The sequence below is a fragment of the Cupressus sempervirens genome, chromosome 7 (assembly GCF_028749045.1).
Source record: "Cupressus sempervirens isolate cs-2001-9-10 chromosome 7, ASM2874904v1, whole genome shotgun sequence".
NCBI lineage: Eukaryota > Viridiplantae > Streptophyta > Pinopsida > Cupressales > Cupressaceae > Cupressus > Cupressus sempervirens.
The window spans coordinates 668,344,945-668,417,033 of NC_143124.1; the positions used below are offsets into that span (position 1 = coordinate 668,344,945).

The 72,089-nt window shown below is 35.4% G+C and overlaps 1 protein-coding gene across 1 annotated transcript; it reads right to left on the reverse strand.

Annotated features, from left to right (window-relative positions):
* Positions 1–11,943: 11,943 nt before the first annotated feature.
* On the reverse strand, positions 11,944–49,451 carry LOC149548438 (THO complex subunit 7A-like). Its single transcript, XM_089792507.1, has 4 exons — positions 49,115–49,451; positions 12,931–13,295; positions 12,608–12,844; positions 11,944–12,460 (listed from the first exon to the last, which is right to left on the reverse strand). Exons 1-4 carry the CDS (start codon positions 49,137–49,139, stop codon positions 12,287–12,289), a joined length of 801 nt encoding a protein of 266 aa, XP_089648633.1. The 5' UTR covers positions 49,140–49,451; the 3' UTR covers positions 11,944–12,286.
* Between the last annotated feature and the right edge of the window lie 22,638 nt (positions 49,452–72,089).

Below are 72,089 nucleotides of genomic sequence, written 5' to 3' on the forward strand. Positions count from 1 at the left end.
TTAGTTCATCATTCGGGCATTAAGAGTCATATTGTCACAAGGAACAAGGAAAGACAAATTTGTTTACCAATAGGTATTACAATCTCAATCATTATAGATTGAACTGAAGTTTTGATGCAAGAAAGGTATGAGAATAGACTATGGCCAAAGGCACACCCAGTTATCAAAGGCACACCCAAATAGCTGGGTGTGCCTTTGGCCCTAGTCTATTCTCATACCTTTCCTATGTCAAGTTTTATGGATGCATAAGTAATAATGCTTACTGTGTAACTTAATAGAAGAATATTTATTTTAAGTAATAACAACTAGATTTGACAACCTTTTTTTAATATACATTCTCCATTGTCACTACAATCCTAATTAGAATTTCTTTGAACTCTATGGATTTATGATGTATTATATAAAATGAGATTGTACAAATATATAGCCTGTTCTACTTCATCGATAGCTTTGCATTCTTTTCTAAAATGAAATGTCTATAAATAAAAGGAATGTGTCTACATATGATTCCTTGAAATGTTTTAGATTAAGGTAAAAGCAGGTTTTGAAGGGGGCCCGAAACCCTTTACATCTAAGAGAAAGATAAACCAATAAGCACGACTAGGTTAAAAAGAAACCTAAAACCAGCAAAACAACTAAACCAGGTTAAACAGGGACCTGAGACCAATAGATGTGACTAGAAAAAACAACCAAAACAGTACTGGAACCTGGAAGGTCAACAGACTGGAATAGCAACCTGAAAAACCCCCCAGACCAGAAACCAACGAACCAGAAAAGCAACCAGTTCACCAACACAAAAAACTAGTCAACATAAGGAAACAAAGGATTTTCCTTTTGATATGAATTTTCCCTTACCCGATCGAAGGACCCTATCTAAAGGGGGACAGAAGAAAAAGACTTCTTCTTCCGCTTAACCGCGATCCAACCATCCTCAATCTTCGCAGCCTCAACAACCCACGCCTCAGAAGACAAAGACCCGAGGAACCCAGGGGACGCAGAAGCCGCACCAACCTACGTGAGAGAATCAGAAGACGCCTAACCCCTAGGAGGGACATCCGAACCAGGGGAAGAGACCAAAGCATCCACCTCCACCACCGGCTTGGACAGAATGCAATCCTCAGCCACAAAGTCCTTAGAAGCATCCAAGGAAAGATCCACCAGAGCATCCTCCTCAGTCACCGACACGGATCTAGCCTCAGCCTCAGAATCGTCAGGAGCAACCAAGGAATGTTTCACCGTGTAGTGCTCAGAGGAGGCCTTTGACCACCAAGAAGGTGGTTGCCTAGGTTTGGATTTCCCAGCAGTACAACGAGCAGCAATATGACCCGTCAAGTGGCATATCCTGCAACGAAAAGGGACACCCTCATAATCCAACAATTGTGTCCAAGAACCCCTCGGGGAATCCAAACAATCACCTCAGGAAGGCCCTCGGGGATTCCTTGAAATGTTACACATTGATATTTTATATATATAAACATGTTATTTATGATTCTTTTGAACTTATAATTTTTTAATGATCAAAGAATATGCTCATTTTTTAAATAATTATCATGCTACATGTTCGTAAATGTGGTAATTTATCGATGCATACATATGTTCCTTAGAAAGTGCATTATTGCATTGGTGTATTCTTTGCTTCTTGTATCATATATAAAATCTTTAAGTTGGGGAAGAGAACATGATCTCATGATGTGGAGGGTTCTTGTGAATTTATTTATTTATTTTTACAAAATAGGGATATCATCGAAGTTTCAATGACTTTTCATCGATCTATTGACGATAGTTGTTGTCAATGACATAGCAACATTGTCAGAATCTTATAGGATTTTGATGAAGTTTGATCAATGTTTTGACGAGGCCTGTCGTTGATGGTATGGAATACTTTTCGAAAACCACTCCTAATCATCAAAGTTTTGACGTCTATTGGTTATGGTCTAACACCACCTTCCTGATAGAGATTGGGCTCATTTTTGACGAGGTTGTTCTTCGATAAATAGACAGTCTTGTCTTTCATCAAAATTTTGACAAAATTATAACGGCAAAATGTTTCAACCATTGACTCTGAAAAAACTAACCAACCCTCACCAAAAAATAGGTCCAAATTTACTAGCGCTCCAATTTAATCTCTTAGTTCACCTATTGATATCACATCTATCGGTGTTCTTGATGATGATTTCATTCATACAAAAATGGTTTCTTGTGATTTAGTGAAACATGGTATTCCTTTTCTTCCAGTTATAGTTCCCTAGGATGACTACTTAACCGATATTGTATGCTTTTTTTTAGAGTCCTACATTTCATATTTGGGTGACAGCATTCATAAAATTTGACTTCTCCTTGATAAGGATGGTCATTCAGTTGTTGTGAGAGAACACTCCAAGCCTCATCATTCTCTGCTTGATCCATCTTTAAACTTTGACATGATCGTAGACCATTTACTATATGGTATTTAGAGGAGTTTTATTTCACTTCAAATAGGACAATTAAGTCTTTGGAGATTGTCATTTGTCTCAAGCTTCACTTCAAATATCACATTGCATGGTTCAGGTTGATCATACTTGTGTTTTAAAGATTCCTTTTTAGTTTCCTAACACATCATACATTTTTCAAGCCTACAAAATCATCATTCAATTCATGATCCATTGTGGTAAACTACAAAATTCTACTGAAAAACTTGCATTTCATGATTTCCTTCAAGGTTTTCTTGTGGAGTCAAGGGCTATTGTATTAAAACTTGTGATTACTTCAAAAGGAGAATTTGCACTAGCAAGATATAAGGTGATTTATAATTTAGACATAGCTATAGATTCTATTCCATATAAAAAAATCTTTATTTTCAAGAATATTTTAATTATATTTCTAGATTAATTCTAAATAGGAGTTAGACCAAGGTAAACCCTTTTACACAAAAAAATTCCCTTTTTTGTTGTATGTAGGAACATGTTGTGTGATAGTCATTACTATTCAAAAAAGTTCAAATTGTGAGATTGATTGTCAATATTTCAAGAAAAAATCACTAGAAGAAAATGCATCAGGCTTCTTGTTCCCAAGAACAAAACTCCAAAGGCATTTTGTACTTGGAAAATCAAATCTAGATTTAGATCATAGGTCAATGCAATTAACGTGTTCATATTTTAGGTCATTATAGCTTCTTGTATAGTTTTTTCTAGTTTATCATTTTTGAAATTTCCTTGTTTTCTTATGTAGCATCATATCTTGCATCATTATATTATTTCTTCCTACAATTCATTGTTGTAAAGGGTCATTATAGTTACTTATTTTGTAAGTCCTACTTGATCTTATTGGATCATTTTCCTTCTAATTGTGTAAAAGGAAATGGGATCAATCACCTTACTCCCCTTTTTCTATTGCGTAAAAAGTCATTGCAATTTTCTAATTCTTTGGCTAGCATCCAAACAAGATATCCATATCACTCTTTACCTTGATCAACAACCTTTTAATCTTAACAAAACATTAAATAAATAAGTTTCCAAGAGGTGAAGGAGTGTGTGGATAAATAAGTGATTATAAGGCGTGATTATCTCTAATGTAAAGATAATTAATAAGGAACCATTCATGAAGTGATTAGCTTTGAAGTGGGGCATTCCTTTCAAGGTGGACAGGAAGGAGTCTTTACCACTAGAGGGTATAAGAAGGATGTCAATGCATTGGAAGAAGCATTATTGAGGATCGGATCTGATATAAGATTTCTACATATAGAATACAATAAAAGTGTGAATTAAGTATTGTGATATGCAATATGATGTTAATTTCTTGTATTTATTTTTATATATTTTTTATGTAGTTTTGATTAAGTAAAAACAGGTTTTGAAAGGACCCAAAACCTTGTACAAAGGAAGAAGAAAGATGTAACAATGAGGACCATAACACAACTGTGGAAAACCACTCGACAAACTAGAGGGACACAACCAAGTTCCCTACAAGAGGCAAACAACCCAAGAAACCAAAGACCATCAAGGTTGTTTATGTGGTTAGCATGGAGAATTACTTAAGTTTCTAGGTTCTTTGATTATTAATCAAATTTATTTATTCAACTACAAGCAATCATGTATGGGTTAGAAATGAGACACGATAGGGAGAGGAGGTACATGTTCCCTCTCTAAGTAGATCACCCCATTGTTGGATGGATAAGAGATTCTTTCCACTTGGGGCCAAGGATTGTTATACCATGCCCTTTAGCTTAGGTGTATAAACTAAAGATTAGAAACAATTGTGTCTATGTTCACAAGGAAATGTAATGTGTAGAGGAAATATGGGTAGCCTCTCTAAGTAGTCCACCCCAGTGTTGGACAAAGAAGAGATTCCTACCACTTGGGTCCAATGGGGTGGTATACAATGCCCTTGGGTTTTTTTTATGGAAAATATTTTAAATGTCTTGTCATGCATTGCTTTCCAATCCCTTATATTAAAAGATGAAGCTATAGACTTAAGTATGTGATATTGCTTGCTTATTTTCTTTATAAAGTTCAATATATACTATATGATTTAATTATAAAATAATATTTATAAAAAAAGGTGTTACACAATTGTTGCTTTGGGTAAAATTAGGTATGCCCCAATTAGGGCCCATTGCACAATAATAGCACATAGGTGAACTTTCACTCAATTATTAGAGCTTTTAAGCTCATCTTCATGTTGGCTAATATGCCAATGTTAATTCTATAGGTGACCTTTCACTCAATTATTAGAGCTTTTAAGCTCATCTTCATGTTGGCTAATATGCCAATTATATCAAATTGCAATGGAACAATTGAAGTAGAAATACCAACTATTCTATTTAAATTAAAAGACAAACAAATACATATCACTATATTAAAGAAAAAGAAATCGAGTAAAAATGGTATAGCCTTTGTATTATGTATACAAAATATTTCTAAAAAGAAAGACGACTAGAAAAAAATGTTTAAAACTTCAAAAAATCACAAGATAGTCTCACTTTTAAGAGATAAATTTTGTAGGTGCATCTCTTTCTATATTGTAGGTGTAGTTTTTTCTCTCCCATGTCCCTTGCCTTCAAAAAGAATCCAAAAACCTCTAGAATTAGAAAAAGGAAGCTTTAAGGGAAAATGTTGTTTTGGTCTTTTATTTGTGAAACGAGAGGGAAAAATATATAATTTTAGGAAAAAGGAATCAATTAAATATGCTAATGGAAAAATAACATCATTTAAATACTTTTTTCATTTACTTTTTTTCTTAAGTGGCTTTGGCAAGTTTTAAGGTCAACAACCCATGGGTTCTTCCAAAATATACCTCAAGCACTCTAGGTACCCTTTTGATTCTTCTAGGCCACATACTCAGAGGACCTACTAAGGGTCTACAAGATACCTAGAGTGCTTAAGGAAAATGCTTTGAGTAGATAGTTTTCCTCGCCTAAAACCAAGTGTTGCCACATATTTTCTAGGCACAACACCTTTTCTAGGAGGATGTAGTAACATAGACAAGCATTTCATTGGATGTGACAAATTTGTATAGAGAGTGGCTCAAAGTGAAGAAGGTGATTTTATGATTAAAATCCCAAATAGGACATTGATGTGTCTATTAGTTGTGAACTCTAAAAGTAATCTCTATTTATTTTTGGGGTGAGTTATTACAAGTTTGACTCGAGAATCTTTACAAACACCAAAAAACATAGGAAAAATTGTCAATCAAGAAAAATTCTAGTTAAAAAGTAATTTTTACACTCTCTTTTTTTTGTAATACTATGTATTTTCTCTTTTCAGATGTCATATTTTACTTTAATATATTTTGTTATTGAGTTTTGCAAAAAAAAAAAGTTTCTTCAAGAAATTTGATTTTTTTTGGATTAATGTAAAAACATGTTTTGAAAGGACCTAAAACCCTTTACAACTTTAGAGCATTAAAATATTCAATGAGATCCCAAGGATAAAATGCTTCCAACAATCACTAACTAGCAAAACAAGACAAACTAGAGGAATAGTGCAAAGGAAAGCATTATTGAAGACCAAAAGAAACTAGCAACATAGTAAAATAAAATGAAAGCCCACACTACCCCATTGGGTTTTAAAACAAAGAACCCACCATCTGCAAGACACAAGGAAAAAGTAGAGTTTTCCTTTATCTCCCTTCTTCTAGGATCATATATTCATGTCAAAATGAGGAGCAGACTTCTTATGGTATTTCCCAATAACTGGGATCCACCCCTCCTCCACCATAGCAACCTTATCCTGCCAATCCTGAGAAAACCAAAACCCGAGAACCCAAAACACAATCAAGTCAAGAACCAACGATAATTGAACCAACAAGAGATATGGACATGACCAATGTTAGGGTCTCCACCAGAGGAATGATATCAGAGTTTTGTTGAATGAAACCAATCATAGAAAACATTACAACATCATGTTGGACATTGCTAGCTTTAGCATTTCTCTTAGCAGGACCAACACACATAGATCAAGCAATCCAATGTTGATCAAAGTTAGCATTCACTACAATATGGCTAGGAGATTTCCCAACCACTAAAACTAGTTGTTCCAAACCAACAAGATCAGAAACCGCTACCTTTTCCAAAGTAGAAGCAACAATAGGAACCTCACCCCCTTCTAGAGTTACATGTACATGATATAATTGACCTTTATGCTTCACCTCCTTTTGAGTTCTTAACCACCATATAATGTAGCAAAGAAGCTCCATTCCACCATGAAGAGGGCTTCTTAGATTCACTTGTTCAAAATCACACTTTGTTGCCACATGGCCTAGAAAGTGATTTTCCCATGTTTGACCTTCTAATCCTTCAGATTGTCAAATTTGGCCATGAAGAACCCTTTAGCCAAGGGAAAAATTTGAACAGTGCCTACAATATGTGGCTCCAAATGTTTGGGTTTCCGTTCATGAAACCTTGAGAGAGTTGGTCAAAAGCTCCTAAATCTACTAGTAACAATATCCTTTGCAAGGGCTTCAATCGTCTGCTCAATACGTGAAATTGTTTCTTCTTGTGACAACCCTTGAACCTCCACCAAAAGTTAAAGATTAGGGATATGAGAGCCCATTCTTAGCATCCAACCCATCTTTAGAAATCGATAGCCCAGAACCATTAGTGGAATCATCCTTATCCTAACCCAAACAAGCCATAAAGCTCTTGTGGAGCTAGCTTAACCCTCCTTGTGCAAGACCATGTCCTTAGCTAGCAGAAGACCTATGCCAGACAATGGCAGAACAAAAGAACCCTCCCCACCACAAGCACCCCCAATTATAGAAGCATTTGCTACCACCAGAGTAGCTAAATCGACAGATTTGGAAGACTTAGACCCATTTGAACCCCACAGTAGTGGCATCAAAGCCATGTTGAAATGGCCTTGAAGAAGCCCTAACATACTCTGTTGAAGACCCAAGCTGCAATGGTGCCTAAGAAACCCCCTTCACCAAACCCAATAAAGACAATCCCAACACACTAGAGCAATTGGAATTTGGATTATTAGTGCTTTTTAAGTTAATGAGTTTTTGCCATTTCAAAAAAATTGGGCTTGTCAAGTACTTTTGGGTCTAAGTGTACAAACTATGGTTTCACCTATTACTATATTTCTTTCATATCTATAATTTAACTACTACGCCAAATTGGACATTTTGGCATTGATTGGTTTCATCTTTTGTAGCATTGGGCATTTTGCCATAATGACAGTAGTGAGATTTCTAATTTTTTACTACTGTGATTGAAAGTAGATACTCAAAAATTAAGTTTACCATACCATTCATTTACTAGGTGTGTGTGTGTCTCCCTTAGATATTCATCCTTGAAATGCATTCCATTGTCCCCATCTCAGAAACACTATGATAAGATAAAGATAGATAAGATAAATTTATTAATGTCCAACAAGAGACCAACGAGGTTCTAAGGGACTGGAAACAGTACAAAGGGCAAAATGCCAGCAGAGGGAGCACCAAATGGCGTTCGTAGAAAGAATGTGAAAGAAAAACAACAAAAGAACCAAGAAAAAGGAATAACAACAGCTAAGAACTCCTCATAGGCGAGAAGTAGTCTAGAATGGAAAGGTGGACATTAGGCAATCAGGTACTCTGGAAGGTCGCTTCTGAGGTCTACTAGAGGGACATTGCCAAGTGTAATCTCTAAGGGGTCTCACAGATCAGTGTGAACCGAGATAGTGCAGAGAGGTCACTTCGATCCTTGGGTAGGAACTGTAGAACTAAAGAAAGAGGTGATGAGTTGAGTAGGATGTCGAGCAAAGCTCGAGCTATATAGTATGCTTGCGAAGCTGCATGGTCTCCTGAAGGGAGAGTGCAAGACAGTGCTGGTCAATATATCTAAAGAATGAGGGAAGAGACTGACACTCTTTGAACAAACAATAGAATCACCCTCGGATCTCATAGTAAATGGGACAACAAAAAATAAAGTGAGACTTGGTCTCGACCTCCTCGAGGTGACAAAGCCAACAGATCATAAGCCCTCCTCAATTATACCGACAAATCATATGTAAATTACACTATTATACTGAGTTTTAGATTTCTGATTTTACCATAACTTTCATAAGCCCTCCTCAATCCTTGGAAAAGATTTGTGGTGTGATGATTGTACATAAGAAAGAAAATGACACTACAAGGATCAATTCAATAACTAAAGCAAAGTTGGAGTAATGCAAAAAAACAAAAAGTCAACATCCATGTAGCATTCTGATTTAGGGCCACTCCACCCTTACACACTCAACACATGCTTTAATTCCACTGATGAAGGGTATTTCTGATACAAACTCGAAAACAAACATATAAAAAAATAACACAGAGAGAGTAAATGTTTCACAAAATATAGATTAGTATTGCTTTAAGACCCTTCCTTCCAAAGGGTTGAGGATGCTTAGAAATGCTTATATAGGCAAGAGTTGAGGAGGTAGGTATAACTGCCTTTGATACAATAATTAAATGCATGATGCAAGTTAATAAATACCTCAATCAAATACTAAATAAAAAGTTATTAACTATCATTTAAAATGCTACCTACAATGATCGTATAAACTCTATTGAATGACAAGTTCAAAAAGTATTTGACGATTACTTTTTTTTTTTTTTTTAAAACCTCACACATTCAAATTTATTCTTACACCATGGATGCTCTTGCATCAAGCACCACATGAGAGGAGTTTATAAACATTTAAAAAACATATGGTAACATTGAATCCACCATTCTTTCTTGGTTTCTTTCATATGCTTATTTGCCTTTGTTTGCACCTGTGTATTTTCTTTATTTTAAATCCTTCCTATCTTTCTTCCCTTTTATGTAATCTAGCTCAAATAATATTGCACTATCAAACCCTAGGAAATCGTAAGTGTTATCTTCTTCAACATGAATGTCACAGATTACCTTTCTTACAATTGCATTTTTTGTCCTTTATCAACATGTGTTGATTTCCCTACATGTCCTCCCCATGTTGCCTCTCAAAGAGTCATGTTTGGGGATGTTGCCTTGCTTCTAGGTGTTGCTGGCGATGTTGGTAAAGTTGGGGGTCTATCCTCAATGCATGTTACAGACTCGATGGACTCTAGAGATGTTGCTAGGGCTTTGGTGGTTGATTCTACTAGGTCTAGTAAAATGGATGGAGGTTGCCCCTCTCATCCCAAAGGAAGCTATGTAGAGCAGGTCATGGCTAGAAGTGGAAGGTCGAATGTTGTTCCTTTTCCAGTTTGTCGGTCCATTTATATCACGTTGGAAAAGGATATTCTGGTAGAGATTAATCAGGTGGTCTCTAACTTGTCCTCTCAAGCGACTATATGCAAATTTAGAGGTTATTGGCCCACTCTCCCTGGTCTTCATCAATGTATTACCAAACATTGGAAGACTAATTTCAAATACGGTTCACATTTTTCCTTTACCTAGGGGTTTCTTTGTTGCCAAGTTTCAAGATATTTTGGATAGACAAACTATTATTTGCAGGCACTTTTTCACTTGGTAAAAATTGTTCCCCTATGATGATGAAGCCCGAGCATGAGGATTCCAACTTTCCCTCGGAATGTCATTTTCAAGATTTTTATTTAAGTCAAGCTTCCTTATCTTCCCCTTCATCTTTGGGTTGATTCTCTTCTAGAAGAAGTGGGTTATGCTCTTGGAAATTTTCTAATGGTAGATAAGGAGCCTTCTAATATCCTCCATTTTACCTTTGCTCACATCCTAGTTAATATTGATGCTTCCAAGGGGTTGTCAACTAACATCCTCCATTCTACCTTTCCTTGTTTTTTTTGGATCCCCTATATTTTTGGAAATGTATTTTTGTCTTTCCCACTAGGGGGTACTCTTGAAAGAGAGGTCACAAGTTCAAATTCCATTGGGGAATGGGGTATGTACACCTCATTTGTAGCGCAACTAAGTGCCTCCCATAAGGAGCACAAGGTAGTCATATATTGTTGCCACCATATGCAGGCCCCAAAAAATATGGCTAGTATTGTGAACTATAAAACTATCTTTCCTTTTCCTTTTTCTCGGATCTCCTATTGTTTCGAGTAAAGTTTTTCCATTATTTTTTCCAAAATGTTTTCTCCTTTTTTGGGATGATATTAGATTGCTCTTACACTCTTGGATGCTCTTGCATCACATTCACTATTATTAATTAGCATCTATTTAAGCTTGAAGAGTGCAATTACATCATTGTACCAAAGTCTAACCACAAGTAGTAACTATTGGTGCTAAATAAAAGTTACGTATAAAGCTACTCTACATGAAATGCTTCCATTGCAGTATTCACAATACTGGCTTGTTGCAAGTCTTATCTTGAGATTTGGAGTAAAACTCTATTACCTCTTTTATATGCACTAGGCAAAGAAATTTATTGTATGTGACAAAATCTACAAGCTAACCTTCATTTTGACCTCTTATCTTGGAGCTAAAGATTCCAAATAATACTGCTTTGTTTTTTATTAATAAAGCAAACAAACAAGGGGACTGACCCTCACAGGAACAAGGTCTAAAGACAGTTCAGACCATTGTGAGCCCAAAGCAAAAACACTCTAGACAAAACACAAAGCTCAAAAGCTTTAAACCCAAAAAGAAAGGGCCAAACTCACACGCCCTAAAGGAAAGGCCAAGAGCTCTGTTTGAGCCTTCGGACAACTGTCCAAATGATTAGGCTCACCAACAAAGGAGATGTTGTTGGGGCAGTAGTCCAAACGGTTGCCAGAGTGTTGCAAAAGCTGAGTAATGTCAGAAGAATCGTGGTATTGAGCATTAGCAAAAGTACAGGGAGCTAAAGGGTGCATGTGACCAGAAGGCATTGCACCAGTGGAGCTAGGAGCAACAACAGGAGTTGCAAACAATGGCAACATTAAGATTTCCCAAAGGCATTTCATCTTTGTTGGCATCCTATGAATCCTCAAACAACAAATAAAAGAGAGTATTAGAAGAACAAACAGTAAGATGATCACTACTTGCAGGCTCCCAGCAAGCAGCTGCACCATTATGACGTAAAAGAGTGTAGTCAATAGCCATGTGTCCAATAGAGAAACAATGCCGACAACAGAAAGGGAGCCCTCATAATCCAGCACTTGAGTCCATAGCCTCTCCCCACCCATGAGCACCACATCCCCGGCAGGTGGTTGGGAAACACATGTATCAACCAAGATATGGGTCAAAGTAGACTAACCCATAGGAGTTCCCAACAGCCTCAAAGCAAGACATCTCTCAGAAATGGAGTTGGAGATTCGGACAGTGAGCCAGTAATAGTAGCTTTTGGGGGGTGGGGGGATTGTGGGGGGACCCCTCCCCTGTCAGTATTAGCCTCCAACCCTACCAAAGGAGCAGTATAATAATTCCCAGCATGGTGATATCTTCAAAAAAGATGTTTCTTTACTAAATGGATGTTAGTTGTACACTTTTCATCATTTCTTTAGAGAAGATGTTTTAGAAGGTTCAGTTATTTAATAAAGATAATCCTTCACCTCAAAGACTTTAAATTTGTGATAGCAGAGTTGCACATTTTACCATACATGCATTAATCAGAAATCTATCCAACCAAAACTATGGTCATGAGTGATCAGAGCAAACAATATGTAAGTGACACATGGATGATAACCAACTATTATGCCACAAGATAGAACATGTGAGAGAAACCTGAGTCCACTATAATACATGAGTGAAACCTGCTTTCTTCCAGCCAGTATGGCTATAGATTAAAGTTTGAAAATTTAATTATGCAACCCCAATCTGTTAATTCCTTTATCTTGCTCCATAATAAGAATCCAAAAGCTACTTTTATAGTAAAGAGCAATGCAAATTCCCTTCTAGCATTGCATGTAAGGAAGTATGACAACATTAATCAATATGCATCGCTTCGGCATGTTCTGAAATAGCACTAGCTGTTACTGATTCAAAATCTGTAGTAAGACTGGACCCCTCCAATGGGTTCTTCTGTTCTTCCATTGCATTCCTCAGCTCTTCTGCCATATTCCTCTGTTCTTCATCCATTGTATTTTGCAATTCATCAACCTGCGAGTAACTATCTTAATGAATATTTCAAGCTAACATGTTTAACAATCACACTCTTCAAGACATATTAATTACCACAATCAAAAGAATTATAATAAAAACAACCATATGTCTCCCAGGAAAAATAAACATGGTGCAATAACCAACCACATGTAATAGCAGAGAGAATTGCTTCTTTCGAAGCTCCAATGTCCTTGATGCAGCAGTATTCTCTGCCTCTAGGCCAGCAATTTCTCTCTCAAGTTCAGATAATGTTTTCTGGGTTTCATGACGAGGGGCTTGAGCTGAAATTAGTCTCCTGATTGCCTCGCACTCTTCTTTATGCTGTCTTTCAATTTTACTTTCTTCCAGTTGTTGTTTCAAATCCTCTATGTCTGACTGGGCCTGTATTCAGAGACACAATATGTCACAAACAAAAATAAAGTTAACAAAATTTTATTAATATTTACCAGCTCGTTTCAAGTCCGTACCTGCAAAATCTGTTGATTCAGTTCCTCTTGCAACACATTGAAATTATCCTTCTCACGTTTATTTGCATCAATGACTGCTGCAGTCTTGAGGAGAGGCAGTTCAAATGTAGTAATCTCCTGTAGAAATGATCGGGAGAGCCTCTCACACTCTGCATAATTATCAATGTCTTTGTCTATCTCTGTGGCAAAAAGAACGAACTTCTTATGAAGCTTTCTAAGAGGGGGCTCACCCCTGGTGGTGGTGGTACGTGTCAGAAGTCTTTGTTTGATAACAGAATCATCCTCTTGGGGGCCAATGGCATAATGAACAGCCATCTCCTCTTTTCTCCCAGTTAACCTCCTTGGTTTTGTTGGTGGCTGACTGCCTGATGGTTCAATGCCATATAGTCAAAAGAAGAAATTATATATTTTCCATCATATAACATTAGAGAAAATGGCAGCCCCCAGAAAACAAGCTGATACACTATATAAAACCGATACCCAGCAGTCTGAGTAAAAGTAATTGTTTAAGAGACACTTTAAAAGAAAATGACATTTTGAACTTGTCTTACTCAAATTGAAGCCTAATGATTCATGTTTGCTCTCATCAAAATGCAAATTCTAGTTTACAGTTTTGTACGACAATTATGCTAAAAGAATGAAACACATCAAACTAGATCATCTCCATGTCAGTGACATTTAGAACCAAGCTCACAAATAGAGATGACTATCATGATGGATCATGCAAAAAAGCAATACAATCAAACGTATGATCCAAGTTCCTGAACTTCCTACTATACGTTGTGCCACTAAAATGCAAATAAGTATTCATTATTTTCAAATTGATGCACTGGGAAGAATAAGCCTTAAAAAGTTAGGAGGCATCAAGTCTGTATTGAAAATGAGTCAATCATATCTTGACCTGCCATTCTGGTTGAGGAAAAACAAAAGTCCAACTGTTTTGAAATGCTTTTTCAGGTTTTCCCTCTCCTTCATAAACATTATGTATGAAACTACATGACATTCTCAGGTGAAATTTATGTAGGCATATTTCATCAACGTTTGAAAGACTTTTTGGCAAACCGGCATAGCCTTCTGTTAAATGTTCTATATGCAGTCATCAGTCTTGGTTTTCCTTGCCTTCTTACTAAGTTGCTGTAGAAAATGGTTGCCTCCATTCAAACTTGCATCATCTGAAGATACTCGGTTAGCAAGAATCTTGAAGCGGGATCTTGCATGCATTTTCCCCTTTGCATTGGATTATGGCAAGAGCTTTTAGTTAAGAGATAGACTACAAAATTTGGCCTTTCAAGGGATAAGATACTTCCTATCACCTCTTCTGTAATATTTTTTTCTTATAAATAGAAACTGTTATCCAAATTCCTGGAAGCCTGTGAGATATTAAAGGAGGTTTCCTTCCTCAATTACAATGGGTTTAGGACATTCTCTAAGCCTTACCGTAATTTCACTGAAAATATCAGCTCAAACTTCAACTGGTTGTAAGAAAAACAATTTCCAAGCAAGAATGTCAGTGACCTGATTTATCCCACAAGAAGCATGTTCAACTTTAAACCCTTTAAGAGAAGCAAGACACAGCCAATCCCCTTAACATATGAAAGTTGCTAATTATCCATGTCCATTGCCTCTTAACGAGTTTAGATAAAAGGCTACAAACTGAGATTCTATCTCAAGTATAATCCTGCTAATATTGTTTTCTGTGGCCAAGAGCAAGCCAGGGCAAATCACCAAAGCTTTCATCAAGTTGTTTGTCATAACTCCAGGCCCCATAAAAGCCCAAAGTGAGCGTCCCCATTTTGACTGCAATGGAGACCAAATGCTCCTGATGGGCCAGGGAGCCTCTGCACATGTTTAACAAGGATGTGAGGAGGGTTAGGAATATCCAACAAGTTCTAAGAAATTTTTTTGACAACAGAAACTTTGGAGGATAAAATTATATATCTGCCAGAAACATTATTTCAGTGATATGTCCAGACTATCAATGAATCAAAGCAAGATGGGCTATCTTCCTTCAAAAAAGATAAAGTAAGGGCAAACAAAGTCTTGCCAGCAGAACAAATGTTTTATGCAATTAAAAAAACTTAAGTTAAAGATTGAGAAAACCTTACGAAACCTATGGAAAGGTGTAAATGACATTTTTTGCTGATAGGCATTAACATGGGGAGCACAGCCTACCCATTTTGTCTCACGCAGCAGCTTGCCATAGACATTTTATTGTCAGCGTCAAATTAAGAGGATTGCTGCAAATGTAATAGCACTGCTCTGTAAATTATGCATTTTCCAAAGGCAGCAATATATTGCATTTATATTTACGACGAGCCAAGAAGAGACATGTCCCTTCATGGGACATGCCTATTCATTATTATGTAATTAATGTAATGAAAATTATAATTTTGTGTGTGTGTGTGTGTGTGTATATATATATATAGATATATATGTATGTATGTATGTATAATATCTCTTAGGTCATTATCTTCACCAGTTTTAACTCAGTGTTTACCCGACTGAAGCTACAAAACATCAGCACTCCCTCCTAGCTAGGAAAGATAAACACATGGTTAGTTATTGCCTCAATATAATATCAAGTTAGCATGATTCAAGATACCTTTGATTAGAAGATATCCATCATTTAGATATCATCTCATGATATCAAGAGTAGTGGCCTCTTGAATGTTCAAGTCACATGACATTCCCCAAGTACTCTAAGTAATGGCCTCTTGAAGGTCAATTTGCAAGATATTCACCACGTACTCTAAGAAATGGCCTCTTGAACGTCAAGTTGCATGATTTTCACCAAATACTCTAAGTAATGGCCACTTGAACATCAAGTTGCATGACATTCACCAAATACTCAAAATGTTCATAAGGTATGTGCACGCGTATCCTCAATAATACTTACCATAGGAACATTCACGGTCTATTTAAAGAACTTAATGTACCATGCAAGATATAGTCTATCATGATTTGCTTAGACATCATAAAATATCCATCATAATAGAAGATTAAGTTATTGTAGGAATGTCACTTTCCAATAACTTTTACAAATACAAGTGATAATCATTTGGAAGTCATCACTTCCTCATGGTGTACACAAGGGGCAAGTTCATTAAAATCATGCACTCACACACATGTATTGAAAGTCTCCCTCTGAATATCAATCTTTTGAGCTCCTTATCCAATGTTGCCTTTGATGAAGTGTCAAACTCCCTTTGAATCTGATATCAATCTTCTTTTTCTTGCAAAAGCATCACCAAACAAAAAGGAAAAGATCAAGGCAAATAGCTTTTATAGTACATATAGAAATACAAATAGGAGAGAGCCTGCAGTGAGTAGATCAATAAAATACTTAAGGATGATAAATACTTATCTATACATCAACATCCTTGATTGTCCTTGTCATCGTTGATATGTTCAGCTTATGATTTTATCTAAATTACTAATGCCACTCTTAGATGTATTATTAATAGTAAGGTATTTCAATTCTCCTCCCCGTATCACAATATTGTTTCTCCTACTTGTACTCAGGTATGGGCTTATTCATTCAATTATTATATCTATTGTACTTTTAATTATAATGGTGAATTCTCCTCTGTCATAAACCTAGATGATTAATATAAACATATGATTAGCAAGGACAACATATGTCATCATACTAACTAATTAGAATATTAATAAAGTCAATAAATGACACTAATGATAAAAGACTAATTTAAAATTGTATCCCACCAATTATAAGTGAATAATGATTAGATTATGAAAAATGGCTAAAGGTAATAAAAGGCTCATTGTCACAATAGACTTTAAAGATTGTTTTTTTTTAGCGAAACATTATATTTATATTAATAATAATTGGTTCAAAAAAGCTCCCGAAGAAAATAACCAAAAAAGAAAAAACTTTGGTCATTGCCTGATACAAAAAAGATGCAGAAGAAGAAATACTGCATCAAGAGAGAGTATCTATCAACACTAATGAATCTTGTCCTAGAGATTCCCAAATCGAGAATATAGTGATTACAAAGAGCCCAAAACTCATATGTATTCAATTCATTGTTTGGTGCCAGAGACAAGACCAAGAGCCCAGCCAAAAACTATCATAAAGATTACCATCACTGATCTACATCCAAAACTCCAATTGCGACCATGATATTAGAAAGCCATCTAATGCAAGTGCAATCCAAGACCTCAATTGCGACCATGATATTAGAAAGCCATCTAATGCAAGTGCAATCCAAGACCTTGACCTGCATACAATATCTCAAAAGAACAAGTGAGATCCATAAGAGAAAAAACATGTGAAATCATAGAGAAGTTGTGATTTACTATCAAATAAAATATAAGGACTCAACCTTATTCTAAACATATTCTTTTGTCATAATATTAACCAAGTTGGGAGATCAAGGAGGTTAAGTGGGGAAAGTAAAAAGTTAATATAAACCCCGTTAGCACCCAAATTAGCCAAACAATCAGCTAAAAGATTGCCTTCTCTATAAGTATGCGTGATGTAACATTTAGAGATCGAATCAAGAAGAGACCATACTTGATGTAATATATATTGTATGGACCAATTATATATATGATGTTTAATACACGCATTAATAATAATGGATGAATCCCCTTCAACATGTAACTTAGATATAGAAAGTGATTTTGCAAGTTTCAAACCAAAAAGCAAGGCCAATACCTAAGCTTTATTATTATTGCACTAAGGGAGAGAAGATGATTTTGCTGCAATCACATGACCTTTAAAATCTCTAATGACTATGCCATAGCCAAAGTTGCCTAAATTTCCTCTAGAGGCCCCATCAAAATTGAGTTTGAAATAACCCTCACTTGGAGGAATCCACTTGGTTTGTGCTCGGATAAGAGGAATCTTTTAAGTACACAATGGAGCAGGAAGATGAGGAAAAAGTAAACCCTTCCACCAATGAATAACATAGCCATCCCAAGGAGAAAAAACATGTTTACCCTTATATTTACTTACTGAAGCATTAACAAGCTCAACAATTGATCTCTCTAATCCTTCCAAAAATTGAGGGATTGGAGATGACGTCTGTCTAAAAAATTTCTTGTTTCTTTCCCACCAAATTGCCCATACTACAGATGCAAGGATGCACTTCCAAAGACATGAAAACATTGATTTAGAGTATAAGATTGGCCATGCTTGGAATAAATCCCATAGAGAATTAGGTAATGACATATGGAAATTAAGCTTATTAAGGAAAAAATGCCAACAATCTTGAGCAAACAGGCAATTTAAGAGGAGGTGATCTGTTGTTTCTATAACTTGGAGACAGAGCACATAGTTAAAGTGATCAGAAATGTTCAATCTGTGAAGATGATCACTAGTTAAAATTCGGCTCTTTAGTGCAAGCCATGCAAAGGATCCTGCTTTTGGTAAAACTAAGCTATTCCAGCAGAATTCAAAAGCACAATATGTGGTCTAAATAAACTGGTTGTGTTGGAGAGCCAAGCATCCTAATTTAATAGAATATTTACCATCTTTAGCTAGAACCCAAAAGAGGCAATTTGGTTGATTAGACATAAAAACATTTCTTTCAGCTAGTACTTATTTGAAAGAAGCAGCCCGATGGTGGGATATAGGAAGAATTAAGGGTTCTTGCCAAATGAATAGCCCTATGAATCTATGAATAGCTGAGACATAAGTAGAAAAAGATGTTTCTCCAAGCTTAAATCACTATGTTTAAAAAATCCTTTAGGGAATCAATGTGGCAAGGGGGGGAACCCATTCCATGAATCAAACAAAAAATTGACACTATCCTCGTTGTTCACTTGCCATGATATGAATGAAATAATAACTTCTCGAGAAGCCATCATGAAATCCCATATGACAGACCCCTTTGGCGAATCTTGCATAGTAAGAACTCTGGAAGGTTCCAAGTTATCTAAATATTTCTCTTGTAAAAGGCGACACCATTTGGCAGAGGATTTTTCATACATTTGCCAAACAAGTTTAGCACCAAAAGCCCTATTCCTATTGGTGATGTTGGGAAGTTCGACACCTCTTGTTCTATAAGAGGTTGACATGGCATGAATAGAAATTAGCGGTATTTTCTTCTGACCATTCATATTATTTGACCAAAGAAAGGTGCAGATTAAGGTTTCAATTTGAGAGATGATACCTTGGGGGGCTTGTAGAATGGAGAAGTAATAATTAGGAATGGCAGAAAGAATAGTTTTGATAAGCAAAATTCTACCTGAGAGAGATAACCAGTGACCCTTCCAAGCACTAATTCTACTATTGATACGATCAATCACAGATTTCCAATAAGAGGGTTTGTTTAATCCCATAAAAAAGGGAACACCAAGATAAGTAGAAGGTAAGTGATCATGGGGAAGATAAGTAGATTGTTAAATTTAAACCATTAATAAACTAAGTCACACTTACAAGTGAGTTCTTGAGCCATCAAGAAAAGATAAATTCACAAGGAGCAAAATACCATAATAAGAAATCTGAAATACTATTGGTTCATTGTGGATTGATATAAGTTGCATTAATCACAACTTATTTTGACCAAGATAAATCAATGTATATCAACCAAAGGATATTCGAGCCCCATAGAATGATATAAACCTATAATAAATATGACTCAATCACCAAATATGAATTGATCATACATTCACCAATCTCATTAGTATATTACCCATCAAAATTGAATCATGCATATCATTAAATATATATAAACCTAACAATTTATCCTTCAATTCTTAGTTGTATTGTAGAATACAAATTGGAAATCGAACATAGTTGTGCGACAAGAAGCTAAGGATTGGATTAAGATCTAATAGATAAAATGAAAATCATAATTGCTTGAGGACAAGCAAATTCGAGAGGGTAGGACTTTAATAACCCCTCTTTGAGTAAATCACTAATTGAATTAATAATCCTTAGACATCAATTAAAATAAACAATATCAATGACACTACAATTAATATTATCAATTAAATTAAATAAGTGAATACTAAATTAATAAATACTAAATCCATTAAATTAGATATCACTCATAACAAATATAATCACAAATACAATACCAATAAAATAAACTAAACAACTATACACCTCTAAGTAGATCTAAAAAAGACTAATCATTTATCAATTGCAATGGAGTTCACACATTGCATCTCTTAAACAATATGGGCAGCAATATATATGCCCAATCAAACTTAAGTATATTGGATTACCATCTACGGATTAGAGGACTACTTACACAAATAGTAGCGGCATAAATTCATAATAAACAAGTGATAGTGAAGAAGAGTATAGCAGTAATTGAAGAAAAAGACATAATCTGCGATAATAACTTGTAGACATGCAGAGAATGCAAATAATGACAAGAACAATGGATATGAAATGAAATGAAATGAGTTTTGTTAAGTATTGTGGATCTCTGATAGATAAAACAATTACAAATGAATGCTTGCAGAGAATTTCTAATTTGAATAATGCAGAATATATTTACTTATCTTTGGCTATGACCTCAATAATATATTTGATTGTCTTCCTCCTTTAGCAGTAGTCATAGCATTGGATTGTTGTGTAACAAATGAAATGGTGTTGATAACAGTAAGTAATGTTTCACAATACTGATGCTGACTGCAGGTACTTGGATGCCTTGTAATCAATACTTTCCCTACGGTAGTCTATACATATATATACAAATCGGAGGCATGTTAGTTTAATTAACAACCAATCTTTGCATCAGTTAGTGCCCGATAACAAATCAAGGCAAGATAAGATTAACACCCGATAAAGTAACAGGGCACGATATGTATTAAGACCCGATACAAGCATGATACTGAAGTCTGCCGATATTATGAAGCCCGACCACTATGAAGTCAGTCAATAATATGATCTCTACACTGTGATAATCCATGAAGCATAACAGGAATGTAGGCATATGTATGTGTATGCGTATATTAATATGTATACATATATGTATGCTTATATCTCTGTAATTCATAGAAAACAGTAGTAACTTCAGTGTATCAAGAAATTCATGTTTTGCTTCTTCTAATGCTAAACATTAAGTTTTACTAATGTCCACGAGACCAAAGGTCTATGGGACCAAAAGGGAGGTCCACTAAATATTCTGTTGAGATTTTTCCAGGCTGTCCCTTCTTTTGTGGAGCTGCATTAGCAAGGCCGACACCTTATGAAGTTTTGGCCCCTCAAAAAGCTCTTTTATACTATTCACTTGTATAGTGTCCATGAATTGGACCTGGATATCTTTATATGTCGTACATTCCTTTATATAGTGTCATTTTGTCTCCACTGTGCCCTTGTTACAAAACCTACAAATTCTCTCCTCCCACCTTTCTTTAGGGATCTTCCATCTACCAGTTTCGCACCTCACTTGATGTGAACCGAACCTCATTTGGGTTATCAAGATTCTTGCCTTACCTTTGATGTCGGCTCCTAGGTACTCTTTGTCATCTTGCTCGCAAGTGTGGTTAAATTCGTTAATATAGTAAGCCTTTTTTCTACCTACCTGATTTGTCCGCATGGCAGTCCTAACTTTTTCTAATACCCACTTTTTATCTCTGTGTTGGTTTCCGAGCACTCTTGATACTCAATGTTCCACTTGTTGAGCCATTTATTATTTTGTTTCCTCCATGTCTTCTTTCAACGATCTAGCTTCTCCTTAACCACTAACTTAGGCCAGTGGTATGGATCCATCTTTTCTACTTTTTTTAGATAACTAAGCAAGTGAATAACTGCATAGGCTTCCACCGTGAATATGTCTTCTTTAGCGAGAAGAAACTCATAGGGAACTGTTGATTTGACTTTGAGTTTGGTGGTGATGAAATGTTGACGCAACGCAAGGCAAGAGGATCCCCAAAGGAGATGACCTAGCCCCTAGAAATATAACCACACAGCAAAAACACAATAGCAAGAAGCAACAATGCAAGATCTGTTACCAAATTACAATAATTATTCATAAAATATAACTAATTACATGTAATATACCCGGTTGTAAGGCCTTCCGAGTTAGGGCCAAATATAAATAGCAATTACAAAATCAGTTATGCAAGATCCCTGAAGATCCAACCCAAACACTATCCCAGCTAGCCCAAATCTGTAACATAACAACAATCTGGAAGAAACCACCCAGGAAATCTCAACTTGTGCTCGCAAGCCCACCAAGCAATCTCCTTATTTTCCAGCCGCAGCCCTAGCTTTGTTCCAACTTTGTCCAAGATCCAGGTGTAAACTACCTCACATTCGGCACTCTGTCCACACACTCACAACTCCATCATAATCCTGATGTAAACTGCCTCACATTCAGTGTTTTGTCCACAGACTTAGGAAAATCCTGCTCTTCAGCTGCTCCCCACACTCAACTGAATGACTAAAAGACTCCACAAGACCCCTACTTATACCCAACTAAGCCACAAGTCAGCCTAGCAATTACAAATTAAATAAAACTTAACATTAAATACTTGAAGAGCCACAAATCGGCCTGCAACAACAATTAAATGTCCAGAAATCAATATCCGAGTAAAAACGTGATATCTCCTAGCTCCACTTGAATTAGAACTCGTGCTTCAAACCGTAGGTAGAAATTTAGGTCCTCTACAACCCCTTAAATGCGCAAAGGCTGATTCCTCAAGGATAAGTGGCCATCCATCCCGAAAGTCAAGCACAGAAAACTGTCGTGCAGAATTGTCAGAAATCGATACTCCAGGAGAATTGCCATATCTCCCAACTTATAAGGAATTAGAACTTGTGCCTTCGACCAGAGATAGTACTCTAGGCCCTCTTCAATCCCTAAAGTGCGCAGCCTCTAATTCATTCTGCAAAATTAGTTATACATCCTGCAACAGGCACCCAAAAACCAGAAAAAAACACAGTTTCGGTAGCAAGGTAAAAACAGTTCAGACTTCAATTCAATCCATCCAATCTCTATGCATTCATGAGGAAGGGTACTCCAATGTGTCTCCAACACATCCCTAACCATGAAAAGCACAACTCCACCAAAATCCAAGCTTGATGCTCCTCAACACTTAACCAAATCCCTCCAAACATGCAAGATTGCAGGAAAGCCTAGGATGCTCCTGCATCAAATGTTTTTGAATTCTTTCTATTTGTCACCATTTATGGTTTAATACACTGCTCCCCCATATTTTGCTGTTGTATAGTACAACCAAGATCACCAAAACCCCAAATAGGATTTTCCTAGTCTTCTAGTCCCACAACTTCGCTTTCCTGCACTTGTTCTGAAGGAGGTAGGAGGCCTTCCATCCCCATGTATCCTTTTTGATCTGCAAGTTTCCCACCCTAGCTGATAATGGAAGTCAACCCCTAAATATTTGTATTCTTTCATGATTTCTAATGTGTTACCCTTAAATATGAATGCATGTTGCTGTTGTCTTTTCTTCAAGGAGAAGATCATGATTTTGGTCTTAGCTGTATTGACTTCCGTCCCTACCTCCATGCAAAAGGTCTCTAGTTTACTCAAATGCTACCTCAAGCCTCTAGTAGTCTTAGCGATGAGGATGAGGTCATCAGCATAAAGTAGTCTAACCATGTAACCAGCAAGTTGGATATCTTCCCCATTGGCCTCGTTTATCCATTCCTCCAGCTTGTCTATATAAAGTCTAAACAAGGTAGGGGAAAGCGGGCATCCCTGTTTGACCCCAATGTTACTCCCCAAGTACTCTGATATGCCCTCTTTAGTTTTGATTTTTTCTTTAACCTATTCATATAGCTTGTAAACAGCAACCCTGTATTCATTTGGCACTTCTATTTCTTCCATTCTACTCCATAGTTTATCTCTAGGTACAGTATTGAAGGCATTCTTAAAGTCGACAAAGCAGCCAAAAGCTTTGTCACCTTGTTTCTCCCAGACCTTTTCTATGAGGTATCTCAAGGTAATGTAGTGATCTATGGTGGAGTGTTTTGGTCTGAATCCTGCCTACCCCTTCGCTCTTTTTTCCTCTTTTTATGCCCAACTTCTGATTCTACACTCTGGCATACTCCCAAAGAGCCTACCTAAGGGAGGATTCACCATAATGGTGCGATAATTGGAGGGATTGTTGACGTCCCCGCTCTTGTTAAGTGGGATAACTACGTTGGTGATCCATTCTGTGGGAAAGCAGCCTTGGGAAACTTCATTGAAAATGTTTTGAATTTGTGATGCCAATAAATCTGCCCCCCATTTTAAGAATTCTGCCTACAGCCCATCAATATCTTGGGCTTTGCCACTTGCTAACCTCTTTATTCGTAGGTTGATGTCCTCTATCGAGAATAAGTCAATTGAGTTGTTGATTATAGGGGGGGTGTCTCTCCTTCCAGTCTCTCATATAACTATTTTGCGTATTCCAGCCATTGAGAATTCGTAATTTTGTTTTCAGCATGTTTTCTAACCTATTGTAACTCTCTTCAGAATCCTTTAGGATTAAGTTTTCCTAACTTGGTTAACTCCTTCCTTCGGTTTGTCACATATTCATCTTTTTATTATTTGATCAGTTGTTTGTACTCCCTTACTGCTGCTTTGTTTTCTTTTTTCCCTTTAAGAACTCTTTTGGCAGCCTTACATTCTTCGTCATAACACAACAGATTAGATGGGAACATGTTTGATAAGTTTTTCCTTGCTCTTGTTCTCTTACAACCCTTTAGAGCTTTTTGGATGAGAGGAATAACCGAGCTGCTAATGATATACTCTTTCTTATTACTGTCTCCCTCAGAATTTGTTGTTATGTGCCGAATCCGTTGTTCTAGAGCGGCACAAATATCTCCTTATTCTCATAGTTTATAAGTATTTTTCCCTCTTGTGACTTTTTGTGTTGTCTCCTTGGTGTCAAATGTTGTGTGGTCTGTTAACTCGGATATTGTACTTAATATAGAGAGGCATATCGTCTGAATTTAGCTCTATAGGGCAGTGCTTGATCCTGAAGCCTGATATTTTGGCAATAGATAAATAAGAGCATATCACGTAGTCTACTACGCTTTGTCCATTGTAAGTTTTACATGTGATTCTATTTGATTTTGGCCATCATTGCATGCCATTGCAGATAACCAGCCCATGAAAACTACAAAGCCCCAATAACTCCACTCCAAATTGTGGGATATGCCACCTTTCTCATCCTGTGAGATTCTTTTACTGCTGCTGTCCTCCACTTCTCTTAGCCACAAAGGATTGTTCTCCTCAATTAAGTCATTGTTCAGCTGAATAGATTGATTGTTCGCTGTCCTAGCATTAAAGTCTCACATTAGCATAGTGTCCCCCGTAGAACTATAAGAGAGAGTGTCTATTTTTAGTGCAGCAAATCGATCTTCATTATCAAGATTTCTCCTTTTGTAGAACTTGGAATTTTAAGGTGCGAAATAGCATGCAGCCAGCCATGTAATCTCTTCTCTGTCCTCAATCTTTAGCCATATGAATTGTTTATTTGGGTCTTCTTTCTCCACTTTGATGTTTTTACTCCATGTGTCTTTTATCAAAATAGTAATCCCTCCATGCCTTTGCTTGTTTCCGTTTCTTCATTCCATACAGATACTTTATTGTACCCTTCAAATTCTGGAATTCTACACCCTTCGTGTTTGTGTGTTTCTATAAGGCATATAATGTCTTGCCCTTTGGCTATGGGCCCTAGCCCCAGTCCTCTTCTCCATGGGTAACCTCTACAATTCCAACTCACCATATTTATATGCTCTCATGGGGCCCTAGATTCCTATTGTTGGGTTGCTAGTTTATCAGCAAATTGTGCTCTCCCATTTCTCATCCAAGCCCATTTGCCTACTACCCCTGCTGATTTTACTTTCTCCCATTCCTTTCTTCTTTCTTCTTGTTGGTTGATTGTCTAATCCTCATCTAGGTAGATTTGGGTATCTTTAAGTAGTCCCCTATTCTTCATGATTGCTGTCTTATCCTCTATCTTGGTTAAGATGACTCTCACATGTCTATTTTTCCCCATTCTCATACTTCTACCAATCCTGCTTGCTGCTTGTATTTTCCCTGTCCAATTCAGCTTGTCCCTAAGGAAGTCATGTGCCAAATTTTCTGTTTTTTTACATTCTCCATAGTCTTTTAGGCCTTTAATAATGATGTTTAATATTTTTTCTTGTATTTCTTTTTCTTCTTTGATTTGCCTCTTGATTTGCTTTTCAATAGTTTCCTTTTGTCCCGATGTCGGTTCGCTAGCCACTTGGGCCCATGATTTGGCCTCTTTGATTTGTTCTTTTAACTCATTCTCTCTCATCACCATATCCACCAGGGCTGCTTGGACCTCTTCTATTTTTGTTGTGGTCTTCGATTTGATCATTGTTTCTGAGTTGCTTTCTATTGTTATTTTCCCCTCTCCCATCACTTGTTTAAGACTAATAATCTCTTGCTGCCCCTTCTCAATGTCGTCTTGAAGGTTTAAAACATGTTTTTTCAGCCACCTGTTCTCTCTTTCAAGTTCCCAGCTAGCCACTATGACTTCCTTCAATTTCTCGCTCTCTTGTTGTCCCTTCTCTTCCAAGGCTTGTATCCTTCTCTTCATGTCCATGAGGTCATTCACATGCATCTCTGATGACAAAGCAAAGGTGAGGATGAGGGACTGTAGGGTTCCTGCAAGAAACCTCCCTCATTAACTACCTTGTTAACCGCCTTCGTTATCTCGGGAGTTTCTACAATAGTCTCCTTGGTACCTTCGTGTAAATCTTGTTCATTTGTTGTTTGCTCATCTAGTGCAGTTATCAAAAGAATATTGGCTGCCCTTGGTAAGATCATGATAAGTTTTTTTCTTTTGTAGCTACTTTTTCTTCTTTTGGATCTGTCTCTATTTGAGTATCCCCAAGTATTATTTTTCATTTACCAAGATAAACTTAGTTTTTGTGTCATAAAAATCCTTCTACTAAGACTTTGGTATCATGTTCTGTCGGTTTGCATTGATCCCTAGTAGCATGCCTCTCAGTTGTGGATTACATAGTGCCCAATGTGCCCTTCCCAAGGTGTTCAAGCAGTGATTCAGGTTTTCAAACTGGGTGTTGACACCGTCTTGATTTACAGGTTGAGGACCTTCTAACCTTAACCCCATGTTTTTCCTATGAGGGCTAGAAGTCAAGAGACCCCAAAAAGAGACAACGCCCTTTTGTCCCCTTCCTGAGCCCACATTATACTGCCAAGAAAAGGAAAGAACCTACTTCCTTGGTGAAATGTCAATCTCTCACGGTGAGTTTTGAATGTATGTTTGAGTGTTACAATTTGATGTGTTAAGATGGTAAAATACAGTCAAAGACCAGAGTTGCTTGATTGGCATATATTTAACGAGATAAAATAGGAAAGAAAGAGAGGGAAACAAGGCAAACCTGGCTGAAACCGTCAATGTCTCTGCAAGCCCTAATCGCCAATGCTACAGATCCCACCGTTGTTTCTGTCTTTGTAAGTCTTCACCTTTATTATTGTTGTTGTAGTCCCTACCTTTGCTTTCACCGTTGCAAAGAACCCGTCGTTCAACGAGCTAGGCCCTACCTTCATAATCATCGAAATATATGTAGCACAGAGAAAATACAAAAGTGGAGGTGATTGGATCAAAAAACCAAAATAACCCAAGATGGAAATAATAAGTTGGGCATACAGTTGCAAGCTCTACCCCAGAACAAGGAGAACACAGTCAAATACAACTACCTCTAATTGAAGATTACAATCACAGATACATCTATCTTCAATGAATAATCAACAAGGAATGATCACTCCAAAAACAAAATACAACATTAGTTACTTACAAATCGAAAGCCAACAATCCCAACTCGAGGTATTATAAGACGTAGCATGGGGATCTAAAATACAAAAGAGGAAGGTGCCATGCAACATAGTGAATTGCTAAGGCTGGGAAATCAATCATACCTAGATGGGAAGAAGAGATCAAAACATAACCCCTATGTTCTAGCGAACATGATAACAAGCATTAATGCACGTGCTCCATTAAACATAGACAATAGAAATTAAGAAGACTGACTCTTGAAGTTCATAAAAGATCATCTAATAATCAGGGAAGCATTCGTGATCACAATGAGATCCTTAATACAGGTGGTAAGAGGGAGAAGCATACTAAAAGATCATTTACATTGAACTGTGCAAGACAAGGATATAAAGTGTCAGAATCTTAGTGTAGAACTTAAGAGGTATTTATGATCATACAAAGTCTAGAGTTATTTCATGATAGAGATGAGGATTCAAATTCTCATTGAGGAGTTATAAAATCTTTAAAAGAGAGCATCCATCTTGGGATACCGAACTCCCTAGACAAGAGCTTAGTGAATAGAGGACATTCAAGAGCGAATGTTAGGGCTCCTAAGGGGAACCTCCGAGAGAGATTTACTGAGAACCTCTTACGAGACAATACATATTGTAGTGGTCAAACATATGCATATGTTAGAGATAGAGACTTGGTCAGAGGTGGGATCTCTACTGAGTAGTATTATAAAGAGGACAATCAGAGATCCCAAGAGGCCTTAGGAAGGATGCTCTTCATATGATGATCGCCTAATCAAGAAGTAATTCTCATTAGAGGGTTAGGTGATTTGAGAAGAGTACTTTTTGAAGGATTAGGAGGGGTTAGTGAGGTAGTATTAAGATAAGTATTTAATTAGTTCAAACACTTCTAACATGTCTTTGGATTTAAATATATATTATCTATGTTGTACTAACAATTTTTTTACATCCTCCACCAAACAACTCTAGCAAAAAGGGCGAGCACATCGTAGAGAAGCCTCTACTTATCTGACACAAAGGTCGCATATACCTACAAAAGAGAGTATAGGTCTCCAAAAAGAACTACATAGATGGTATTGAGAAACAACATGGTTATCTTACAAAAGCCCTTAAACCAACAATTAGATCTATTTGCCTGGTACCTATGCAGAGTTCCTGAAGTAGCGTATCCAACTTGTGAATGTTGGTATGAACTATTGGGTGTTGTTGTTAATTGTAGACAACTACTAGAAACTTGAGGAATATCGTTTACAAGCCTTCTTTCCAAGGCTTATTTCAAGCAATGAATTTGGATGTTGTATTCAGTGGATACTTATGCCCATCCCCGAGTTCTTTGACCATACAGATTACACAGATCTATTGACAAACTTTTGGACAAACGCAGAGTATAGGAGTTCACTGTTAGGGTTTTCCAAAGGAGTACAACACAGAGGAGATGTAGAACATAACCACTCGCACTGTAGTATACAACAAACCCAATACAAATCTCTCACAAGCTAAGCACCATCAACTTTCATTAACAGCAAGCCTTGAGTACAATTCAATCTTTGCATCGCTTAAGGGTGCAAAATGGAAACAAAAGTCGTGGCACAAATATTGTGCATGTCGTAATTGCAAGCATGACACATGCATCACCATTTTGTGCCTCTCTTTGCATCCATCACACATGTAAGAATCTTGTAGGTTTTCTGCCTTGAGCATGTGGCAGTGGCTTTGAACATCTACGACTTCTTCATTCGAGTGTTCACCCTTTGATCTTTGTTTTATATATTTATATCTCTGTTAATACAAAGTCTTTGACAAGTTTTGATAATCTTATCATTGGAATATCGTCAACTAACATATATTCCACCTCTGGTATTTGTAAAGAAATACCTAGCCATTCTCCCATAGTTTGTTAAATATAATGTTTCTTTAATTACTTACAAGGAATCTATTATTTCATAAAATCAACCACAGAAAAATTAATCTCCACCTTCTTACATTATCGGATGCTTCTTGTTGATTGTTGACGAGTCACCATTCTCTATCGAGTCACCTTGACATGTCTGATTGTTGCATAGAGATTATCATTGTTATCCTACAGACCATTGTTTACACATTCATCTAGCCATTTCTATATGTTTGTAGCCTGGTTTTAATACCATGATAAATTAAGAGGGTCGCTGCAAATGTAATAGCACTGCCCTGTAAAGTATGTGTTTTCAAAAGGCAACAATCTCTTGCATTCATATTTAGGATGAGCCAAGAAGAGACATGTTCCTTCATGTGACATGTCTATTCATTATTATGTACTTGATATAATGACAATTATAATATTATGTGTATATATATGTATGTGTATGTATATGTTATTGAAGATTGTAGCTGCGATAGAGACCTTAATATCTGCTCTTATAAATTAGAAATATGTTTCTTATGACCGTTATGGTCACCTTCAACTAAAAGAGACATTTGTGAGAATATTTGAGTTAATAATACATAAAAGGACATGTGTCATACCTCATGCGAAGTGCCATGCATATAGAAATATGACATGTTAAATATTTGGAAATATGAAGGGTCTAGAATTTGAAATTTGAAGAGGCTTTCGTGTGTAATATGAAGAGTCTCATTTCAATCTATTTATATGATTGCTCAGTGTATTGTACGCAATCAAGTGAAAGTCTTGTACTTGAACACTTTTTTTCTTTATCAATAGAAGATATATTTTGCTGGTATGGCTGGGTTTTTCCCTCTAGTTGGAGGGTTTTCCCAAGATAAATGTTTTGAATCTTTTGTGTATTAATTATTCTCTTATGTATTGTTGTTTATATTTATTTCTGGGCTAAAAACTTTACATAGTATCAGAGCCAGGTTAGCTAACAGCAATAAAGGAATATGTTTCTATTGTTCGGAGGCTACAGAAGCCAATTTTAGTGTGTAAAGCTTTCTGCCTATGTTCACTCAATTTGTTCTTATATCAGCAAGAAAGAAGAGTGTATAAGATAATATGAAGAGTCTCATTTCAATCTATTTATATGATTGCTCAGTGTATTGTAGGCAATCAAGTGAAAGCCTTGTATTTCAACATTTCTTTATCAATAAAAGATATTTTGCTTGCGTCGCCAGGTTTTTCCCTCTACTTGGAGGGTTTTCCCAGGATAAATGTTTTGAGTCTTTTGTGTATTGGTCAATCTCTTCTGTATTGCTGTTTAGCTGTATTTCTGGGATTAAAACTTAACATATGTATGTGTATAATAACTCTTGGGTCATTATTAATTTCTCTAATATTTACATTATATATATATATATATATATATATATATATATATATATATATATCTTCACTAGTTTTGATTCATAGTTTTATCCGACTGAAGCTGCAAAACATCAACAGTCGGTGTTGTTGAGGCCATCGAAGATTTTAAACAAGGGTACAAATAGTAAAGAAAATTTGGTTCATGTGAGGGTGAAAGGGAAGGAATTCAAGAGTAAAGAAAAGCTGGCTAACATGAATGTAATATATAGGGAGCATAAGGAATGCATTTGTAGCTTGTCTGTTCGTGACCACCAATTCTTTTTGGGATTCATCATTTTTTGAGATGATGAAAATTAGTTTGTGATAGTGTGATTGTATTGAATGCCTGTATAAGATTTATTTTCTTTTAAAAATATATTTTTATTTGATACATAAATTTAATAAAAATGTTTTCAGATAATTGAAAATATATTATTCATTTTTTATAATATTGATCATTGTAATTTTCTGTTAGATATTTTAAAATGATCATTTTGAAAAATAATATATCTCTTAAATTGCTATTAAACTAATATGTAGGCAAATTAAATTCTATCCAATGATCATTATAATAATAGTTATTTTCAACCAAAAAAAAAAAATTAAAAACTTGAGTAATTATTATATTAAAGTAAAACTGTTTTAATAGCAGTGGTGTTATTCAAGCATTTAATATTGTTGACAGTTGATTTTTTGACATTATATATGTTTTCTACAGAGTATACAGTAAGGCCAAAATATATGAACATTACTGTTACAAAACATTGTAACCTTAAGTTTCATGCTCTTTATATGGTCTTGTTAATTTCAGAATTCTTCATTAATAACTTTTGTAAACATATTCAAGAAATGCTATCTGCTACACCTTGCACCTCATCTAATGCAAGCGCTAGTTATATAATTATCAGAAATTATCCTATGCTAGGGCCCCTCGGCACAGGCTGATCTGCAAACCGCTTTAAAATGGCAGATAAATAAAGCAAAGTCGGATCTTAATTGACCTGCACATACACAGATATTGTTAAGAGATTGGGAAAGAATAGAACTGACAAGTAATTGGTAAAAGAAAATGTGTAAACTGTTGTTAAGCCTTTAGCTTGGTTCTCAAAATGATTTGCAAAATATACATTTACTTTATTTTTTAGTAACTAAAGTATCAGACCCTGTAAAGGGTCCTGTTTTACGTATATGCCAAATGTAGTTGTTGCCCTATTTGTCTTGGGATTTAATGTTTTGTTTTCGGTTTTGCAGTGGATTCTATATCAAAGAAAAGTGCAGACAAATAGACTTGCAGCAAGTTCAAAACTCGGAAATTGGGGTTTGCCTTTTGGTGTGTTGGTTAAGTTGGAGTGGTGCTAAATCTACCATTTCTCAAATTTCAAACCTTTGCTGGGCTATTGTGATCGAGGGCTGGTGCCTCTGCTGATCTGTTGTACTTGTGGATTTGAGCCTCAATTTTGTTAAATGGGGATGAGGTCCCCTATTTGTAACCTCACCGGTTCATAGCTTCAGGTCAAAAGCGTTTCACATGGGCCCAGAGGACATGTCCTACCAATGTCAGTGATCACAAAAAAAAAATTTAGTAAGCTCTTAATAAAAAAACCTCAAAAATTTGACAATGTTCAGAAATTCATTAGGCTGAAATATTCCAGATTTGTTTTCCAAGTTGAATATACTTTTTTTCTCAAAAGCATGGGCAACCCAGATCACTGAATGATGTTTAAATGTATTTCCCACATATCTATTGTGAGGTTTCCACACCATCGCCCCATTGCGAATGGAAACCCTCACATTTTGCTTTGGCAGGAGTAATGGACTTAGGTGGCCCTAGTTGGTGACAACTTTCAAAGTCTCCAAGACTAATAGATGAGCTTGAGCAACTTTGGCTCACTGTGTAATCATATCAGTCAGTGGGTGTGGGCAAGAGCTCAGCTAAGCTAGAAAAAGGAGGTGAAATTAAAATCAAGAGATTTGCAATGAAACAAGTTGAACTTTGTTAAATTCCTTGTTCCAATTTCAATTTTATCTTGGAAAGTCAAGTAAGGTTGTGGGAGATAACAGTGTTGTAGGTGTGTTGAATCCTGAAATTTGGATAAGTCTAGAGTTTCTTGGAAACTCCCAATATCTAAAATATTTAACTCCTGTCAACCTGAAACTATAGTTGAAAAACTCAGATTCAGCAAGAACTCAGCCAGCCCAATTTTTTTGGAAAACTCAGATTCGCCAAAAGCTTGGCAAATAAATCGGCAATAAATCAGCACTTTTATCAAACATATGAAGATATTTAATTTTTAAAAATACACATATACCAGATTATTGAACATATACTAATTTGAACTTTGCATCATATATAAATCAAAACTGTGTTAAATATATGACAATTAAAATTTCATATATAGTCAAAAAAATTTAAAAAGTGCAAAATCATAAAATATATTCATAAAATTATATATAGATAGATAGAGAGAGAGAGAGAGAACATTATATAATGAAATAATAATGAATGATAAAAACATATAAAATATTATGTTAAAATATATTAATATATTAATAATATATTTTCTACATGATGAATACGTAATCTTATTTTATATATATTCAATTTCACATATACATTTAACTAAGTTGCACGGGTACCTTCCCCCCCCCCCTCCGGACCAAGATAAGTTCGAGCAGGTTTGAAGTTCGGGTCCGGTTCGAACTTGGTTCAACCAGGATCCTCTTTTTTCAGACCTAGTTCAAACTAGGTTCAAACCTAGGCGAACCACCTCCAAAAGAATCAAACCCGCTGCTACAGATGGCATTTAAAGTGTTTTAGTTGCAATTTTTTATAATTTTTTGGTGTCCATGAAACATAAAAAGGTGTTATTAATTGGTTTTGTGCCCTCTCATTGTCATTTTATGTTTCTAAATAGGTTATTTTGTCTTAAATAGGTTTCTAAATACCATTGTTGATTCTGTTGTTGATCTCATTAGCCTTGGTGCAAGTAATATCAGAGGCAGAGAAGAAGAAAATGAATATGAAGAAGAAGATGAAGATTGAAGAACTTAGAACTAAGAATTGTGAATATTAATAAATTTTTATTCCATTGGTTAAACAATGAACGTGAAACAATGATACTTGAACTTGATATTTTAAATGTTTTGAATCTTTGATGCTGAAATTGATTGAACTATGTTACTATATGATGGTATGATCACTATGATATGTTACTGTTTACGGTGTTTTAAAGTTTTTATTGTTTAAACATGTTTATGCTACCATGCTACATTCTAATTTTAACTCATGCTTCATAAAAATGTATATATATATTTATAATTTTTACATGTTCTTGTACTAACAAACCCAAATGAATCCAAACCCCTTTCCAAAATTTTGTCGAACTTGCGAACCGGTTCTCGAACTTCAAACTTGGAACCAAACCCAAACTGACAACTTAGACATTTAAAAATCCTGCATGATTTCACCATAGTAACTTCACAAACTATATATTGAAATTATAGCATATATGATAAGTTCGTTGTTGGCACATTATTTTCTAAATTATACCTTATCCCAATTCCATAGAAGTTGATGAAAGAAAGCATTCGACAAGTCAATGAAATCAATTTAAAATAAATTAAAAACCCTAAACACCCGTGGCTAATTATCAAAAACCTATTGTCCTCAAAAACCTCGAGTCTATTCTTAGAAACCATTGTTTTTATTATGCTTTTTGTCACTTTTTTACGCTGGAAACCATAAAATATTTAGCAGTTGACTTAGTTGCCGATTTATCTACCCATATCGAGCGAGTTTTTCGCAATTTTTTGTCAAAAAATGGCGTGCAATTTTCCATTTTTTCTGTGACGATTTTTACTGCGTTCATATCGGTCAAGGTTATGATGAGTGATATATCACGATTTTTGCTATATATTGCAGTTTTTTTCATCTATGCTTGAAACCACTCTCAAACATCTTGACAGTATTTATATATAATATAACTTAAAAGTATAAGAAAGGAATTCTTATTCTTAAGTGTTATAGTGTAAATAAATCATTTTGCCCTCCAAGCTAAAGAAATTGAAGTGATAAGTTGGGAGTTTCAGCATGCAAAATCTGGTTAGATTGCCACCCAAGAAAAAATCCCAAATTCTCAAAAATTCTGCCATGGTCTAGAAGGGGTGATCCAAGTTGGATTCAAGGACAAAATGAGTGAGAAAAAGCTAAGTTTACTAGATTTGCACCCTAGACCCTCAAATTGGGTTTGGATTCACAAACCGGTCCATGCTCGGTCCGCACAAGGTCTGAGTTCAGACATGTGGGTCCATCTGGGTCCATACCACCATAGACTTGGATGGACCCACAAGTCCGAACACAAACCATTTGCATATGGAATGTGGACTCGTGGGAATCTAGCATGGACCCGAGAGGACTACCCACAGACTGCCAGGGACCCACGGCCAAACTCATTTGAAGTTGGCCCAAACTTGCTTTAAAAGAATTTTTTTTAATTATTTTTCTCCAAACCCTAATATGGAGCCTCCAAACACATTTCGTTTCACACTTGCTCTATCATTTCGCTCTCCATCTTGCAAATTTGAAGTGAGGTGATTGTATTCAAAGGAGATCGATTGTGGAGGAGCAAATACCTTCCAAAAAGTGGAATTGAGTGTTTAATGTATGCATTTCAACCATATTCTTTAGCTTTTTGATAGATTGTTTCAATTTTTTGAAAAGTCGTAAAAAAAATTTAAGTTTTCGAAGTTCTGAAGTATGTTTTTTTCATTTTTGTTACAGACTGCAACAATGAGTAGTCAAAGCTCAGTGGGTGGGGAGGGGTCTAAAAATTTAAAATTAATAAAGGGTCTACTTTATGGAGACACACAACAAGAATTTCTTAATGTCCTAGAGGTGGGGGTTTTATTTGGAAATGTAATTTTTGCAACGCACAATATAGAAGCTCCTACTCCCGAGTCAAACTTTACTTTTTGGGATTATGGAGGTAAAGGGATTAATATGTATGATGGCACACGGCCAGATAAGAAGGGGTTGCCAACTAGGCAAAAAATGACATTCATAAAGGAACAAGAAGATGCTAACAAATTAGTTGCAAAAGGGAAACAAGGTGGTGATATCACGAAACAAAAAACAATAACACCACCCACTCAGCCAACCTCTAAACATTCCTTCTTGCCTATGCCTTCTAGATGGATAAGAAGTACAACACAAGTCACCACCTACACGAAAGGCCCATTAAATAAGGCATTTCAAAATATTGTTGATGATTTAATTGGATGTTGCCTCTATGTGAATGGTCTTCCATTCAACTTAGTGAGATCACCTTAATGGAGGAAGATGGTAAAAGCAATTAATATCACACGTTCTGGTTACCAAGGCCCTAGATATAAAAAGATGTGCACCATCTTATTACGTAATGAGAAAAAAAATGTAGAGGCCCAACTAAAGCCAATAAGAGATTCTTGGATTCAAACGAATGTGTCTATTGTTTCTAATGAATGGAAAGATTGAAAAAAATGTCCATTAATCAATGCAAATGTTATATCTCCCAAGGAGTTACTGTTTTTTATCAATGTAATTATCATATCCCCCAAAGAGTTAATGTTTTTTAGGGCGGTTGACTATCAAGGGGAAGTAAAAGATGTAGAGTTCATAGCTAGTATTCTCATTGATTGAATAGAGTTGGTGAGTTGTGACAATGTCATCCAAGTAATTAAGCAAAAAATTGCAAGATTGCAAGTGCTTTGGTAGAGGCTAGAAATGATCACTTCTTTTGGATACCGTGCACTATCCACTCCCTCAATTTGGTGATACAAGCAATTGGCACCCAAGTAGAATGGGTGAAAAATAATATGAGGAATGAGAGGAGCCTCAATTGTTTGTGACAAACCACCATATGTCACAAGAAAATTTCAGAATACATTTTATAGATTAATTTATTTACTTTCTTTTATCATTTTATGTCGTGTTTTACATAATTGAATACAATATTTCTTGTGTTGTTTACATATTGTAAATGTGTTATTAACTTACTATTAACATGTTCTTAGGTGGTCAAAACCTAGTTTGCATCACACACAATCATTCTTAGATGACTTGTGAGGGCAAAAGAGGCATTATCACTTATGGCAATTAGGAACCAATGGGGCATCTAGAAGCAATCCAATACAGCAAGGGCCCAAAAGGTGAAGGTTATTATATTGAATGATGATTGGAGAGCTCATACAGATTATGTATTGGAATTCACCGAGCCTATCATGTCTATGCTTCGGTTTTCCAACACAGATAAACCACACTTAGGGAGCATTGATGTGAGTTTTGTTCCAATACAACATGCAAAACCAAATACTTAATGTTTTGAGGAGAAACACCAAATACTCAATCCTCTCTTGATATAAGGTCATCTCTCATGCTAAGCTTGCAAAGTAAAATCGTGAAATTGTTAAAGTTGTAGCTTCAGTCGGATTAATTCGATCTGATATACATTATTGTTATTGGTAATCATCATTTCTTATATATACTTAACCATGTTAATAATATATATTATTGTATATAATAAAGATATATATTATTATATAATATATATATATATATATTCACGATAATATAATATTATTTAAATGATGTTTACACCATAGAAACATGTCTCATCTCCTCTTATATTTATATGAGATCCAAATCTGCATTTGGAGATCATCAATAACAATGGCTATGATCCTACATTTGCAGAAATGATCCTAGAAATTAACATGGTATCAGAGCTAGGCTGCAAATGTAAATGTAAGAAATGAGAGGATAAAATTGGAAATAATACAGTCTGCAACACACGTTTTGGATTTTGCTTGACGCTCTACACTAAGAATTTGGTCAAAAAGCTACTAGATTTCGAGATGAGGTGAAAAGAGTGAATAAAATTATAAAAAACAAAATCAGTAGAGATGCTTCACTGCGACTATGTATGGATAGTCCCAAACATTCAAACTATGTGCCGCACATTCTTACAATGAAGATATTGTGTTCTGATTAATTCGCTTAACCTTCAAACAATGCCACATTAAACGACTTGCATTTCACCGTGGACAAATTTAGTATAAAAAAAGGATATCGAGCATCATGTCAAAGTATACATCCTAGATAGGAGAATCCATTGATAAATAAGCATTAGACTCAGAGCAATACTATTAATACTGTCGTGAAAAGAAATTGTTCTAAAATCAAAGATAATCTGAATCTGCAGAATTCTATGTGTCGTAAAAATTTCCTTCAAAAAACGAAAAATTGAGCGACAAAAATTAGCTGCCCTTACATTGTACTGAACATCGAAAAGCTAAGAGAATGTTTAAAAGTATATTATGAAATGTCTTAATTAAAGGACATTACCACAGAAATTTGTTTGCAATGACTTTTGTTAGAGGTATCACAAAAAATAGGCGCTGCGAGAAACAACTGTCCACTTTGGTCATATATCATAAGCAAGCCACAATTGACACGTATTGTACGATGTTGATAGATATAACTCACCCAGACAATTATACATCAACATAAATTGTCAAAGTTGACAAAGACCAAACCGAACGAAATAACAATGAATTCATTCCTATTAAATTAGGTATTCAATATCTCAAATACTGTACAAGACAATAAAAGCAAGCAATGTAACACCGTTTGGATGCAAAGATAAAAAGACTTCGTATTTTGGGCAATCAATACATTCTGCAGCCTATAAGTTCAGAGAGAAGACTTGAATAATAATCAGCAAGTGAATAGCAATGAAAGGTGAGATATGAATATAGTCAGAGGAAGAGATGTGTAGATAATTAAAAGTCAGAAGTGTTGAGCAGAGGAAAAGATAAAAGATAATGAAGAAAGATCGAAGAAGAAATATAATTCATTCATGGTGATAGCAACTGACATAAATAGAGAAAAGAGTAAACTCATTACACAACCAAATATTGGCAGCAGCAATACAGTGCCACCAGGTAGGAGTAAATAGTCACTGCAATATTATATTTTAGAAAAATATTTGCAATAGTACTGCACTTTCACTATAGTGCATCAAAAGAAAACAAATGAACATCAAGCTAATTAGGAACAGTCAAATTGTTCTACATTTAGGAAGAGCCAACAGCTTTCAAAGTTAGTTTTACTGCAGTGCAGGTTGCTAAGACTGCAATTAACAGACATATAACAGACCTCAAAGCTAATATAAATATTTTTTACTGGTATACTCAGATGAAAATAAGAACACAAAATACACCACAGAGCAAATGCTCTGTTCACAAATTTAACTCGTACTTTAGTAATGTGAGTATTCTCCACACCCTCGGTTATCAATATCATTTTAGTAAATAACATTATCCTCATTATAATTCTGAATTAGAAGAGTAAGGATATAGTACAAGCCTGTATAATCCAACCAATAGCCTATTCTGAGGTGGGTACGGATCATCATCCCTATAAGATGCCTTGAGGACTTGCACAAAATGGGATTGAGGGCTTGGATTCCTAGAAACCTTGAGGAAGGACGTTGATGATGGTTTCAAACATTCTATTATATCCCAACATTCTTTCTAATTCAGGACTATAATTGATATAGTTTAAATTCCCTAACTCATAAATAGATGATTTCTTGATTTAGTTGTACATGATAGATTTATTCATAGACGACTCACGAGGGGACGCTAGAAATAATAAAGGGAAGTCAACAGTAATAAAAGAAAAGAGTGTTTGAAGAAGAATAACAAGTGGAATGCGAGACCCACACAAGTATGCATTAATATGAAATAGGGTTTCGCTTTTTTCATATGCACGTCAATTGTCAAAGAAGGAAAACAACATTCATCCTGCCAAAACATGATGTATGTGTGTCATTTGGAAGGAATCAATCACTTTACATATCATATGAAGAGGATAGTGTATGATGTGGAAGTAAGTACTTTTATGTGAATATGATATTTAAAAGTAAAATATATAATGTGCTTTGCAAAGAATATTGTGAAAAATGTATATATATATATATAATCATTTAAATATGATGTTTGATAATTTGATATAATATTTATCAAACATAAAGAGAATCATTATGAGAGTATAAAAGGCAAAGATGAAGTATAGTTATATTTTGACTTCTCTACATCATTAAGTATTATATTATTGCAAACGTAAAATAATGAGTTATAATCATTTATGTTGTTGTTAGTAATAGATATGAGTTAAATTACTAACATTCTAATTAATGTTAACATTCTTATTTTTCTTATAAGAGCTATGTGCCTTGATCTTTTTTAAGAATGTTCTTGTGGGAAAAAGAGGGAGATTAAGATTCAGAGGGAGGCTGACATTTCAGTCAACCTAGAAAGAGAGGGAACAGATAGAGGATATGGTTCACTCAACCTTCTACAATCTTGGTTGTATTGATTCAAAGGGAGTAAACCATATTTAGATGGATTCTTCAGTGATCAATGAATTGTATTTGTCATGAGGCTGTGATTCATGAATATACCTTGTGACTGTGTAATTTTAATGGGTCATGAGGAAGTGATGATTTCTAAATGATGTCACTTGTATTTGCAGAAGTTACTATAAGGAAATTTGAGTTGTTGCAAGATGTTAATGAAGTTTAAGAATTCATTTGAACCATCTACGACTCTCTCCTTGATGAATGAAACTTGACATATGAGCTGCAGAGTCATTCATGTGGCACAATCATACTTAATCAAGGTATTGGCGTATTGTGGACAAGTTTGATAAAATGGAAGGACATGTTCACTTCTATTGTCAGACTAAATGAATGTTTGGACCTTCAATGTACGAAAAGAGCAAGTTGGAACTTAGAAAGGATTTGTCATATATGATCTATGTCACAAAGTTCGCCGCATTCCATGCATGAAATTTGAATTTAGACGAGCTTCAAAGGTTTCCATAAAATTTGACTTGTGTTTGTACGGAAATGAGGACAGGCTTTGCCATCAAGGCAAAAAAATTATAACAGATTATTGGGGTTTGAAATACCGTTATTAAAGGTTTTTGACTGCTCTTTTTCTATACAATGTTGCTCAAGGCCTCTCCTTTTCACCATTGGCTACCCTAATTGAAGCTATCATGTACCACAGTCGAGAGGCAATAGTGAATGCGTTATTTAACAGAAGCCCACCAACTACTATCTTCATCGCTCTATGAAGTTCATCTGCTTCTGCATGTAGCTGCATCTAGAACCTCTCGACTTCACTGTAAAAACTCATGGGAGGCATAGTAGAAGCTGAGAACCAACGCTTGTTTGTTTCCATCGTGTCGCACAACTCATTCTTTTTGCTCCTCACGTTTTCCGAATGCGATGTCAGACAGACTTTATGTGGACCAATAGTAGCTAGGCATTATTATTATTGTTTTAGGTTTTCTCAGTGTTTGCAATTTATTTTAAGTTCAATATTCTCGTATAGTTTTTTGTTTTGGTATTTAGTTTTGTTTTAAAAAAATTAGATGATTAAATTGTTATAATTTTATGTTTTATGTTAAATTATATTAATAAAAATTTAATCAAATAACTTAAATATATTTTATATTTTATAAATGTGTCAATGTTTTTGTAATAAATTTAAAACTATTTAACAATGATAAAATATTTTGCTCATTTATTCTATATATATTAAATTATATTATTCAATAACTAATCATATAATTTAAGCATAATTTATATTTTATAAATGTGTCAATCTTTTTATAATGATTTCAAACCTATTTAACAAAGTTCGAATATTTTGTTATTTTACTTTATATATATATATATATATATATATATATAATGGAAAATTTAATGTCAAACTTTTTTCTGAATTTATACTCTTGTTGGACTTTATCCAAATTTTATAGTTGCCAAACTCGAATTCGAATTCGAACCTTGTGACTTAGTATTTGATACAAAATTGTTCAACAATATAAGAATGAGTGAAAATTTTACATTGTGGGGGGAATAATAGTCAATGTTTCATTCCCACTTGAACCTTATTTAGAGGGGAGATGTTTTATTCTCAAATAATCTAAAAAGACAATTTATGAATCTTCATGTGCAAATAAGTATTTTAATCGTTTACATTTATCTACTCTTTGTAGTCTCTCTCTTATTTGTAATTCTATACATATTATATGGGTTATTTGCCTTGATCTTTTCTTTTATATTTGAGGATATTCTTACAGGAAAAGAAGGTTGGTACTTTACATGTGCTACCAAATATTGTGCAGACTTAGTCTAATGATTGTAGCTCCAAAGACCCTGATGATCAAGAGGGACAAAGTGAGGCTCGTGAAGCAAACATCTTTGATGATTGAGATTATGAGATTCTTCTACATTAAAAGAGAGTATGACACTTCTTCCAAGGCAACATGAGAGCTTGGAAGATTGATACTCAGAGGTAGTCTAGAAATACATGTGTGTAACTACATGATTTTGATGGGCCCACTCCTATGTATATCGTGAGGAAGTGATGACTTATAACCAAAAAATTAGATATCAGATTCAGAGTGAGTTTGACAAGAATTCTTGGGGAAGAGAGTCTACGGGACTAACTACTAGACCTGACTTCCCAGGATCATTGTTCATCGGGAGAATTTTTTTGAGGTGCAATCCTTTGTGAGTAATATCTTCTCTATGAGGAGAAGTTCTAAGTGAAACTCCTAGTGATGCATTCTTCTCTGTGACAGAAAATTTAGGTGAAAGCCCTTGTACCACCCTTTGATTGGGTTCATGGTGGTTACTATTTCACATATGATATGTAATGCAAGAAGATGATCTTTCATTGACATAGACAAGCAGAAGGTAATTATTGTAAGATGACGGTCTTATAAATGGTAGACCTGTTATCATGACAGACTTCATTAAGTTGTTGGTGCAGAGTGTTGGAAGTCATGATAACGAACAGACAGAAGGTAACCATTGTAAGGTGGTGATCTTATAAATGGTAGACCTGTTACCATAGTTCTTTGGACCGGATTTTGCCGAACACTATGATACCAATTTGTTATGGTTCTTTGGGTTGGATCTTGTCGAACACCATGACATAGTTACTATTATAGACCACATTTAAGGTGGTGTTGAAGCTTATATTAAAGTTATAGAATATGTTATAGGTGAGATGATATCTCTTCATATTCTTGTGAGCATAATGTGTTCTATATCAATCCTCCCTAACTAAGAGGGAGTGTTAAAGTTGTAGCTTCAGTCGAATTGATTCAATTTGATACACATTATTGTTATTGGTAATCATCATTTCTTATATATACTTATCCATGTTAATAATATATATTATTGCATATAATACATATATATATTATTCTATATAATATATATGTATATATATATATATATATATATATATATATATATATATATATATATATATAATTCATGTTAATATAATATTATTTAAATGATGTTTACACCAAAGAGACATGTCTCTTCTTGAGACATGTCTCCTCTTCTCATATTTATATGAGATCCAAATCTGCATTTGGAGATCATCAATAACAATGGCTATGATTCTACATTTGCAGAAACGATCCTAGAAATTAATAGATGACTTCAAGGTTCCTTCTTACTCATGGACTTCACTCAGTTTTATGATTTGATATGTTGCTTATCACAAAGGGATTTTATGCTATTTGTTCAATGGATATCAACTCTTGCACTTCTAAAGTTTTTGCTTCACAATGTGCAATGAAAATGAAAGTTTTGATTTTCCAATTTTCACTTCAATTTTAACTATTAACATCTGCTTCCACTTCTTCTTCTATATCTAACTGCAAATGCAAAGAATCAGAAATGACTTGGACTCTACTAGATGTAACAGTGCCAAGACTCCACCCACCTAGTGCAAGATTCTAAGGAATACACAAATGATTTTCACATCAATATCCTGTCTCCCATCCCATCATCAATCTTTCATTGCAATCTTAGCATAAGAAGTGTCTTTTTCAAGATAGGGTTTGATATTTAATGTTTCATCCTGAAACATTAAGTGTTTTATGCTACATGGTATAGTAGAATAAAACTCACATCAACAATACCACAAAATACAGAAAAGAAGTCTGATTTGTTAATGAAAATGCAGACTAGCACTATATGAATGAATGCCAAACTCCAAGAAACCCTCCCAAGGCTGCAAAATGGATAAAAAAGGTTAAGACAACTCCAAATGCCTCCCTTGAAGCTACCAAACCACCTCAAACCCAATCAGGAGTATGGCCCAGCATCTATCCAGACTATTATGGCCCATGGATCCCCTTCATAATGTGTGCAGGATGTAGTCAATAATGCCAAAAGCCACACTGCACACTGTGGAATTGGGCTTCTGAAGGCTGTTGCTGGCATCTCTGCAGAGCTTAGTCTGAACTGGTTGTTTGCCATAGAACCTCGAGACCCTGAAGATACAGAAGAGGAAGATATAATTTAAAGCTCTGCAACTTTGAAAGGTTTGATGGAAGCCATGACATAGATATAGGTGCTAATTTTATGTTTGAGGAATTTTCATTTAAGCCCTAGCTGCAACAGTAGGTAGGTTTCTGTTAGCCCTACTGGCCCATAATGGTGCCAAATTTTGCTTTATATTTCAGTTTAAGTACTTGAATGTGGCCTCTGCCACGTTGGCCACGCTGGCCACATTTATTAAGAGTTCATGGAAGAAAACCTAATTAGAATTTGCAAAAAAAATTGTAAAATAAGTTTTAAGAGTTAGCTTGATCCTCAAAATGACTTGTAAAAAAAATTTTAGAAATGTGTAAAATGATTTAAAGCAATAAAAGCTAGCTTGATTCTAAAAAAATCTATTCGTTTTTGTTGACGACTGTAGCTGCGATATAGATCTTTATCTCTCAAAATATAGACGTTATTACCGTTATTATCACCTTCAGCTGAAAAGGACACTTATGTTTAAATTGTAATATTAAATCTAATGACGTGTTGAGGCATGGAAATTCGAAGAGTTGTAATTATGTTTGCAATAAAGAGTCACGTTTTGGGAAATTGGAGAGACCTTCAATGGTATGTGAAGAGTCTTTCCTTAAGTTATTTATATCATATCAAGAGATAGGCATTGTACACTTGAACATTTCATTATCAATAAAGATATATTTTTGGTGTGTGTCTGGGTTTTCCCTTTCATTCTCGAAGGGTTTTTCTAGGATATTTCTAGTGTTTATTGCTTCAGTTTTGGCTCCTTATTGATGTTTATCACCATTCATTTCTGGGCTATAGATTTAACATGGTATCAGAGCCTAGTTGATAACAGCAATAAAGCTATATCATCAATGTGTGTTGGTTCGAGCTGCTTCTATCTCAATTTTCTTTGGCTACATGTTATCTTTTTCTAGAGAAGTTGTCCCTATCACAATTTTGGTTGTATCTTTTCATCGTATTTGTAAAGCTTTGAGGAGAATCGACAATATCATGTCTTGGCTTTATACATATGATAATGCTATAAATCTTTTGGTTTATTCTTCAGAGGTTTCTTTGGTTCAATTTTTTTGTCAATGTTAGTTTAGGGGGCTATCGGCATCTTTTCATCCTTACTATCTAATCTCTAGATATAGAGTGAGGAATCATGCACAGGTCCCAGATTCATTGTACTGAACTCGTTGCAATAGTCTTGATCCCAGTCATATTTCTTGGTCGGTAACTAGATCATATGATAATGAAGGTGTCGCCATCTCGGCACTGTTTAAATTTTTTTTTAATCCACCGTGGTTTGTTCATGTTTCATGTTATTATATGTGATCGTGTATGGTTTGATTTTTTTTCTTCTGTTACCGTTGGGCTCTTCTTTCTTTTCTAGGTCTCCAATATCATTTGTAAGAGACATTGAAAGGGTCGTGTAACAGCAGTTTTTTCTTTCACTTGGAACTTTTTCATCTTCGTAACTGCCAATATTGACCATTACCATCCATTCAACATGGTGTGTGGCATTTCAATATTAATGTCAATATGCAATTGACTCCTCCTCATCATGTTTTATTCTTACTCTACTTATCATTCGTTAAGTCTGTTCATGTGCTAAGCATAAAAGAGCGATGATAATCAAGATCGGTTTCTAGGAGTTTCGCCATGCAGTGTTTTGATGTTCATAGCTTCTTTCATTCTTTTCTTCCTGAGAAGATTAGTTTGTGGTTGTCGTTATTGTCTTTTTTTGAGTGCTAAGCGATGTATGGAAAATATAAAGTTCAATAGTAGTCTCTAAGAAGTAAAGTCCGTTATCTTAATTCTATCATTTTCTAAGTATCTGAGTAGAGCAATCTTCTTTTCGAGGGGGGCTTCAAAGGATTGTTCTTCGTTAAATTAATGTTGGCAAAATTCTTGTGGATCTCTGGGCATATATGAACATCAAAGAAATAGTGTCAATCTCTTCAGCTATTTTGAAATGTTGAATGACTATGTGGCAAGTGCAGAGCGTTGAGCAGATGCTGAGGATTTTGGAGTCTACCAAGTCAACTATTGGCTCGCAAAGGAAGTTGGAGCAGCTCAGCCTCCAAGGTAAGACAGTTTAACAAAGGATAGATAAGCAATGATATTCCTACTTGTCATTTTTTATATGTTGTGGGTTGAATTCAAGTTCGTGCCCTGATTTCTCCCGGGGCTTGCCAAGGCCTATGTTATATGATATCTGAGGTTACTTTTTGTTTGTGATAAAATATTCTTGTTAATATTCTTGGTAGTAGAATTTCTTTTGTGGATTCATCTCTGTGGTGAGTCATGTGCGCAGAGGTGATCACCAATTATAGGTACTGACTTGGCAAATGATATTTTTGGACTGTCATAACTATTGCCTTGAAACATGTCGAGCATCTAAAGGAAAACTGTCAAAGCCATATGAACGCCCATTTCACATTTGAAAATGCAATTCATTTAAAGACAAGTTTGAGGTGTTTTATCTGTATTAGATGTGATCGAGTATTCTTGTGCATCCTATGAGACACAGATACAAAACTCTAGTGTAGCACAGGTTGTAGGGATAAGTATTATTGTGTTGTTTATAGTATATTCTTGTAATTATGCTATAAGATTTATATTAGCTATAGAGGCATTATTTTAAAGCTCTTTGCGTATGTGTGTTTATTGAGATTACACCACAAAGAGATAAGTATTAATGAATAAATTTGTTGAAAGAGATTATTTTTAGCGTTAATAGTTTATTTTAATCTCTCTTGGTTGCAGGATGCAACAAGATAGAGATTAGGGCTCCAAAGGGAGATGTTGAGCTTTTAGAGAGATTTTAGCTTCAGAGGGAAGCTCCATAATTAAGAGGGAGTTCTTATGGAATCCCCTTCATTCTCATATATGATTGTGATACTTGTGATATGTAAAATTTGAGACTTAAATGGAACTAAGACTTGCTTTTGTAATGTATATTTCTATTCTCGTGTGAATAAATGAGATTGTAAGATCAGCTATGATAACTCTTTCACTATGCAATAGTGAACATCGTGTTGAGAGAGTCTGTGATGTCATCACGTTGAGAGATTTCATGATGGGAGTTGGATATCATGTTGAGAGATTCCATGACAGTTTACGTTGAGAGAGTTCGTAATTAAAGGCTTAGCTGTGAGTCTTACAAATCTGTCATGTTGAGTGATTCCATGAATATGAGTATTGTTACAAGTTTTCATGTTGAGTAATTCCATAAATATGAATAATTGTTACAGGGTTTCATGTTGAGTGATTCCATGATTTTTATAGGATTTATGTGATGAGATTTTATCATTTGACATTTTGGTTGCAGTCTTGTGTGATCGTTTAACTAAAGATCTCTCTGGCTAAAAAGGAATGTTGAAGATTGTAGCTGCAATAGAGATCTTTATCTCTCAAAATATAGACGTTATTACCATTATTGTCACCTTCAGCTGAAAAGGACACTTATGTTTAAATTGTAATATTAAATCTAATGACATGTGTTGAAGCATGGAGATTCAAAGAGTTGTAATTATAATTGTAATAAAGAGTCACATCTTGGGAAATTGGAAAGACCTTCAGTTGGTATGTGAAGAGTCTCTCCTTAAGTTATCTATAACGTATCAAGCAATAGACATTGTACACTTGAACATTTCATTATCAATAAAAATATATTTTTGTTGTGTGGCTGGGTTTTTCCCTTCATTCTCAAAGGGTTTTCCCAGGATATTTCTGGTGTTTATAGGTTCAGTTTTGGCGCCTTCTTATTGCTGTTTATCACCATTGATTTCTGGGCTATAGATTTAACAGTTTTAAGTAGCTAAAGGATCAACCTGTACAGGATACTGTCTTTAAGTATATGCAAATATTGATAATGTGCAGTTAGACCTATCTGATTCATCTGGGTTAATAATTACATGTTTCGAAAGGCTGAACTAGCTCCTAGCCAAGAACAGATTTTTCATCTTCAGAGATTCCAACTTTGCAATTCTATGCTGATTTTCTACAGTTAGCCTCTCTTCCACATGAACATATCATAGGCCAAAAAGGTCATCTTTCTTCAGCATTTATATGAATGAAAGGTCTTAATTTAGTGATTTATTAATGCTGAAACTTCGATTTGGGGCAAAAGCAAATGAAATAAACTATCTCAAAGCTTCTGAATGTAACTTTTGGCAAGAATCCGTCCTGGCCATACATTTAGGGAATACCTTTATTCAGTTTATTGATATGAACTCAGATTCACAAGTGTTCAATTCTGAGTGCTAATCTCGTGGTCTGGTACCTCTCTCTATCTGACATGACTTATGCATCCTCTAACAGCTAACTCTTTATAAAAATCCAGATTTGATCTTTTACAATTGGCTCAAATTCAAGTTATTTGGTTCTGAGTTGTTTTAGGTTTAAAAGAAGAAGAAAAATTACAGCAGGTATCGAAGACATTTTTAATTTTTTTGACAAGTTTTAATGCACGTCTCAAAAATGCATGTGTTAGTTAAGCAATTAACCTATTTCCTGGAGAGAAAAAAGATTCTAGCACGCCTGAACTAACAGCTACCATAGGCTAAGAACCTAGCAGTCATAAGGAGGTACAATGGCGTTGAAACCTAATTTAATTAGTCTAGAATAGTTATGTCAGAAGTTTGCAGGAAGAAACCGGCTAAACCGCGGAAAATGTATTAATCTATTTCAGGCACGAGAAAATTAAAGGGAAATTACGAATAGAGTAAAGGGATATGAGGAAGATGAGGTACCATGGTGGGCGCCCGCGGCAGCCATTGATAATGATGCTGCTGCTTCTTAAGCTTTGGATGGGAGTGGCATTACTTGTCTTCAACTATTATAGATGAGACAAACAGTTTTTTGTTACTTGGATTGGCAAGTTTTTCTCCCGAGTCTCAACTGTCTCTGCACCTCTACACAATTGATACCCACAACAACTTTCCCTGTCCAGTTGCAGTTCGAAATAGCTTTAGAACAAATAATATTTCGATTGAATCAAATAAAATCAGGTTCATTTTGTTGCTCCGAAGGTGTAGATTATGAAGGAACTAATTTACAATTTAGGGTTGGATTATGCGTGGATCTTCTCAAGTTTGTGGGTATTTGTATATGATTTTCACTGTATTATTGCTTTCATTCAATTTAATTTTTCAATTCAATTGACCAATAATTCATAGAATTTAATTAAGTATGATTTTTAGTATATTATTGCTTTCATTCAATTTAATTTTTCAATATCAATCAATTCATAGAATTTGAAAAATTAAAAGAAATTTCAAATGTTTATATCTTTTTATAATTTTTCATTATTTTTTAAATCACATTTTTCATCCATTTTATTGGACCATACTATTTTTCGTAGGGAGGAAATTCAATTTTCTTCAACAAAAATACAAATATTTTTTAACAACTATATCGGCATTAATGAATGCATTAATTACAACTTTATCTTTTCCACGTTTGTGACAAGTTGATTAGATTTTCAAAAAAGTAATATTTTTATCTTCCACCTTCACACCACTTTGAACAAAAATGAATGTAATCAATATTAATTATCACAATTTATTTTTTTTACCAAGTTCAAATATAAAATTAAATGTTGTATATTTCTTATTTTAAATCTATTTATTAATTTTATATTGATATTTATTTTTGTCAATTGTAAAATGTTATTTCTTTAAATTTACACTATGTTTTACTAGCTACTATTTTACAATCTTGCTCTAATTTTTGTTATACCATTTTACAAATTGTAAAACTAATACTACCCCTCAAACTTACTAGATATTTTGGTAATTTGAATTAAGTAATCAATAATTTAGTTTTTTTAATTAAATATTTCAACTTATAATTGAATTGGTAGAAATTAGTAGTTCATTCATATAATAAAATTTCTATTGTTATTTATGTATTTCTTTAAATAATATAATTATTAATATTTTTCAAATTCCCTTCAATTCTCTCTATCATTCTACATTTACTTGTCCTTATAATAACATATCATTCTCTCTTTTAGCTCTCTCTTTCTATCCTTCCTTTCTATCTATAGATCTTTATTTTCCTTCTTTCCCAATTATTGGCAGGAACTTTGATGCATTGTGTCTCTTGTTATTTAGTGTTATTTTGTGACATAAAGTTAGTTAGTTAGTTTGATAGTGAGGAATTTTGTAAGTAGTGGAAGATGCATCTAATTAATCGAGATTGGGTGTGGGGTTTTAGGATGTAGTTTTTATGTGGGTTCAAGTAAGTGTTGTTTTCTCATTCTTATAATTTATATTTCATTTTTTATAGAGTATGTTTGTGAGTATTTATAATGGAAGAAATCCTATCATTGAATTAGAAATTGAAATTGAAGATGTCATATTTCTTAAGACAAGACAATCAATCAAGTAAAAGATTGCACTAGTAAAAATGAAAAAGAAAATGGGTGTAGGTAGATGTAAAAAAATATAAAAGAATATTAAAATATAGAATATCTCGAGTAAAATTAGAATCATTAGATAGAAAACAAATGCAAAAGCAGAAAACTAGCACACTCACTCAACTGTCAAAAATGTATTCAGTCAAGGGTATGGTATAAGCATTTGAAATGTAAAGAGATATGGACCATGGGGAGGAGGAAGGTATATAGCCCCACTTGAACTCCTCTTGCCTAGTCAACACTTATATATGCATACTTAAATATCAAACATGGGCTAGAACATATAAAAGGGACAAGAAAATTAACTACAGGTTATGTGGATTCACTACAATAAACTAGTTTTTGCCAGAAGATAACAATGTGTTAAAGAAGTATGAGGCACCATTGTAAGAGGCTTCAAAAGCAAGGAAATGTGAGTGGCAATCTACCAAATAAGCCTAAGAATCCATGCATAATGTTAGGATCTGAGTGTCATCTACCTTGTAAAAAGTGTCATTTTACATGTCTTTAACATCCTTAAGAAGAGTCTCTAGGCACTTAGGTATTTTTGAAAATTAATTTGTAATGTTTAATTTCTTTTGGTGTACGTAATATATGCATAAGGGATGACTTAATCAATAGTGGTAAAGGTGGTTGTGAAGAAAAAATAATTAATTAGAATTCCACCAACATAAGAGTGCTTGGATAGATTTGGTGTTTATTGAGTTTTACACATGTGTGTGTGTGTGTGTGTGTGTGTGTGTGTGTGTCCCTAGTTTAGACACTTAACAGTAAGGGTGATTTTTTTTTATATATAAGTAAGTGTGATGTGGGCTTCATCATTTGCTAGGTTGGACATTGAGAGGGTGAAGACAAAATTTATTGGAATAATTTGTGATGATCTTTCATGCTCCAATAGGTAATTCAAATGTTGGAAATGGGGGGGAGTCATTCAAGCACCATGTTTGAATGTGTTTCTATAGATTGGTACCTTTGATAGTGGTAATCACAATAAAACTAAGTAGAGATATACAATTGGGAAGAGAGGAATGTAATAAACAATTTACATGAGCATGATAAAGAGTTAGATGTGTTGGGATTAGAGGAATTAGCAATAAAAAATAATTATTTAAGTGTTGATGAATCATTAAAAGGATTAAATAATTAGTCCATATGATTATACAATCATATGAGAATGATGAAATTGATTTATTACAAATGAATAATGAGATTTAATTAATTAATATAAAATTATTTACTTCAATATTATAGAAGAAGATGTAATTAAAAATTTAAAAAATACTTAATTACTATAAATTAGAAGAATAGAATTAGTTATAAGTAAAAATAATAAAATTATTTAATTGGTTTTAGGTGAAAAGTGCCATTGCTAGCTTGGGACAAATTTTAATGTTTATATTTTTCCCCTTTTTATGGCAATTAGATTCAAAGTTTTGTTTCATAGAAACTTCAAGATCTTGGTGAGCTAAGGGATGGAGTGGCATGGCCCCTCAAAATATTAGTCAAAAAAATTTGACGTGAGGCCAATTTTTCAAAAATGGCTATAAGGAATGGCAGAAGAAAAATTAGATACAGGAAGAAATTAGCAAAAAAATGATGAATGATTATTGGCGGTGACATCTAGCTTTTGTAAAAGTACTTTATCAATGTGCATAGCTTTATTAATATGGTAAATAGATGTTTTACAACATGATGCACGATATTGGGGATACCATGTTATCCTTTGCATAAAATAAATACACTATAAATAAGGAATGTTTCTATCCATCCTAGAGCACTGGATGTTAAGGGTCAATATGTGTACGATTGTCACAAGTATAATAATTTATGACCTTAGTTTTTCATAGGATCTTAATTATCCAAAGTGAATGTGCAAGCACAAAAACTCAAGACATACTTATCATAAAACTTCATGAAAAACACCCCACAAATAGAAGAAAAAAATAAAAGACCATGAAATATGTTGACCAATCTAATCATCTCTAGATTTCCTTCAATAGCATATGAATATGACCAAATACATATCAATGAAAGATATGATTCATTGTACCAAGTGAGTCAACATCCATTCTTATCTTCTTGCCAATGTTTTTGATTAAGGAAAACAAGTTTTAATAGGGCCTTGAAACCCACACAATATCTTGTTGCCAATGTTGATTGATGAATGTATACTAGAAAATTGGTTGTTGTCAATTTAATAAACTAACTTATATGAAACTAGTATCAAGAGTTAATCTAAAGCTAAAGAAGTAAACTATAAGTCTAATTAGTCTCCCATTGTCATCTATCTTGAAGGATCTTCTCAATCATGATAATTGCTCTCGGGTGCACTTAGGACTATGAAGATGACAACTTAGAGAATGAGATTTAAAATGCTATTGAATATATGGATTAAAATACAATGATAATTTAGATATAATGAATGATTAAGAATAGTAACATGAGAGCTATGATGTAGCAAATTGAGGTATAAAAAAGCTAAATTATTATGCTTTAAATTAAAATGATTCAAGACCTATGCCAATGGTTATGCTAACAATAAACTGTTGGAAATCTAATAGGGAAAGTGTGATACTAAGTGGGGGGTGAATCAAGATCTATAAAACTTCTTCATGTCAACATGAAACATATTTAATATCACTGCATAAAACCCTCATTTAAACATCCATCTCATATCAATGAAACCATCTCACATTAACATGATATTAGATCTACCTTCTAATTGCATAAATGTAAACTCATAAATACATAACACATTAACACACAAATTTGGTAACACAAAAACCCTTCAAGGTGAAGCTAAAACTATGGTGGGAATGACACCCACAAAATTTTCACTAGTACATCAATAAATTTGTGCCTATTAAGGCTACATGATTTGATCACTTTTGATGATCTATCCTGTGAGGGGTCTGCCTTGTTAAAGGCTAAATGAAATACTAGGTTCTACCTTGGTTAAAGGATTTTTACATCACAATGAAGTGAGTACTTTGTTAGGAGGTTTGCATAAGCCTTTTAAAGCTACTCTGTTAAGAGATTTAAACCTTGAAACACCTATTAAAATGTTTAGCACTTGATCCTTCAGTTAGCACTTTAATGCTTGATAACATATCTCCTCTATGCAATATGATATCACTTAACTATGATAAATCTCCTCTGTCTCTGCTCAAAACTCTTCACTGCACTACTTGGTTTCTACACTCTAATTTACCTCAAAAACTTTGCTCTTCACCTATTCATGCGCATACATCTCATTCAAATTGAATTAGGTCATAGAACCTCCTTAAGTAGATAATTGGGTGAACCTCTAAATCCACATACATGTTCACTGGTCTAATCACAAAATACAAATGAGTTTGGATTTAATAATCACTAAAAGGTTTAATTAAACAATTAAAATAAGGATACATCAACCATACAGGGATGACATTGGTAAAATATGAATGGTTGAATCACTAACTCCATGTGCCACTGCTAAGGATATAAATCCTACACACTAAACAACATGATCAAGTGCAATTGCATATAACAACATAACCAAAGAAATAAATGTAATAAATAACCTAACTTAACCATTTATTCAATTATACCAAAATAATCCATTTACATCACTCACGTTTTCATAAAGCATAACAACATAGGAATGAAGTAAATACCCATAACATTAAATCCATCACATAACATAATCAAAGATATGTCCAAATATAGGATAACCAGATATCATCATAAAATATACTGTTGTCTCAAAATGGCATCAAGCAATATGATCAACTAAACAATGTAGTAGTCTAACATCTATGATACTAAAATCAAAGTATAACATCTGACACTCAAGTCATCTCAAATGTAAAACATAAGATGAGTAACAAGTATTTCTCAGATCAAAATTCAACAAGGTAAATATCTGCAAAACAAAACCAATGAATTCAACATAGACAATTCATTTCTAACTATTTAAGCATCTAATAATGGTTAATTACATGACATGAATAGGCACTTAAAACACATAAGCGAACACAGTCATATGCATGACTAACCGCTACTACAAGAACCTAGTCTAATGTAGCAGGGTAATAGTACATAGTGCAATCTCTGCACACATCTCAAGGTAATCATGAAACAACATCATGATACCACATTGATCCTAGTAACCACTGGCACAAACCTTAGTGAACCATCTAACACATCATAATCTCATAAATCAGCCATAAGCATAATCAAAGCAATTGATACAGTAACATAAATCCAATCACCTCAAGGGTGTAGACCACTCATGGTCCCAAACATGATCCCATTTCAAGGAGAGATCAAAAAGTTTGTATCCATCAAGATGACTTACAGAAGTCAAATGGGAGAGGCACCACATCATCCCCCCCAAAGACTAGGCTTACTCCTGGAAGTGCACAATCCAAGAATAAAAAACAAACACACCAAGTTCAAAATCAAAACTAAGCAATTGAAATGACTCACCAACTCCTTCATAAGTCCAACCAAATCATTGCAACATCCTCAAACCATCTCTTCAACCCCCAAATAGGTCAACCACAAGAGAATAAGTGTCACACTGACACAAAGTCCTTTAACAAGGAACCTCCTATGCGTTAGGAGAAACCCATCTAGCCATAAAGCCAACAATACAATGTAAGGAAAAAGCCACTCTACCTCATCAACAATTTCCCAAAAAACATGCACCTACTATGTGACCACAAAAAAAGGTCAAAACACTATGTACTTCTAACAAAAGTAGGAATCATGGGGAATAACCATCCCAAAATTCCCAAGAATACTATCATGTCACACATGAGCATCCTTGAATCCATGTAAACTCACCCTTTGAACATAGAGGGTGACGGTTTACTAACAAAATTACATACTCCAAAAGGATACTTACCACTACTAACCACCAAGCATAGGAGCACATAGTCTCTATGGTACAAAAAGCTCAACTATTATTGTAAGCTAGGGTTACATAACCCAACCAGACAAGATATCACCTTTCCACAAGGTTGCAAAGAATTCAATAGTGGAAAAAATCATGTAATATCTATATACTGACTCATAAGATGGTAACATGTGTCCAACGATACCATGTCCTTCTAGCAACCTGCTAGGGATACTACACCCATCTTACTACTAAATTCAATCTCCAGCCTCAAGCCAACTGTTAAAGAGAAACTTGACTGAGCCAATCCTCTAGAAGATACAAGGTTAGAGAGATCAAAACTACAGAGCATTACGGCTTCGAGAGAGTCTCTCTCAACCTCTGCGCTAAACCAGCCCAAGACACATTAAGGCATCTCACAATTCCACCAACCATCAAAATACTCATCCAACACTAACTAACCTATGGGCATAACTACACTAGCCTACTTTCTCAAGAGAGAAAAAGGATATAAAGATGCGTCAAGTCAACATCCAAAAGGAGGATCTAGACTCAGCAAAAGATTGAGTCACTCTCAAATGACAATGCAACATCCACCTCAAGCAAGGAATGCTCACAGTCTGCACTTCTTCTCACCAAGGTGGGATGGTGTTATAGGAAAACACAAACCCAAGCATGAACCCCAAAAATTACCTAATATATTATGAAGATTCATTAACACCTCCCTAAGAATAACATAAAGGGTTAAAATTCTCCAAGAAACATACATGTGATATGTCATGATTGATTTGGCCTCTACTCAATTAAGGGTACTCGAAACATCAATTTGCACCTTCAGAAGTGTGAAAGAGTTGCTTGTTGTTCCCTAGGAAAAATTTTGCATTAACACAATCTCATGTGAAGTTTCTCATCAAACTAGGTGAGAAAATGCAATGAACCTGGTGAGAAAGTGCATGACACTTGTTTCTCACATGAAATTCCAAATCAACACAAAAATTGCCTTCACTCTGAAGGCCATAACTTTCACGTCTAGACTCTGATTGACTCTATTTGAAAAGTGTCAAAAAGATAGCAACGAGGCATACAACATGATGGCGCTTAGAGATTTCTAATACCTAAGAGTTTGAGTCACCACTCAAGATAAAACACCATAGGTAAGCTCAAATCGGTTCAGTTACTAAGACAAGCAATGGATGAAATGTCCTAAATAACCAAAGAGCACACATGCCCAAAATGACATAAGACATGAAATGAAAGGTAATTCACTCAATGAAATCATCATTACTTCTCTTTCATAACTTCATCAATTAATCATAACACAAGCATTAATGCACCATGAAACTAAAAGGTTTTCAAAGCAAGGGTTCAAGAGTCACTTACCATAAACCAAGTATATATATTTTCAAATTTCTTTCTAGAACAAAATTGCATTTAATCCTCATTTAAACCATCCAATTATATTAACAACTTTACATCTATTACAAGCACACTAGTATGTTCTCTATTATTTATCCCTTGTATGTACTACCAGGTGTTTGAGATGAACATGATAGAGTCACAACACACAATAGGGCAATAGTAGAAATACTTTCAGAATAGTCATAATGAACCAAAACAAAAAGACCAAATAGGGAATTGTCAATTCCAATAGTAAATCACAAAATATGCTAGTTCAACAATAAGTCGAATGTGACAACAACCACAAAGAGAGCAATAGAGAAAATTTGATGACTAGTCCAAGAAAGGAAAATACTAAAAACCAATGCTAGCCCAACAACATGCGGAAAGTACCTCTAGCTAAAAAATAAGGCATCAATCAAATCATGTTACATGTGATGATTGAGGACAGTCGCACAAGAGGGATAAATCACCACACAATGCTAAGGAATACATCATCCTAGCAGTGTTAGAGAGTACACTCACTCACATCAAGCAGTACACCATCAATAACCTCATGCATATGCAACCAACAATAATTTCCATGCAATGCAACATTTAGATATCCATCAATTTAATACAATTTCCATAAGGTTATGAAGCAATTAGATTTGGGACTTAAGTCATTAACCCAAATGATCTAATGCAAATCTACTACTTTGCAATTATTCACAATAACACTCATTTCTCAATGAAGGGAACCATTTCATTACTATAATGACAAAACACATAATCACAAATAAGATTCATTTATTTACTTCCACTTAGGAGAAAATAGGGAACAATGCACCTTACTCCACAAGGAGAACAAAAAGAGGCACTCAAGGTCAATACATGGACAACAATCAATAGTTCCATCCAAAAGGGTCACATAAGAAACTGACCAAACAAGGTGCATCTATTTCATCTACAAAACAAGGAAAGATTCACTTCCTTCTCCTCACACTACTCTAGTTTCATCTACCGAACAAGCAAGTCCATCACATGTAGATACCAAAGAAACAAAACCCACGAGCTCTCACCAAGATGCTCGTACTCACACAATGCAGCATCAACCATAAGGGCAACATGTACACAGAGATCCCAATGTTTGAACATGGGCTCTGATACTAGATATAATGTCCCATCTAGATATCCTTGGAACAAGGATTCAAAATAATCTAAGATATTTTTTTTACAAGTATGAATGCACATGACAACAACATACATGGATCACACAGATTGCAACGAAAGACTTCACCAACAATCCCAACAACCAATAGATCTCCAAATGCCACAACCAACTAACATAACCAAATTAAAGAATGAAAACCCAAGATGATATTAGAACACAAAATCTTTGATCTTTCGAATCATGGAACCACTAGTATTCCTAAAAGGTACTCAAAAGTCCAAATTGCATTCTCCAAAAAATAGTAGAGATGCCCCTTGTTTTTTGCACAAGAGAAATAACAACTAACAGTCTCATATGAGGAAGTACCTCTTTACATGAGAAAGTACATTGAGCCATGTAAGGGAGCACCATCTTGTGCAAGGACATGTTGGGATCAGTAGTCAAAAGCATTGTACTGGTGTGTGTTTTCGCACGAGAATTCACCACAAGCTACACGAGGAAACCCAACACACCACGCAAACAATTGCATTCTCGCATGAGAAAGTACAATTTTGTGCAAGGATACAAATTAGCAAGCCAGAAAACATAAAGATAAAAAAAAAACTAGGAAAGAAATTTCCCCCACACTGGGGAGTATTGGATCCATAATTGAGGCAAAGACACTCCGACAAAATAAATGAAAGATGGAAATTGCATCTAACCATCTAAGATAGTAGTTAAGGGAAATAACTAAAAGAAACATCATAGTGTATAGAAGCAACATCACAATGTACTAAAATAAAAAACTAAGTGCACAATTCCTCCCAACCATAATAACAACATGAGACCATCGTGGGTCCTAGCCATCCCCTATGCATAACATCCCAAACCACTGACCAAATCATTGAAGCTATCTTATGAGGACGTCACTACTAAAATATGATACAACATAAGAATAAGGAAATCTAACATAGTAAAGCATAAGATAATCCTACAAATCAAACTCATCATCTAACATATGCTAAACATCATACACATAGGAAATCTAAGATGCTAAACCAAAGCATTAGATACTCCAATGAAGCAATTCACATCATCTAATCATATGCTTAACATCATAATATAAGATGGGATCAAATAACTAACATCATCTAAACATGATATCCAAGCATTCCGATGAAAGCATAAATCATAAGAAGGCATACTCTGGAACCTGAAGTACCAAGTGAAAACATCCAACAATGGTTGCAATAGGACAATAGACCGTCTCTGTACACCAATCCCCAATAGTGGTATAGGTAGCTATGCCTCCCAACCATGTGGAATCCATAGGTCCACTCCTGTCATGTTGATGGAGATAGTGATCTAACCACAAACACACATAAAACAAATGTCAAGGCTAACACTTATGCCAGATAGTATAATGACTGAAACCAAGAGCATGAGAAAATGCAAGAACTATAGGTCTTAGTCAAACACTCAATGGGTTACTATGTAAGGGCTGACATCATGGAGATTCACTTGGCATCGATAAGCCCAAGCTTGGATCGTGTGTTTCAACTCCTCAATAGAGGACCCCGCACAAACATTTTATTATCTTAAATTTTATTATCACTCACACATTTTATTTAGTTATCACTTACTTAAAACTTCCTCTACCAACCCTATGAAACAAGGTCACCAAATTGCGAGATAAAAGCCCCCTTCATATGCTACCTTACCCTACCCATGCTCATCCACCAATGACTCATAGGCATGCTTATTCCTAACCCAACCCCAATGATTATAACTTCCAAAAATACCATGAAAGATTAGGACTCGCAAGACACTCGATAAATGTACGTGTACATACTTGTGTGTGGTGCACCATCATCACGATAATCATAACACAAGGACTGGATGAGAACACAAGCAAAATATCACTCAACCAAAAGCAACTCAGGAGGATGAATTCTACATGAATCCAAAAAAAAATAAAAGCATACATCATGAAACCACTCAACCGACCTCAATCCGGGAGTATGGATTATACACAAATCCTAATGATGCAACAAGACCAAACGTCATGAACTCACTCAACCGGCCTAAATACAGGAGTGTGGATTCTACATGAATCCTAGTGTCCACAAAACAATAACAAGGGTCCAAAAGAAATTATAACACCAGGTATAAAATCACTCAACCGAACACAAAGTCGAGAGAACAAATGTGGCACACATCCCAATACAAACATAAAAGTGTAACAATGGTCTGACTAACATCCTATGGATAATCCAAGTTCAAGATCAACATCATGCCAAGAAAACTTGAGAATACTAGGTGGCACACAAACCGATGCAATACAACCTCGAAACTTAAAAATTTTGAAATTAAAAGTCATTTGGTCTTAGGGCACAAAATCCCCAAATATCAAATAAAATACGAGTTTGGAGTCTGTATGTAAAAATAGCCAATGGTGCAAAAACCCAAACCCTCATCTTGAAAAATAGGGAAATGCTCATACTTGCCCAATTGGGTAGAGCTAGCATACAAAAACAAAGGGGAACACTAGTTCCCAGCCTCCAAACAAATAGCTAACAAAAACAAAAGCTGAAATTGAGCAAAAATGATAAAATGGGAGAACCCTACCTCACAACAAAAAGGGCAAAACGAGAATTTGAACCATAAAATAAAAATCACACAAAAGTAGCCAAAATTTGTGGCAATCCAAGGTCTCCCCAAGCTAGATCCAATGAGATCTATCTTGTCATGATCCCACGCCCATAGCTCCCATAATGAACAAAACAATAAATCCTCATGAAGAGGATTTTGGGTTTTAATCTCAAACTTTCTAATTCAAAAGTGAGAATTGAGGAATTAAATTCCTTTTTCAATACTTATTCACTTTTTGAGTGAATAATTGATTAGGGCAAATAACTAGCCAACCTAGTTGTTACCTATTTTTGCCCTCATCAAAAAAATTGAATTTAAACGCAACCCACCCAATGGTCACCTTCCCCACTTTTATATTATTTTAATGCCATGGAAATATCAAAAAATAAAACAATAAAACTTATGGTATTTTTGTATTTCCTAATTTATTCTGCTTCCCCGCAACTTTCTGCGTCGTCGGATCTTGCACATATCTAGGGTGGGTGCTTCCCCACATTTTGAAAATGCACTATCTTTATGTAATGTGGGAAAGCCCCTTTGTGAGACATGGATCAGTGGGTCCTTGTTGTTCTTGTGGGCCATAGAAGGGAGAGCTACTGGTGAGCTGGCATTTTTGTTGGCGCCTGCTTTCCTGCATTCTATCTTTTGTCACACTTTCTGACAATATGGGCAAGCGCCCTGGTGACACCTGTCCCATGATGTCACATGTTCCTAGTTGTACCTTCCACCATCAGATATTCAAGGATCATGGCTAGCACATGCCCGCAATAAGGAGTTACAAGAAAATTAAACAATGCGGGTATGCGCACTTGCGATGCGTGGCACAGTGTGATGTCATGGGCCTAATTAAACAACACATTTTCTACGACAGTTTTCAAGTGAGGTGGAACGCAAAGGAGGTGTTTCATTGGTCTGTCTAGCTGACTAGGTGTGCAGTCATGGAAAATTTATGATCACCATTAGATTCAAATAGATCAGGGGCTAGCACTTCCCCGCAAGATGAAGGTGCAGGGATGTTAAGGAATGTGGGCAAGTGCCTCATTGCCGTGTGTCCTTGTGGGGCAAGGCTTGTCTCATATATCGTAGGATGATACCAATTGGGGCTAGGTCAGGCTGAGTCAGATGTCAAAGTGTTTCGTGGGCCTAGAATTTTGAAGGACAGGCGCAATATATGCAAAATCTTTCCCGATCGTTGATCTTGCAGAGATCAACAATCGGTGCTTTCCTGTAATATAAAGATGAATAGAAATTAAACATTGCGGGTAAGCACCTAAAGAACACGTGTCCTTGCGGGCCCGACCAAGGAATTAATAGTTAAGGCAGCACAGTTGGGGTTGGCAATTACATCGCAACCACGGTTAAGCTAGGAGGTGGTGCAATTAGTTGAAAAGATATGGTCAACCATGTGGAGACTTTGCGGGGTGGCAAAAAAAAATAAAATCATTGGCCCATGTGGTCTATTCTGGTTGCAGGGTTTAGTTGACTTGTTGAATAAAGGAGAACACTCCACCACCTCTGATCCTATCCATCTACCTAGTTAGAATAGTTTAATGGCACCATTTTTGTCTTCTCAGGGCCCCGTTTCAATAGAATATCAAGTTTCATTGTATTTGAATCCGTAACTAGATCAGATTTTCTCCAGATCCTTATCAAGACTTAATGGCAGTGGTTGTGGAGTAACTTTAGTAAGAAAATATCTCAGTTGTGCCTAAACTATAAAGGAAATTTTTGTAGATTTTGTTCTAGTCGACTCTTCTCTGTTTTCTCTGATATTGCTCTGCAAATTCAGTGTAAATCCCCTTTTCCTCTGAACTATATGACATTCTACCTTATCTCCTCCAGCCATTGATGTAAAGTGCAAGAACTATTTGCCTCTCATTGGTGTATTGTGAAGATCTACAATCTCGCATGTCTGTATCTCTTTTGGCCTCTGAATGGTATATAAGTGAATCCTCTCTTTCCTTGTGTCATTCATTTGGGTTTTCTAATTTGTATGTGATTTCTAGATTAAAGCAAGTCTGGATGTGTATATCTTTTGGTGTCATGATGGTTCAATAGTGCATGTATGGGCAGAGATTAGTTTGAACACTCTATTTTGGTGCATCACCCCCTTAGGTTAGAGTAGGTAGATTTTCTTTCATGCATTCCTTCTCCCTTTTCCTCTCCAAGAGCAGTTAGGTGCACCCTAATAGTAAAGGAAGCCGGCCTTCTTCAGAGACTCAACCTCATAGTTCAAGTCCCACAGCTTGGAGGTTGTTTCCATGTTTCACAAGGTTGTCCTTAGGTAAAAACTTTGGACATGGGTGCAAACTTTTGTGACAACAGTTTTTGGCACGCCCGGTGGGACACCAAGAAGATTCAACTACATAAGTTCGTTGGTTAGCTAGTTGACCCTGATACACTAAGAATTTGGGTGTTATTCTTAGTTCCATTAGCCTTCAAAGGCATTCAATCAAACACCATGGCGACTCTAGTGCAAATCTACTAGTTTCAAGGAGAAACAATGTTAGTGTGTGTAAAGATCATCTCTAATCTTTTATGTTTTCAAGGATTTTCTATGAGATTAGTTAATTGAATGCTTTGTCATGGATTCTTTTCATAGAGATCCTTCCCACCTTTCCCGGCCATATCATGAAGAGGCTATCCCTCACCCCCCTCACCCCCTACATCAACCTATCCAGTCTCCCTTGGAACCTTGTAGTGTTCACATATCAAAGGCAAGATTACTCTATGATTGCTTGGATGACTTGGGTTTCAAGTTCGCTGAACTTGGAAGATTTTTTAGTCATGTTGAAAATCCATACCCAAATACAGATTATGGGGATTTCTCTCACATTAAACTCATTATGGCTGCTTGGAATGTTGAGTTGCAAAATGATAGGGAAACATGGGAAGATGACCCTCTTGTTTGTAGCATGGTGATTGAGGTTTATGATATTTTTGAGTTGGCTCATCATGTTCCCCATATAATGTGGAAAAAAGAAGAAGAGAGGGAGAGACAGAGACATTTTGAGGAGAATCTTGCAAGGCAAGTTGCTACAGTAAGAGAGGAGGAAATGAGGCTCTAGCCAGCTCATTTTCAAGTCAAGGAGGTAGATACCACCCACTCTCCAAAATATGTCATCCCAAGCTTTAAGAAGTCCCCTCCCTCACAAGAGCCTGCTATTGTAGCCCCTCCACCCCCTATAAGAGAGAGTTGGACTAGTCATGAACCCCCCAGACCTATCACTATTTCCCTATTTCTAGGTGGGCCAATTGTATGGACTCCTGATGGTCCAAATATGGAGTTTCGGGAGAGTGAGTCCAAACTCACAAAGATTCTATGTGAGGAGTTGCAGTCTACTAAGGAGGACAAATAGGAGACTGCCAAGCCAAAGCAAGAGGAGTTGATCCTCTTATTTGAGGAGCTTCCCTCTTTTGTTGAGGAAGAAGAAGAAGACAATAAAGTTGTTCCTCCCCTTGAGGAACAAGTCATGTCTTTTGAGCCCTTGCCAGTGAATGAGGATATGTTGCTAGAGAAAGAAGAAGATCATTTGCTGTAGCAGACAACCCTCTATGATGTGGAAGATGGACAAGAAAGCCTCAAGGATAGCTTTGTCCTTGAGGAGGAATATGCCAACTTGCATGAAGTTTCCCCCCAACCTATGCATGTCTTTGCAACTGTAATGGAGGAGATCAATGATGAGAATGATCTTTTGGATGAGTTGGTTGCTCTCTGCTCTTCCATAGATATTGAATTAGTGTCTCCTATATATGAGGAGCATGTTCCACAACAACAACAAGTGGAAGGTCACACCATACCAGTAGATCCAAAGGAAGTGGTTCATGGGCATCATGAACAAGATGTGGAAAAAAAAAAGAGGAGGACCCACTTCGAAATGAGTTGAAGACTACCATTGCAGAGCATAGTCAAGTGGTCAAGGATGATTCCTCTAGCCCTACACCATCAAGAGGATGCCCCATAAGGTATCTAGCTCTGCAACAAATCTACAAGTTGCCCCCAGTCATGCTCACTCCAGAGCATGAGGAAGATTATCACAAAGAGGAGCAGGTATGTTTTGCTCCACAAGGAAACACCCTAGTTTTGGAAAGCTTCACTCTTTTCAACATTGGGAAGGAGGTGTTCTATGTAGTAGTGTGCTTGCCATACTTGTTGATTCACCTGACAGTCATTATGCATGGAACAAGAAACCAATTGATAAGGAAGGACAGCTATTTCAGCAAACCAGTCAATGGGTTTGTTTGACCCCTCTCTTTGTAAATATTTGTATATATTAGAGTATTTTTCTTTCTATTGGTTTCATGCTTTCCAAGAAGTGCACAAGCACAGGTTTCTCTTTGTGAGATAGCCAATTTCTTCGAAGTTTTGAATGTTGTAGAAGGTTTTTTTTTTGCTCTCTAGTTCCAGTTGCAGAGGAGTAGAGACAGATCTTTTAGGGTTTTTTTCTCACAGAGGTAGGGTTAGGGTTTCATAGTGCACGAGATCCATAGTTTTTACAACTCTGTAGCCCAATGGATGCATAAGGCCATTGTTCATATGCATAGCTGGCTTGCGTCCCCTCTGAGTCGCTAGAAATGTTACCTATTTTTTCCCTCGCCAAAAAAATTGAATTTAAACACAGTCCACCCAACGGTCACCTTCCCCACTTTTATATTATTTTAATGCCATGGAAATATCAAAAAATAAAATGATAAAACTTATGGTATTTATGTATTTCCTAATTTATTCTGCTTCCCCACAACTTTTCGCACTGTCAGATCTTGCACAGATCTACGGTGGGTGCTTCCCCGCATTTTGAAAATGCACTACCTTTACATAATATGGGAAAGCCCCTTTGTGACACATGGATCAGTGGGTCCTTGTTGTTCTTGTGGGTTGCATAAGGGAGAGCTACTAGTGAGCTGGCATTTTTGTTGGCGCCCACTTTCTTGCATTCTGTCTTTTGTCAAACTTTTTGACAATGTGGGCAAGCGCCCTAGTGACACCTATCCCACGACGTCACATGTTCCAAGTTGTACCTTCCACCATCAGATCTTCAAGGATCAATGGCTGGTGCATGCCCACAATAAGGAGTTGTGAGGAAATTAAACAATGTGGGTATGCACGCTTGTGATGCGTGGCATGATGTGACGTCACAGGCTCACCCTTCTTAGAAAGAAATTAAACAACACATTTTCTACGACAGTTGTTAGGTGAGGTGGAATGCAGAGGAGGTGTTTGATTGGTCCATCCAGCTGACTAGGTGTGCAGTCATGCAAAATTTATGATCACCATCAGATTCAAATAGATCAAGGGCTAGTGCTTCCCCGCAAGATGAAGGTGCAGGGATGTTAAGGAATGCAGGCAAGTGCCTTGTTGTCGCATGTCCTTGTGGGGCTAGACTTGTCTCATATATTGCAGGATGATGCCAGTTGGGGCCAAGTTAGGCTGAGTCAGATGTTGAAGTGTTTTGTGGGCCTAGAATTTCGAAGGACAAGCGCAGTATATGCAGAATCTTTCCCAATCATTGATCTTGCGGAGATCAACGATCGGTTCTTTCCCACAATATAAAGATGCACAAAAATTAAACATTGTGGGTAAGCATTTGAAGGAAACATGTCCTTGTGGGCCCGACCAAGGTATTAACAATTAAGGCAGTGCAATTGGGGCTGGCAGTTACATTGCAACCACGATTAAGCTAGGAGGTGGTGCAGTTAGTTGAAAAGATATGGTCAACTATGTGGAGACTTTGCGAGGTGGCAAAACAAAATAAAATCATTGGCCCACGTGGTCTATTCTAGTGTAGGGTTTAGTTGACTTACTGACCCTACTGATTCATGAGCTAAAAAATGAAGGGAGTCAAATTTTCCCGAGCAATCTGATCCTTGTGATCAATTCCAACCACCATCGAATGAATGTTGAACGAAGGAGAACACTCCACCACCTCTGATCCTATCCATCTACCTAGTCAGAATAGTTTAATGGCACCATTTTTGTCTTCTCAGGGCCCTGTTTCAATAGAATATCAAGTTTCATTGTATTTGAATCCGTACCTAGATCAGATTTTCTCCAGATCCTTATCAAGACTTAATGGCAGTGGTTGTGGAGTAACTTTAGTAAGAAAATATCTTAGTTATGCCTAAACTATAAAGGCAATTTTTGTAGATTTTGTTCTAGTCGACTCTTCTCTGTTTTCTCTGATATTGCTCTGCAACTTCAGTATAGATCCCCTTTTCCTTTGAACTATATGACATTCTACCTTATCTCCTCCAGCCATTGATGTAAAGTGCAAGAACTATTTGCCTCTCATTGGTGTATTGTGAAGATCTACAATCTCGCATGACTGTATCTCTTTTGGCCTATGAATGGTATATAAGTGAATCTTCTCTTTCCTTGTGTCATTCATTTGGGTTTTCTAATTTGTATGTGATTGTTAGATTAAAGCAAGTCTGGATGTGTATATCTTTTGGTGTCATGATGGTTCAATAGTGCATGTATGGGCAGAGATTAGTTTGAACACTCTATTTTGGTGCATCACCCCCTTAGGTTAGAGTAGGTAGATTTGCTTTCATGCATTCCTTCTCCCTTTTTCTCTCCAAGAGTAGTTAGGTGCACCCTAATAGTAAAGGAAGTCGACCTTCTCTAGAGACTCAACCTCATAGTTCAAGTCCCACAACTTGGATGTTGTTTCCATGTTTCACAAGGTTGTCCTTAGGTAAAAACTTTGGATGTGGGTGCAAACATTTGTGACAACACTAGTTAAACCCTGAATCGACCCAAACGAAATAGGTTATGCCTAGAAATAGGAATTCATCTATGAAAAAGTTGCCAAAAAATAAATTTAATAAAATTAAAAGCATGAAAACCCAAAATCACAGAAATTTACTTAACAACTTTTGTGACAAAGTGAACCTCTAAATGCACATACATGTTCACTGGTCTAATCACAAAATCCAAATGAGTTTGGATTTAATAATCATCGAAAGGTTTAATTAAAAAATTAAAATAAGCATACATCAACCATACAGGGATGACATTTGTAAAATATGAATGGTGGAATCACTAACTCCATGTGCCACTACCAGGGTTATAAATTCTGCACACTAAACAAAATGATCAAGTGCAATTGCATATAACAACATAGCCAAAGAAATAAATACAATTCATAACCTAATTTAACCATTTATTCAATTATATCGAAATAATACATTTACATCACTCACATTCACATAAAGCATAGCAATGCAAGAATGAAATAAATACCCATAACATTAAATCCACCACATAACATAATCAAAGATATGTCCAAATACTAGATAACCAGATATCATCATAAAACATATTGTCATCTCAAAATGGCATCATCAAGCAAGATGATCAACTGAACAACATAGTAGTCTAACATCTATGATACTGAAATCAAAGTATAACATCTGACCCTCAGGTCATCTCAAATGTAAAGCATAACATGAGTAACAAGTATCTCTCAAATCAAAATAACCAAGGTAAATATCTACAAAACAAAACCAATGAATCCAACATGGACAATCCATTTCTAATTATTTAAGCATTTGATAATGGTTGATTATACAACATGAATAGGCACTTAAAACACATAAGCGAACATAGTCATATGCATGACTAACCACTGCTATAGAAACCTTGTCCAGTGTAGCAGGGTAATAGTACATAGTGCAATCTCTGCACACATCTCAGGATAATCACAAAACAACATCATGATACCACATCGATCTTGGTGACCACTAGCACAAACCTCGGTGAACCAACTAACACATCATAATCTCATAAATCAGCCATAAGCATAATTAGAGAAATTGATACAGTAACATAAATCCAATCACCTCAAGGGTATAGACCACTCATGGTCTCAAACATGATCCCATCTCAATGAGAGATCAACAAGGTTGCATCCATCAAGATGATTTATAGAAGTCAAATGGGAGAGGCACTACACTTTTTCATGTAGTAGTGGTCTTGGTTGCCACTTTCTTCAATATTTTCTCCACCTTAGGCTCAACTAAAACAACTTATTTTCCTTTGGTTGCCTTAGACTCAACAACAACAAGTTCTTTTTCTTTTCCTTCCTCATTGATGAGGCCTTCTCCTTTATGTTCAATAATCTACAGTGGAGTTTCTCCAAGTTGGATCATCTTCTTTCTCTTTGTGTCCATCTCTAGGGACCTTGGTTTTGCATCATCATTTTGATTTTTGCAGTCTCATATGTGTCAAATGGCTTGGCATTATTATCAATCTCTTCTACTAACAAAGATGTAATGGCAGATGACACTTTATCACCATTTACTTCATAATACATAGGCCTTAGCCATGCCACCCTAGGTATAACAAGTTGTACATATGTATAGTCCATATCAACAAGAAAACATATGTGATCATAGTATCGATTAATGACCAAATTAGGTATTCTAAACCTATTCTTCATCTTCCTCTTGAAATCTTCAAAATAACCATCCATAATGGTCTCAAAATTCTCACCTATCTAATTAATGTAATTATTATTTTGCCTAAACATTAGTTTGGCCTTATCCGAGACAACATCTCCAACTGTGGGAAAATAATAATGTAAATAGAAAAATATGCATCATATAAGAGATCCAAACTTACAAGATGTGTTCTTGACCTACCTAATTGCTCCAATATTTTTTGCAAGTTGTATCAGTTGCAACTCGGCCAACTCATAAGTATGGTCCTTCTTGACTAGTTTATATCCCATGTCAATTGCTACACATGACAAACTATTTTGTTGGATTGACTGATAAAACTTATGAGCAATCATCTAAACTACAAAATCGATCATTGGATCCTCGATCATGTCGATTGACATACCTCAGCCATTCCACTTTGTATTTGTGAGGTTTTCAATCACATCCCTTTCTTAACAACACATAGTCTTCACTTAGTCCAAAATAGTGTAACTAGTCACATGATGAATGGTGGAATTTGTGATCTTGATTGGCTCATTCTCCAACCATAATTTCATGTTGTGCATCCTGATCAACACAATCTTTATCCATTCAACTTTAAACACTTTTGGAAATGCTAGGGCATGCAGTTAACCCTTTTGTGGCCACAACCTTGTTCTCATCCTTCAAGCTTCCATTGTTACATAATTTGTCATAAGCATTTCTCAACTCAAAATTGCCTAACTCTCCAATTTTACACATAACATGATCTGACATAATGCACTGTAATTACTCTAGGTGTAATCATAGATAAAGCTCCTAATGAATCTCTTGTCAACGCAATGTCAGGATATGCCCTGAACTTTGGTGGATGTCATGCATTATTATGAATAATTTTTGTTTTTCTATCCTTCCATGCTTCCCTCTTCTCGCTTGCAAACATAAATGATGTCATTCTTAACTTTGAAAACTTGATAACCTAGTGAATTGAAATGAATTTCAAAAATTAACTATATAGCTTCAAATGGTTAAATTGGTCTTCCTATATTTAATGCTTTGTACAATATTAGGTATAAATTGGGTGTATAAAAATTGTCTCAACTTGCACAATAAAACTTAGCGTACACACAATCTTTGACTTTGCTCAGTCAATATAGAACTTGATTCATACTGACATTCAAAACTGGCACTCGATCTATATCAAAATTTTAACTCGATACCACAATTCAGGTTCAACTTAAACATTAATATTTATCCTTATGCATCCTTAATCATGTCAATTTGGACTTTCATGCATGTGGTATTAGGAACTAATGTATGATATACCAATTTGAAACAATGTTCCATACATACCTTGTCATTTAGTTTGAGGTGGGTGAATCACCTAATCCATTGGATTCAGTGATCACAACTTCTCCATTTGCACTATTGCCTTCATCTAACTTCTTTCTCCATTTTTGATTCATTTCACTCCTTAATTCTTTAGCATTGACCTTTTCCTCTCCATTGTTAACCTCAACATTTAGTAGTGATGCTCGGTTCATATAGTCCTTGGTTAGATGGCCGACCTTCTAACAATTGAAAGCTATTGGTCCAAAGTTCCTCTAGTTACCAAATATTCCTTTAAGATGTATCCTAGCACAATTTACTGCAATGTGTCCATACTTTATGTAATATTGACAATTTACCCAAGTATTGTAACCCCAATTTATGGTATTACCTTATTTAGGTGCTTTTCCTTGACCTTTAAATATCCAATTGTTCTTTGTCTTAGATCTGCAATCTTGTGACTTATGACCATACTTCTGACATTTATAACAATAACCTTCAAATATTGAAGTAGTTGGTGCCTTATTGACCTTTGATCTACACTCATGTGGTTGATGACCTTGTTTGTTGCAAGAAAAGCAATAACCACTAAGTTTAGTTTTAGGGTTTGCTTGCCAATCTTGCTCCTGTAATTTTTTTTGTTTGGCCTAGTTTTTCTCAGTGATAGCATGTAGGCTTCTTGATATTTGGCTTTGTATTCACATTCCTTTGTTCTCATTTCTTTGATGATTCTCCTTGCTCGACCCCTGATAGGAGCTCAACATAGCCTTGTTAAGAGGTGTCATGAGGTCTCCTAGGTGCATTCATCTATTCATTCAAAAATCTCTTAGCCTCTTTAGGTTTGTTCAACCTTTTAACAAATTCCATTTCATCTTTCAACTCATTTGTTAGTCTATCATTTTTAGATTTCAGATTTGTAACCTCCAATTCCTTTCCTGCAATCTCATGATTTGCGTTAAGCAACTGATTAAGCATATCAAACTAATTGTGTGTTATCTTTTGTACTTCTTTGATTCTTTCATCAAGTCTTGTAACCAATTGTCTATTAGCTTCATTAGCCAATGCCTTGTCATCTTCATATTTTGCTTTGTCTACCTCAACCTTTTTCTTTTGTTTGATCACTTTACATATTCTTACTCCTTGAATTTCATGCTCTCTTTTCAATGCCTTGACTTATTCATTCAGGATATTGTTCATCTCTAACAAATTTACTATCGCTGCATCAGATCCACTAGAACTTTTCTCATAAAATAGTTCTTCAACAATTTCTTTTTGGTATAGGGTGCCATTTTGTTGAATATCTATCTCCTTCCTTCTCTTCAAGGATTTCCTTAATGTTTCCTTTGCAACTGTAATGACCCCTTTTTTAATCCTTTATCCTGATATTCAAATTTAGATATAAATTAGGAAGTCATCCAAATTAAACAAGCCTATGACCCTTACTGCTATTAAGATATTGAGGAGTTGATCTTTTACAATTAATTCATTAGT

What these genes read in the sequence shown, in the direction of transcription:
- LOC149548438 (XM_089792507.1), bottom strand. Translation starts at nt 49,139, where the DNA reads ATGGCTGCCGCGGGCGCCCACCATG. An exon ending in TGCCGCGGGCGCCCACCATG is followed by an intron (nt 13,296 to 49,114) that starts GTACCTCATCTT and finishes TTGAACCATCAG; the next exon opens with GCAGTCAGCCACCAACAAAA. An exon ending in TGAATCAACAGATTTTGCAG is followed by an intron (nt 12,845 to 12,930) that starts GTACGGACTTGA and finishes CTCTGAATACAG; the next exon opens with GCCCAGTCAGACATAGAGGA.